Below are 72089 nucleotides of genomic sequence, written 5' to 3'. Positions count from 1 at the left end.
TATTGTCAAAAGTGTAGAGTTGAGAACAAGGGCAGTGATGTTCAGACTGTACAATGCACTAGTTAGAGCTCATCTGGATACTGTGGACAGTTCTGGGCTCCACACTTCAAGAAAGATATCGCTGCTCTAGAGGCAGTTCAGAGGAGAGCAACCAGACTTATTCCAGGTCTGAAGGGAAAATCCTACTGAGAGACTGAGGACCTGAACCTTTTCACCCTGGAACAGAGGAGACTGCGTGGGGACTTGATCCAAGTCTTCAAAATCATGAAAGGCATCGACCACATCAAACCAGAGGAGCTTTTCCAGATCAGCAGGGACACACGCACCCGGGACACAAATGGAAATTGGGCTTCAAGGCATTCAAGACAGAAAACAGGAGACACTTCTTCACACAGAGAGGCGTCACAATCTGAACAAACTCCCCAGCGATGTGGCTGAAGAGACAATTTGGGAACATTCAAAAACAGACTGGATAGGATCCTTGATCACTCAGTTATTAATGGACACCAAATGAGCACGATGGGGCGAATGGCCTCCTCTCGATTGGACACTTTCTCATGTTCTTATGTTCTTTCTTATGTTCTAATATCGCATTTACAACTAGTATTGAAATGCACAAGAAACAGAACAGATTAATTAAAAACAGACTCACATCTAAAAATAAATGTGTGAAGACAGACATGATAAACTCTTGCACACTTTAAGAGTAGAGGAAATGAAGAAAACCTTCCCTCACCAGGAAAGCCATGGCAGCAGATACCATGATCGAAAGTAAAAGAGACTTGGGAACCATGCCGACAGACTTAATAACTGATCAATAAAGAACCAATGCTTAAAGACGTCATCTGAATCCATATTGCCTAGGTACTGTGGGTACCTATAGCAGTGAATGTTTTCATTTCTCACAATTTTATAAACACCAATCAATATATAAATTAATAATGTTTATTTTATGTAACACAGCTCTAACGTCGGGGACAATATTTGTAATTGAAGAGACATGACACAATATCTGTATTCCTTTTCAAAACATGTATTTAGTTATGTTTAATAGACACAGTGTATGAAGTATGGCATGCTATAAGTTCTCAGGGCTGCATTTTGGTTTTCAAGGATGGAATCAGTTTGGTCTTTCATACTCTGGGAGGTTAAACAAAACATCTTGTCTCATTTTATTTGAAGAGTGAGCTTGTAAATTCCTCAGGCTCCAGTGAGTCAATCTTTAAAAAAGGTAATTCGATAGAGTTGAAGGGAAACACAAGGAGTGCACAAAATGCAAGGATATTGAAACTAAAAAACACAACATCTTTATGACATAATTTTAAAGTTATTAAAATGTATAATTACAGCTCAGCACTAAATAAATCCACACATTCACTGTCCTTCTGTTACCAATGCCCTCCATAACTGTGGAAACTTCATTATCTCCAAAAGCTGATTGTTTGCCTACCTAGTTTCAACTGCAGCTAATTAACTAACAATGCAGTACAACGGTACATACAAAAATCTTCAAAACAGTAATAAAAATGTGGCCCAAATATAGGATGTGAGCAGAATAACACAATGAATCATCAAGGAGGCAATATAGTAACACACCTAGTCAGTTCAATAGAGCTACGATGACATCAGCTGTTCAACAACACAAGTCTGCGGTCCTGCTGATTTTGAGACACACACAGAGAGGAAGTGGGTGTCAAAGAAGTGTGTCTTTGGGGAGTTTGGTGTGCTTTTGAAAAGGAGTAAAAATACGTAATCCACTAACAAACAAGCAAATCTCATCTCAGGTGGCAAACTTTACACACCAACTTTAAAACTTAATCTTCTGGTCGGCTGCAGTTTTATAAACATAACAAGCTAATTAAAATTCCCAAAGGGAGGGATATATATTATCATGCGATAACCGTGCAATTGTATCAACTGTACGTTTTTAATTCACGTTGCATTTAGTTATTTATTATTTGTGTATTTGCAATGAAAATGGTTTATCTCTCTCTCTCTTTCTCTCTCTCTCATATAGGAGAGAACATGTCATATAAACACACACACGACACTTAAAAAAAACTGTCTCTAAACGTTTTCTCCATTTTAAAAAATAAACTGCACATTTTTAAGCTACAGACAATGCACTTGGGCAGAGACCCAGTTTTGCAGAGCTGACATTGAGATTGGTTAGAAAAGAGTGGAGCATAGTTGGCACTGGAGAGAGAGACAGAGAAAAGTTAAGTGCTTAGAAATAAATGTATATTTTGGTGTGTTTGTTTGATTACCATTGTTTTCCTTTAAAAAGGGTGGTCTGTGATTAGAGGCATCAATAGAAGAGCACAGACAGTGAGAAATGGCCACACGGTTCGTTCAGGGGCAGGAGAGTCCGGGGCTTTCCGCTCTCTGATGTCACCGGTCCACCCACGCCAGCCGGCTCCAGTCCCTGCAACACAAACATCTCCTTCTAAACTACATTTCAAGTCTCAGCTGCTTTGTAAACGGTGTCCTGTTCCTGTCAGGCACTGTGGTGAATTTTGACAATAATTTTGAAACAGCAAGAGTAGCAGATTTATTCTTCTCGAACATCTACGCCACCAATATATTTTAACACTTAAAAAAAAAAGGCGCAGTCAGCAGATGATGTAATGATATATATTTGTTACATTAAAGGCGAAGCTGTTATTTTAAACAATCGCTGGGGATGTGGCTGAGCAATAAAAACACACTGTTACTGTCCGGACACTGACTACAACATGCAATAGTGACAGAGCTGTCCGTCCAAACCAGTGATTCCCAAAATGTAACAAAATCTAAACTGGTATTCAGTAAAAGACAAGCATGTCAATGCCACTACAATGTCCCTGCATGCAGGAAGTATACAATTCACAACGAACAACATTTTCAGTGTTGCTGTAATTGTATTCATGTTTACCTGTGGCAATGTGTAATTTTCGAATAAACCAAAATATATATATATATATATATATATATATATATATATATATATATATATATGCACAGATAGTTCTTTTTTAATAAATCAGATTCCTCTCTGCCAGTTGAATCTGGTTTTAGAAATGTCTTTTCATTGTCTATGCGTCACAAACTGTCACAAACTTCAATTATATTAATGTCCGGCAATGAAGCAAACACAGATTTCTTCCTCGAATATGTCAGTGTGTGACTGGGGACATTCTGGGACACGTGTATTAAGTGTTTGTTAATTTTTTAGTATATTCTACATAGACCATTAATTTCCCCAGCATGACAGGCAGACCTCTTCTTAAAAATGATTCGCTTTCTTGTGAAAATATGTTTTTAACATGAACCAGTGCAACCTGCCTCTCAATCTCCACCTGTTTGGAATAAATGTCAAATCTGCACAATGGTGGATAATGCTATTTTTTAATTCAACCCACAAAATACATTCATTGCAAAACAACATGTTTAATTTGTGGCCTCTGAGTCAAAGGTGGTTTATTTTTGCCATTCAGCGAGGGCAGAACATACAATTTCCCCAAAAATGTATTTGCTACAATTACACTCAACTACAAAACAAAATGCAACTAAGATCTTTTAAAGTCACATAAAATCATTTTTAGCATAGAAGCATACACACACATACATACATAATATAGCTATCTATCTATCTATCTATATACACATTCAAATATATGCTATTACACATACAATGTTTTGTAAGTCGCCCTGGATAGGAGCGTCTGCTAATCAATAAATAAATAAATAAATAAATAAATAAATGAAAACAATGAAAACATCAAAGGCTGCCAACTGCTTATAAAAAAATAACAGGCTTAGAAAATGCACACACAAAATAGTACTTGAGATTATCGACAATAAAATTCAGGATTTTAAAATACATTATTTCATCAATCAATTCATAATCTTATTCAAACTATATTGCGCAAAACTGTAAGAGATTTTGCTGTTTAAATGTGTGCAGAATCTCAAAGTACAAGAAACTATCTGGGTGAGAAAGTGAGAAAGTGACCCATGCTTTTTAATATATTTTTTTAATGCCAATTAACGTGTGCGCTATTTTGGTTCTCTAATAAAGATCGGTCATGATTTCTATGCAAAAAGGTGTGAGGGAGGTGATATTTTTATATTAATCCTTTGCAGTTTTAAGTTCCTTTCAAAAATTTGATTTGTTTTATTTTGTGGACCATTATTCAGAACAGTAAACCGTATAAAAACCTTGAGCGACATATAATGAAAACCAGCGTGTCATGTATAGGCAAGTAAATATTTGGAAATTAAAATAAAAAACACATTAATAAATAAATACATATATACACAGGCAATCGATGGAAATCTCACACGGCATATGCACATCTAAATATGTTTTTCTTCTTCTCTTCTATAATCACTAAAGCCATAAATGTCTGGATTAGCAGCCTATATTCTAATTTCAAGTCTCTACAAATACAAAAACGCCAGATGCAAAATAAACTGTGAATTGCATAACCACGAAACTATGTTATAATAAGTAAGGCCCTTTAAAACAATCAGGCGGTATTTATTTATTTATTTGTCAACAAATGTTGCAGTGATGTGTCTTAAATTATAATGATATATTAATTTAAAATAGATGTAATCGTACATATATCAGTTAAAGGGAGGTAAGACCTGTACATTATATTATTTTTCAAACAAGTATAGACTACCCTGTTGCATTAAATTATAATAACCTACTCTAAATGCATATTAAGACTACATTTTATGTTCCAGGTCCGTGAGGCTATGAGGATCGAATACCTTGTCTCTAAATGTTATAATGCACTACATTTTACAGCAGATGTACTGTACTTTTACAATATTTTTTCATTCAACCAGGCACGGATAACACAACATGGCCTAGTTGCCCTAATACAAGAAGCAAGCCCAAATCAATTACATTTTGCTTAATGTTTAGACACGGCATCAATCTAGCGGTTTATACATACTAAAACGATGGACATAATACAGCATTACTTTGTCTAAAATAATCTGTTAATAATCTTATATTTACAAAAGCATTTGTTCCCAATTTGCTCAGTGAATAACTGCACTTTTCTCTGTCATTGTCTCATTTGCATTGAGTCTTTCCTTGCACATTATAGTCACATTTCCGCATATAAATATTACTTCAAATAAACTTTCACTTGACATTTTTTGAACATCTTAATTTAGAGATATTCCTCTGGTACACGAAACTAGTTTTTAGCGAGGGGTGCATAACAAGCATTTGGACTCGATAACTGCAGTCATATCCAATTCTCAATTTTAATTCTCCTCGTCATTATTGTTGCGAAATGAGTCATAATAAATGTCAAGTCTGCACTGTTTTCCCACTGTATCATTAACTCTGATTTATAATAGCCGTTCAGATTGAAAGAAATGAGAAATAAATTGCTCGTCCTCACGACGTTAAATTGAATCAATACGGCGATCAATTTGTAAGACTTGTCTAATGTCGAAGGCGAAGTGTTATTCAACACTAAGTGCGCTTGCACATCTATGCATGTGTTCATCCTGGTTGAAATACAATAAAACGATTTATCGTGCATGAAAACCGACATCTTTTTCCAGATTCAAACATTATTTACAACGAAGGAAGTCGCCATCAGAACATGACAGCGTTACGACATAGTGTGGGTGAAACTATGAAAGCGTCCCATGACAACAACAGCAATAATAACAATAATAATAATAATAATAATAATACATCGCTTCAACTGAATGAGCACTGCCTGGTCGCTATTGCCGAGGAAGGCGTTTCGTCTGTGTGCTGGTTTCTAGAGAAAGAGACAGACACGCTGCACCGCTGCCTCGCACAAACAGAAAACATGTCCCCACCGCACACTCGCCACGCCGTGCTCCACTGAGTCCTCAGGCCCGGTCTCTCTCTCTCTCTCTCTCTCTCTCTCTCTCTCTCTATCTCTCTCTCTATCTCTCTCTCTCTGGCAGGACGGGACCCCTGGCCCCGCAGCGCGCGCAGCCCCGCAGCCCCGCACAGCCGCCCGCTCGCGCAGCCCCGCACTCAGTTCCTGTTTCAGTTCAAACCGGTTCAGTTCACGAGCCGCCAACTGCCCCGCACGGCCCTGTTTTTATTTCAAATGCGGCTCGGCTCGGCGCCTGCGCTCGGACCCGGTGTCACTGCAGGTACCGGCGTTTTATGATTCTTCAGCGATACTGTAACTTCGTGCTGGGCTACAGTAACACCGTCACAGAGCTGCTAGAGATACCCGTCAATTCTATATAGTCACAGATAGTGCGGAGTGGCCTAATGGATAGTGCTTTTATCCTCTGCTTTAAGCTGCCATGCCTGCTATTTAGCGCAATGTGCACTGGGTGCGCTTGTCTCTGTCTGTGTGCGCAGGTTTGTGCACAGATTATATAGGACGTATTGATAATAAAACGAAACGTCGCCCGTGTGGCTCACTTATCACAATACGAGTCGCAAAGCAGCGCACAGTGAACAACTTCAGAATCTGACAGCCGTGTGGAATAACGCGGCGACGGATGAGTCAATCCACTCATACTGCTCTTGCACCACAAAATGCTTTATATTAGTAAAATGTAGAATCTGTAGTTACATTTTGATATGGTCCCGAGGCAATCAGCTACAGGAATGCATATATATTACTACTACTACTACTACTAATACTACTACTACTAATAATAATAATAATAATAATAATAATAATAATAATAATAATAATAATAGACTAATAGACTAATAATAAAAAAGTTTTAAACCTAATTTGAATTGGATTGTTTTTTGTTTTTGTTTTCAAATAAAATAAGTATTATACCATAATTTGTGTGTTTGTGAAACTATTTGTACACATTGCAGTCACACCATCCAGTTTAGCACTGGACCAAATTATACATTTGACCCACAGATCCATTACCCTTTTCAATCTTGTCAGGAGCCACTTTCTATAACTTATAAATCACAGTGCGACAGGGTGCAAGTTTTAATGTACCTTTGGTCAAAGTTCTGATCTGATCTCGCTCCTAATCTGTTTATTTCTGAAGGCATCACACCCTCCATCACTGCTGGTGTATTTCCTTTGCTCGTGTAGAATCGTAAAAGCATTTCAGTTATGGTATCACTATATTTCGCAAACCCATGAACGGCGGATTTGGGGATTCAACGCGTACCTGAGTGATGAACATGTATCAGCTACAGTGTAGGCTTTGTTTTCAGGCCTCTATATTATTCAAACCTGTGTTGGGAGTAAAAATACAGCCCCTGGACGCAAGCATGGTAAGTAATGCCTTCCCGTTATTTGAATGGACTGAAAAAGCATCTGGATAAATTAATATCCCGGTCATGATAAGTAATGGTTGCGGTAATCGACAGGCCATAATTATGCCGTCCATTTAGTAAACTTTTATAGACAGCAATTGAATGTCGCATATCTCTTGATAATAATAAAACTAAACAAGCTTTCTTTGTTTCCAGCTTGCGCTTCATTTATAAAGAAAAAATGGGACTTTGTTGTTTATTTAACGCGTCCCGATGCTTTAGATTAATTAATTAGATTTTATTGCATCCTTTGTATATAGGCTACATATAAACTTTAATTAATACATTCACAAACACACACATGTGAAATATATTAAACAAATGGTTAATTCAATACTAGCGCAGACTGCATACAGCGTATATAATATTTAATTAACCATTTGTGTAATATATTTCACCTACATCTATGTATGCTAATATCATTAATTATATATATATATATATATATATATATATATATATATATATATATATATATATATATATATATATATATATGGATAGATAGATTTATTGAAATAAGGTATCTTACTGACACGTTTTTTCATCAAAACTTTTCAACAAAAAATGCAAGTTTTCATATAGCAAATGTTGGAGCCATACATTTTTTTTTAAATACTGTAACTAACTTAAATAATTACGGATGAAGTGTAAGCCAACGGTGACACGACACTGTGTAATTAGTCCTCTCATTCATTGATAACCGATAAACAAATGATTATATAGCTAAGTTTGGATGATGGAAACTTTCCTTGCATGAAAAAAGTAAATATAGGAAAGACATTAATATTCACGAGTCCGGTTTTACTACTGCAAGTGTTTCTATCGACTTTTTAATATATCATTATCTATCTGCTTCTCAACATTTATTTTATAGCAGCTATTTGACCATTGCCAGTGCAGCTGCAGATGATGATGTATGGCAGTTAGTGGAACAGCAGCTCTGTGGTCTCTCAGTGCAGAGACACGGAAATCACACGGCTCGGGGAATTACGATGTTTTGAAATGTTACTCTCGATTCATTTGTTTATTTGTTTTTAATTGAATACATATGATGACACTACTGACTGTAAACACTTTAAAATGAAGTAAATTTAGAAGTGGAGGTGCACTGTAGAGCGACAGGTCCTTAGGCTAATCTCATATCCCGAACAAGACCTACTTATTAATAAAATGCAAACTTGTCATTTTTAAACATCAAACATCACTTTTGACTTCAGAAATAAAGTCTGTGCAAACAGAGATCTTAACTCACATTAATTGCACCTATATTGTACTGAGCCCACCGTAATCAGTTTTAATTGTATACTCTATGTCACGCAGCTAGTTAAGACAAAGGTTATAAAGCGACGTTAGCCCACTTTAATTCTTAAAGCAATTGCCATGCACATGGTGTTTTGGTGAGTTAATAGAAACAACAACAACAATTATTATTATTATTATTATTATTATTATTATTATTATTATTATTATTATTATTATTGTATTTCTTGGCAGACGCCCTTAGCCAGGGCGACTTACAACATAAGTGCAATACAAAGTGCACGAATACAGTTCAGTACAAAGCATCAAACAATAACTAAAGTAAATATAGAAAGTTGTTTGCAAACTATAAACCCAGATGGCCAGTATTAACACTGAAACAGGAGGACTGATATCACAGTAATGAATAACATCATGCTTTTATTAGCTGCACATTAAAACGTTACAGTTGTGTGCGTGTGCTCCCTGCACAGTGTCTGATTTGATAAATAACACAAGTTACAAATATAGCTTGTACATACTGAATGCTGCGTTATGCTGTTGCGTCTCCTGGACCTCAAAACTGCTCGCTATCCATGTATTAACATTTCAAGCCAACTCCCCGAGTAGTAACACAGCACCGACATATTTGAATGATTGACTGACAGTTAGCCGGTGGCCAATGGCAGCGCTGCAGTCCGTGGGCGGGTGTAGGGCGCTGCTGGCCCGGAGCTGCGGTGCTCAGGGCGGGCTGTGGGCGGCGTCTCTGCGGTCCTCCTCCGATAGGCCACTGCGCGGCGCTGGCAGCAGTTAACATCGCGTCGCATTGGGTTATTTTGAAGGTCTGGGAGGCGCTGGGCAGCTCCGGACGGCCCACTGTGCTGCGAGCTGAGGACCGAGGGGACCCGCTGCTTCTCACCATGACTGCTGAAGAGCTCTCGTCGGCGGCGGCCAATGGGGATCGCCGGACCGTGCAGGTCTTACTGGAGATGGGCATCAGCCCCAATGAGCCCAACAGGTTCGCCCGGGCTCCGCTGCAGGTGGGTGACATTTCCATTCTGTCCAGTGATGGGATTTGCTCAAGCCACCTGATGAACTGCCGATCTGAATTAATATTCTACGTATTTTCCATATGGAATGTATTTAATATCCATCTATGCCAACAAAAAAAAATGTCTTTGTGAAAGAACATTAAGTTACTAACTTACAAAATGGTTCACCGTTACAAAATGGCAATACCCTGGTATTTTATTTTATATGTGTATTATTTGTAAAGCTTTTTAATGTTATTGTATTGTATTGTTTTGCTTTGCTTTGCTTTGCTTTGGCAATACTTGTGTTGAATTTGATATAGGTATATGTGTGTGTGTGTGTGTTTGTATATATATATATATATATATATATATATATATATATATATATATATATATATATATATCAAACAAATTATTCAGTTGAATGTTAATAGAACATGCTCTATTGGACCACTGGATTTTAAAAAGTATAATTCATATATTTACTGATAGTCATACACCTTAATGTAATACCAAAAATAATACATAGCATAAAATAATATTAATCATTTTGTTTACCCTTTTTCTGTTACAAAAATGTATTTCATACAATCAATACTTTTTGGTGCCGCTTTACATTGTTTGGCCCAATTTAATATTAAATAGATGTTTTATTAACATAACTGAATAATTTATACATATATCAAGCTTTACTTATTCAGTTGATATATATATATATATATATATATATATATATATATATATATATATATATATATATATACAAACACACACACACACACATATATATATATATATATATATATATATATATATATATATATATACTTTTGAGAAAAAAGTTGAAAGTTTTGAAATTTAAAGGCGAAATAAACTTTTGAGAAAAAAAGTTGAAAGTTCAGGTTCAAACATCAACAGCGTCGATATGGCGTCGATAGGGGACTGGGTAAAACCCGAAACGCCGGGACAATGGAAAGATTTACAAAGACGTCTAAAACAGAAAAATACTTATTCTGGGCTTTCAGAAACGTGTGTTTTAATTGCAAATATTGTATTATATAATGTAAATAATATTAATAATGAACTTTAATACTAATAATAACATTAACAACACCAATACAATTAATATTATTATTATTATTATTATTATTATTATTATTATTATTATTATTATTATATATACACATTTTCTACAATTTGTTAAACTGAACAGGATTTGTAAAAGTAATTGTGGTATTAAGGTGCAATAGTGCTACAACAGTTTCATGCTGGGGAGCCATTTGTCGGACTGGGAAGAGACAACCAAATAAGTGTCCCCAATGCCACAAGTTTGTGTCTTAGATTGGGTTGTTAGCTTTCCAAGGGTTGCTTTCTAATATTGAAAAGACATCTCCCCAAAATCATCATAGTCCTTTTTAAGGTACAGTAGTTTTTTGCTGGGGAGTTATTTTTGGAACTGGAAACATACACCCAAAATAGTTTACAATATTTGTCCATTCGAGCGATTAATAAGGCTTATTAGCGTTCCGAGGCATACTTTTCATTACATTACATTATTTGTCATTTAGCAGATGCTCTTATCCATGGTGACTTACATTTGTACCCATTTATACAGCTGGGCATTTTACTGGAGCAATTGTGAAGTACCTTGCTCAAGGGTATAACAGCACTGCCCCACCCAGGATTTGAACACAGTCAAGAGCCCTAACCACTACTGCACAGTGCTGTTGAGTGCAGTAATTTAGACATCAATAATTCCCTTTTATACCTAAATTTCAGTTCAATACAGCTCTACACAGTCTTTTTAACTTCGCGATAACCTTCTCCTCATCTAGAACCCATTTCGGGTTTTACCCAGTACCCTTATAACACCATATCGATGCTGTTGTGTTTGAACCTGAACTTTTTTTCTCAAAAGTTTATATCGCATTTAAATCTCAAAACTTTCAACTTTTTTTTCTCAAAAGTTTATTTCGACTTTATATCTCAAAACTTTTGACTTTTTTTTCTCAAAAGTTTATTTTGACTTTAAATCCCAAAACTGTTGAATTTTTTCTCAAACGTTTTGAATTTGTTTCTCAAAATATATATATTTTTTCTCTCTTAAGTGGCCCTAATGCTCTTCCGTATTTCTCCCCCCACCCATTAAACATTTTTTTTTTTCAATTATTTGTTTTAAATTAATTTTCTTTAAATTACATGGTAAAGTTTACAGAAAACACCCTGGGAATAGAGGATGGAACATCTTGTAATTTATGTTCCATCCACCCAGCGAAGCCAGACATTGTCCAGGGGGGGCCTGGTTGAAAGAGGTTGGGGAGGGGGCTGGAAGTAACGCTACTGCACTGCACACCAACTTGCTACCAATTACTGAAACGAACCACAACCCAGTGCGAATGAAGAATAGATGAAAACGTGTCAGTATACGCTACAATTACCCAAAAGGATTAACTTTAGGAGATTCATTAACTAGTATTTTATATCAATTCACTAACATCAAAAAGAGCCACAACGCTGCTAACACACAATGTTGCAACAAATGCCGATTTGGCGTTGACTAACCCCATTCCCACTGGGTTCGTTTCAAACGAACTCGTTTCGGTTTGTTTGCTTTGAATGCATCAGTGAGTAGCTGTTCACACTGGGGTTCGTTTTCGTGATTCACTTCCGTGTTTTCTCAGAACTCAGATCACTTGTGTTCACATTGCAATAATCAAGCATATGCATATACGAAATGGCAGCATAACGCGTAGAATAAAAATATATATGTCGGTAATAAAGTAACAGTAGTCCAAATACATTTATTTACTTCTGATACACTCGAAGCAGTCATGAGTTTCCGGGGTGGATACTGTGAGGAACTCTTAAAGGCTCTTTACCAAGGTTCCATGCAAACAAGGATCCTTAAAGAACCTTAAATGTGTTTAAATGAACCGCGGTCATGATGAAAACGGTTCTTAAATGATCCCTTGTGTTTACGACAGACCTCGCGGTTTTTAAACGAACCCTTTCATGGAAATAAACTCACAAAGGTTCTAAACAGAACCGCTGAAGAATCTTAACTTTCTAGACTGTACAACCAAATATATGGGCTCAAATTAGAGCCATAAGTAACGAATTCAAAATAAAATATATGGTAAACGAGAAAAATTGTTGAGAAAAAATGGATGTTGAGATCAAAAATAAAACAATCGAAAGCAAAATGTTTAGAATTGTAAACAAAAATAATGATATCAAAAGCAAAAAAATTTTTTTTAAAGCAAATCATTTTAATTTGAGAGCAAAACTCGAATTGATTGGGGTGTCACTCGCAGGCTCGCTGTGCCTGTCTGCGCTTGCGCCACTGTTTTTTTTCGTTTACGACGCAGTTTTGCCTTGAGGGCGGGGCCTAGAGGGAGGCGTAGAGGCGTTGAGTGACGATTCTTTGAACCCAATCAGTGAGCAGGGTGGGCGGGTCTGGGTGATTCTGTGTGGGATGGGAATCGATTATCTGGGTTCATCGATTCAGCGACTCCTTAAACATCCTGTGTGTGCAGAGACCTGCAGTCAAAAGCTGGAACTCCCCACACTGGATTATTCAAAATACCCCCCTCCTACACAGCACTGAAACAAAATGCAGGTTTCACCTGCTACGTGCAGAGTACAATATTTCATATCATGTTCATATGAATGTCACCTGCACGGGCAGTTTAGCTCAGCTCAGCTCCTCAGATAACTCCGCAAGAGCCTGATGGAGGGGCATCGTATTCATGAAGAGCATTGTGATGTCACAGTCAGGAACGTGCACAGCCTTGCGGGGGGCAGTGGCTGATTGGGACAATTACGGCACTTCAAGAAAAAAGGACAGGGGAATGAACAGCGCCACCTCCCTCTGCACGTTACCTGTTTTAGGTAAGACACACACACACACACACACACATAGACACAGTCGCCTCCACAATTACTGGCACCATTGATAAAGATGAGAATAAAGGCTGTATAAAATAAACAAATATGTAACATAGAAAGCGATTGTCTATAACTTCATTTAAAAACATGCTTTGTTTATAATTAAATTCCGAAGCCACGTAGTTGCCCCTCAGTCTATGGGTCCAATCAGTGGCAAAGTCATTGATTTGTTGCAGAGTGGTGACGTGTCAGACCAGCTCACTGATTGGGTTAGAAGAACCGTCACTCACCCTAGTGGACCAATGGAAACCCGAGATCTACGCCTCCTTCTGAGCCCCGCCCTCACGGCAAAACTGCGTCGTAAACGAAAAGAAAATCGAATCCTAAGAGCCCGGCGGCGCACGCGCAGACTGCAGCATCGCACCCACAGCCAGCGAGCCAGCGAGCGCGGTAGAGAAATGCACTCTCGAATTTTGCTCTCGAGTTAAAATGATTTGCTTTTTTGATTTTGATATAATTATTTTTGTTTACAATTCTAAACATTTTGCTTTAGATTGTTTTATTTTTGATCTCAACATCCATTTTTTATTAACTTTATTTTTCTCGTTAACGCTATATCTTATTTTGAATTCCTTACTTATGGCGCAAATGTGAGGCAATATTATGTTCACGCTTTGCAGAATTTCATCAATGTGTGCGGATCTGACCAAAGCAATTCATGTTCAGAATCTAAGACGAAAGTCTGAATCGTGAACACATCTAATATTTAAACATATTGTATGTCGTTATTGAATACAGCAATAGGCTGCTATACTTCTGAATATTATTACAATCTGTGTTGCGATGCCGAATTAATGCCGAAAATACACAATACGGTCAGAAGTGAGACATTCCCTAAATATCCGTCTAGGACATTTTACTGGTACTGCCATACCTTTAAAATATAGTACTTTACATAATACATTAAACATAATGGGGTGTATTCATCCAGGGTTTTTACAGCATTTAGTTATTTCTGACACTTATTTTCTCACACAAACAAAAGTACAAATAAGACGCAATACTACACCAGGCCCACCCAGCCCCTCCTGTAACTTCGCCAGTGCTGTAACCTGTACTGTTGTGTTGCTGTACAATGTGCTGTAGCTTTAACGGATTGCTGACTGATTGGTTAATTGGCCCGCAGGTGATGATGATGGGCTGCGCAGTTGTGGCGGAGCTGCTGCTGTCTGGAGGTGCGGACCCTAACGCCCGAGACCCGAGCACGGGGGGCACGGCCCTGCACGACGCGGCACGGGGGGGCTTCCTAGACACAGTGCAGACCCTGGTCCGGTACCGGGCCGACGTCAGCGTCCGAGACAACGATGGAAAACTAGCGGCTGATCTCGCCAGGGAAAATGGATACGTGGACGTGGTTACATTTCTGGAAACATAAATCATCTGCACCTTTCTTATGAGATCTCCTATCTCTAGAATTGTGCAATAACAGTGAAAACAATATCATTTTCCTCTACAACATTAGAACATAAGAACACAAGAAAGTGTCCAATCGAGAGGAGGCCATTCGCCCCATATTCTGTGTATTTTGTTTCGTCTCCATCCGTTTTGTATGCGCTATACAACATTTTCCTTCTCTTGATATTTTTTTGCATACTTTACTGTTACAGATTTCTACTGAGTTTCAAGTAGTATCTTCCTAAAATATAACCATCCATTTTCAACTGAATCTGTATCCAATGTGCTCCAGTCTACCTCTTCTAAGTGCCGCCTCAATGTTTGCTTTACGAAAATTGTAGACCATTGTTTTAGACTTGCTCCTTGTTTTTTGAAAGAATGCCTCAAAGCTAACCATACTGTGATCACAGTTTGCCATTGGTTCTCTAACTAGTGTCCCTCTGACTGTCTTGGTCATTTGAAAAGATCTATGCATTGAGTTAGAAAGCAGTCATGTACATCTCAACAATTTCTATTTCTGCTTCTGTAGTCCCAACTGGGCTTTCCCAGTTTATGTTTGGGAAATTGAAATCCCCCATTATAACAGCCACATCCTTGCTACATGCAGTCCTGATTACACTGTACAATGCAGCATCTTTCTGAATACCTGAGTTTGGGTGGTCTGTAACACACTCCAACCACAGTTTGATCCACAACGTTTCTGTTTCCTTACTAGGATCTAATTTGAGTTCTTCTGCCTTAATGTCATTTCTGACATATAATGCTACCCCACCACCTCTTCAATTTTTCCTGTCTCTCCTAAACTGTGTGTATCCTTTCAACTTGTATTCATCCCCATCATTTTCTGTAAGCCATGTTTCTGTCACTCCTACAACATCATAGTCACACGCCAGCACTGTGGCTTCCAAGTCTAACATCTTGTTCCTTATACTGCTGGCATTGAGGTACAAATACAAATTTCAGGACTTTTCTACTAGCAGTTTCCCTTGGTTTTCTTTCCTTAGTGGCTAATCTCCCATTGTCAGAGCTCCCTGTAACCCAAACCAATTCCGTCGATCTGCGTGTCTTTAATGTCAAGAGAATAATTTTAATAAACTCTTAAGTTTATGCTGGCTCTCATTGAACTAATTCACACAGTAACAATAATTATCAGCAAACACCGCTCCTATTGGATATATGTTTTGTGCGACCGTGTGTGATATTTCGTTATGTTAAAAAAAATACAGTATTAAGAGACTGAAAAACGTAAACGAAAACTTCGTCATTTCCGAATCAAATGTGTGGCAGAATGGGTAAATGAATTACGTGTATTGTTGTTGTTATTATTAATTAAGGGAACAAAATTACACATATTTAACCCTTTAAACACATTAACAATTCAAATAAGCATGTGTTAAATTAAAAGTTTTACTTTATGTAGCGCCAATCTGTAAAAAACGAAAGAAAAAAGATAAGTATAATACGGATAATATAATAATTTAATATTACAGACACACACTAGTCTTTTTACTGGGATATTACAATTCTGTGAACGTATATATGTAGGCCATATAGAGAAATAGAAGCTTCGTTTTGTATATTCTGCTCAAATTAATTATAATTCGCCTAAATATAATTTTTGTTTTCGCCTAAAACGTATTTTTATCTTAAACGCCGAGCGGCTTGGTCCCATTCTTCACCTTACAAATCAAATTCCATGTAATGTGCTTCTGTTGTCGGTTTGACCAGTTTATTGCAGTCAGAAGCAGAATCGTAAACGATTTGTTATTTTACGAATATACATAAACTAGTTTTTCGACTTTCTAGAGTCTGTTTTCATATTTCCTGAATGTGAATATAAATAATTGTGTGTGTGTGTGTGTGTAAGTTTAATGTACTATTGTATGTTTTCCTCGGCTGGATGATTATATATTTGTTTTCTTTCATTTTTACATAATGTGAATTCACTGGGACCTCACACACACACATATCGTTTTATGGTTGTATACCGTAGAACATTTTGTTAAAATATACTACTATAAACTGTCAAGTCACAAGGGAAACGAAAATGTATGTCAGCGCTTCTTCTTTTTTTACTTTCGTTTTGCTAATTTGGTCTCCCTGATTATTTTGTATCATTATTATATTCAAGACAGATGTATTTGTTACAGGGTATCGGAACATGTTTTGCGCCGCTCATCTTCTTTGTGTGTGTGTGTGTGTGTGTGTGTGTGTATTTTTCACTATCACCTGTGGGAGATGAAATCAGATACAGATGCTTTTGCATTGATATTGTATTTCAAAACGAAGGAAGAGAAGTGAAAATGAGGCTGCGAACTATTTACTCACAGCAAGTTCCCTTGACACATACTGGGGCAAAACTACGAGATCATGCAGCTGCGTGATGCACAGTTTACTTGCAAATACATCGATTTTCTTCCTTTGCTTGTATATTTCCCTGAATGATTATTGCTAAATAATACTGCCAATCCCACCGCATATGCCCAGTCTCTTTACTACAAGCAGCGTGTGAAACAATCAGTTATATTGCATCCTGAGCATATTAATACTTTCCAACAGCAATCCTAATATGGAAAGTGTCATGCAGGCTTCTTGTGACCAATTCATGATGGCAGGTGGATTTTACTGATTTACTTTTCATATTATGTTTCATATTAATTTGGGCGATCAATGTTCTTGGCATGACATGCCGTGTAGAAACGTCCAATTTGCATGCTGCTTCACAATAAATACACGCGTGTTCCGGTCTACTGTGCTTACTGCTTCCTTTCACTTACACCATGCTTTCAACACAATACCAACGCGAGAACACATATCTGATCATTCAAATGAAGTGTGTCTGTGGTTTACTGTTACAGCTCATTTCTTGACATCAGCATTTTATGCAGAGAAATGCTGAACGTTGAACGTTGGTCTGACTGAGGCTTGTCACAGCTTTTCCAACAACACAAGAACTGCAAAAACTAAATCAACATGGGGGTGTTAATTAGGGTACAGGGTAATTACACCGACGGTTGTGAAAAACAAAACCCCAGCCCAGAACTTTTTTTTAACCAAACATCTATTAACGTCGTGTTCTTTTATGTTCCCTTTTGTATTTCCAGTGTCACGTATTCGTAATAATTCTGCTCACAGCAACAACATAAGAAAGAAATGCACCTGTAAAACTCAAAAGGTCAAAAACAACAGCAAGAACACAATACATACATGGTTTTACAGTGAAATCTTGAATCCGGGGCTATTTTGTTCATTTAGTTGTCACCCACCTGCAGCACACGCAAAACAGTACACAACACAAAAAGACATAAAAACGCATAACAGCAACCAATGATAAAGAAGTGTGACTACAAGAAGAAGAAACCCCACCGATAGCTACCAGTGTGAATGAAGTGTGTACCCATAGACCTGGCGGTTTATTCAACAAAAAACTAAAAAGTCACGTAAATGGAACAGCGCTAAAGAAATGTAGTTGGTTGTAAATTATCATTTCAGATGATCAGTTCTGTATCAGTATCAGTTCAGATTCAGTAAAGGCAGTTTTCGTTCTATAGACAAGATTTGTGGGACAGTGGGGTACATCTTAAATAGTGCAATTATTACATATAAAAGCCCTTCTATTTATAACAGAAAACGAACTGTTGTTTTTATTAGTGTTGCTTTTTGTTAATGAAACTTGGACATGCATGTATTTCCCGGGAGAGGGAGAGAGAGCAGTCAGCTCTCACCACACAAGGACACCCTGGGCCGGCTGTCTCTGAGGATGAGAATGGAGTACCAGGCCTGGCAGTAAATCCGACCAAGACAAACATAATCTTCCAATATTTATCCATATCTCAGGAATAACCCACTGGAGCATATTTTCTTGGGTCTCATAATTAGTATATCAAACACATTTAGTCTCTCTTTTTAATTATACAATTATTATGGTAAACGTGGCAGCTTACGAATCAATAAATACACAATACATAGATGGACAGGTTGATAGATAGCATTGCAATACTTAAGCACTATATTTGCCCTGTGCTATCTCAACCCTCACCCTAAATTCGGCACATTCATGGATTTACTGACTACGAATAGTTTACTATATACAAAATTATTCCCCCAAAGTAGAAACTCTAACAGTAGAAAGTTGATATTATATAGACCTATAAAAGAAAAGGGCAGTAGAAAGTAGATATTAAAAACACTAATGACATGCTAGTAAGATAAAAATAAAAAAGTAGTCTTAAGGAGAACTGAAATAAAGTGTGTCGTCAAAAAGTGGAGTATATTTTGTTTATTTTTAACCTCATTTTTTTACTGTTTGGATGCTGCTAATGTTAGGGTTTTCTACAGCTTCAGCAGCCGCGCCTCCACGTTATTGTTCAATCATATTGTTCAATAAGTGTCACCCGCGGGACATTTAAATATAGCCTACATTCATGAACATATGTATTTCTATTAAAATCACGTTTATTTGTCGTCGTCCCCCCCCAACTTTTTCACGTTAAGGCATGAGTTTTATTAACCTTTGATTGAATGATTGACATATGCATGTGCCTAATCACGCATTGACCAGTGTTAAATGGGACTAAATGCTCCACAATCATGAGACCTGTTAGGATGGCGATAAAAAGCGCAAAGGCCTCTCAAGCGAGAGGGATGAGAGAACCAGAGAAAGGGGGCGAGGAAACCCCGAGCCGGAGGACAGAGAAAAGGGGGAAGTAAAAGAAAGCTACAGGAACTGCTACAGTATAGGAGAAACGGAAGAGCGGCGAAGAAACCCGTTGCTTTTATACTTTGATTCCTCCCCCCTTGCACCTCTTGTTTTTATTTCTGCATTTTAATATCCATTTTGATATATATTTTTGGACTTTAAGCTCTTATTTTACTCTTTCCTCCATGGACTTTTCAAGAATAAGAACCGTCAGATCCATTAAAGACTCTTCTCCTTGCAAAACATGGACAAATGCTGCCCCATCCCGGCTCCTGCTTCCTGAGAAGACCAACCGTCCTCGCAAGACTGTTTTAAACGTTGTATTGTCTTCACACAAAGCTGAAGTCTGCTTGATATGTAATTGATGATGCTTGTAATAAACTAATTGTATTCCTGTCCTGTGCTCCTGGCTTGTGAATCCCTGAATGTAAGGGAGAGCTAAGAGGTAGTGCCTGCGCAAAACTGCGTCATTTGAGGAGTTGAGAACCTCCCAACAGGTCCCAGCGCCTGGATCCGACCGCTAGGTGGCATGGGTGTTTCCAGCACAGAATTTGTTCCGGTGGTGTGAACTTTCACCTGGCGACATAAGCAGTATGTTCTGGGTGTTAGGATTAAATAAATCATTGTTTATTGATTTTACTGTAATCCTTTAAGACCTCTTTTTAAAAATATTTCAACGAGCACAAAGGGGCTACATTTAACACTGTTCAAATCAATCCCTTATTCCATCAGTGGAGGGCAAGAGGTTCACGAATGCCTTGGAAATAACGTCTGTAATGAGCCCACATGGGGGCAGTAGCCTACTACACTGCTGTAGGCTTGACTGGCATTGTGTAAGTATTTGACTTTCTCAGTCATTTGCCTACCATATCAAACCCTCGTTTATTCACAATCCGGCACTCCAGCCAGGTGCAAACCCTTTCCTGTGACGTGCGATTTCAGTCTAATCTGTCACCAAAAACTAGAGAATATTTTCTTTTCACAGCTGACTTTGTGAGTAAGAGTATCATGCATTTTTTATATATGTAGATCAGGTTTGATGTAACGAAAGTTACATCACTGCTCACCCAGTCTTCAAGGAAGATAAACCCCATTATGTAAACTCTAGTGGATTGGTTTCAGATTAAAGGGCTGGGGACTGAGACTCTAGGGTGCATGCTGTTAAAAGTGAAGCACATGTTCCATTCAGATAAGCTCAAGTGCTGTAATTATTAGCTGCAAACTGCAACAACTGCTATGTCTAAAAAACATGACGATAACAATTAAAATCATATTAATACATTTTGCAGTGCTTATGCATTCCCATGAGGTACAGCTCCGATATGTGACACTGCAAAACTGGATTTTGTTACTCAGCTGGAAAGTTACCTCTGGACTCTGTCAAGGGCTGCTCTTGATAACAAACTCTACTTCACGGCTCAGACCTGAATCTGGCTTGGGCTTCGTTTACGTTCTAATCATAACGGCCATGTCAGTGCAAACCAAGTGCTAAAATAAAGCAGTTCACCGAAGATTTGTGAAAGGATTACACAAACTTTCAGCTGTTCATTTGGTGGTTGATTGCCAGTACCTGTAAATTAACACAGATTAAATCAAAGCAGGACAATGCTTGGAATAACTAACTAACTAATAATACTAATGACATGAATAACATTTATGTCTTTGTATTTTCTCCTGTTTGTCTGTGGTAAGTGGAGGGGAAAGGTGCCAATATGAAGGCATAGCAGGCCATGAAATTCACTAGTAATGCCAGCATCTTGACTGCTCTCCATCTCCCAGGTGTACAGATGTCAAGAAGTGTCTTTGGAGTTAAGACCTCCTGTCTCCCACAGAATGCAAAATATGAAATATATTAAAATCAAAAACCGAAGCTGCAGGTCAGTTTCACCTTCAAAATGACTGCTATACATCCAGGTCTCTACCATTAATAAAGGGCCTGGACTGTATAGAAATCTGCTGCTGTTTATATTTTATTTTATTTTGAACACTCCAGCTATTTTCATGGGTTGCTGTCAGGATCAGCCTCCAGCTTCCTGAGGGCTGATGGCAGAAGACTTCCCTTCAACACGACATGTCCAAGCACATCCCACAGCTGTTCAGTAAGAGGAGACAATGCCCATGTGTCATGTTCTTCGACTCATTCTTGCACACACCCACCATGATGGGTAATATCATTCGAGTCATACTGGCCTGTAGTCATCGGCACTGGGCTGGAAATATGGCCACAACGAAGCTTCCATGAATGCCCTCGGGTGACATGATACCCAGGTATTCTCAGAAATATCACTTGTGATTCCAGAAGGCACAACTCCGAGAAACACTCTCTTCTCCACAGCTAGCAGACTGAGCCGCTGATGAAATGAGTGAAGGTTCATTTGGTTTGAGACACACTTTCAACCTGCCATCAGAACACAATTAGGATTTGACCACCGGGCCACAAAGCATTTTCCACTGATTCTCTCCCATCCCTGTGACTTATGTGCCATGCATGTTGGGTGTATTTCCAGGAATGGTTAACTGGATTGACAGGTGCTTTCTGGAGGTGTGTAGAAACATAGATGACATTTATTGTAAGTTGCCCTGGATAAGGGCATCTGCTAAGAAATATAATAATAATAATAATAATAATAATAATAATAATAATAATGACTCTCACTTCACATGGTTCAAGTGATAATGCCAATGCCAATGTTCTGCAGTTAAACGGTATCAGAGTAGAACGAACAATTAGAAGACTATTAATAAGGATTTTAAATTCTCCTAATTAGAACTGCGTTTCAATAACACGGTTCAGGGAATATGATCTAGTAGCAAATCAGACAGCAAGGCAAATTCACTCGTTGGTATCGTTAGAGTCGATCATTATTCGAATTCAGACAAAGTTCATGTAAGAAATCAATCATAATAATAAGGCATGCACATATGCACTGAATTTAACGCTTAAGTGAAACATGTATAACAAATTAATAAATTATATTTGTCAGAAGGACTGACCTTCCATATGTAAGCACTGTATTTTCAAAAGCCTTCTGATTGTTCTTTCTACTTTGATACCGTTTCTCCAGGAAATTGTATCTTTAAAAAAAAAATAATAGTAACAATGTACACATCAGAAAATAACAAGTACTTGTCGTGTCCTTGGCCACAAGGTCAAGAAAGTATTACAGGTCTCTCGCTAGGCTTTCCATTACCCCTTCGTAGGGCCTGTGGAGCTGGAGCACTGTTTCCGAGAACATATGTAAATCTTGATTGCTTTTATTAAAGTACTGTTTCTCAGGCATGTACACAGGTCGCTGCTCATTAACATAAAAGGCAACGTTGTGTGACAGTACTGATCAGGAATCACACAGATTGTTCGCAGTGCTGTTCCCTAACTACTGCGCCAACTGATATTCAATATTAACACCAAACCTATTTTAAGTCGCCTGCAGCCGTCGCTGCCAGCTGTCCTGACGAATTGTATAAAACTTAATTATTGGGGTTATAGTCTCAAATGAATGTATCAATTAAAAACATACATTATACTAAATAATACAAAATAGTTGTGTGTGTGTATTTATATAGCCTGCCTACTATATATACACATATGTGTGTTCTATGGCTCTACAATAAGTGAATGCACTCGGTTACAAATGCTCAAGTGGAGGCTGTATAATGTTAATGATGGGGACGAATTCTGTCGTGGACCCCTGATCTGATACTCGTTTCATTGTTGCGGTCAGAGGCGTCGCAAGGGGGTGGCATCCCTCCCCCCCTCTAACCAGAGAAAACTCCGTCAGGACTGTGTGTTTTGCCGAGGGCCCCCACAGACTAGAATCGCCACCTGTTGCGGTGGGAACAAAATGAATCCGCAGCTAAAAGCAAAACTGCAAAGCTGTATGAGTGGAGGAGTGTCGTACTGGAGAGGGAAGAGACCCAGCACAGTTTGAGATTTCCTGGTTAGCGGGGAATGGGCTGTCCGGGCGGATGTGGTTAGTCTAGATTTTCAGTATGTAGGCTTGTTGAAGCATGTTGGTTTAATTTCTCAAAGTCTTGCTTAATGTACACAGAAGGATGTGTGTATATATATATATATATATATATATATATATATATATTACACAGTAAGATCTTGATGCAATACAGCGTCTTCAAAAAGGAGATTATCCATGATGCAGGTTTTATTTCCTATATTTATCAACTGTGAATATCGAATTGTAAATATGGATTTCTTAAATAAAATACAAAAATATACTCATTTTTACCAATGGTTTGCATTGTACCTGGAGTCTACGGTCTATACATGAATGTTTCATGTAGTTATTGAAACCAATTAGGCTATAACATGAACTGATTGTATATTGGGAAATGTTTTTGAAAATATGCATCTATAGGCTATTGCTCCTCAGCGCACATTCCTCTACCTGCCTCCTTCCCGCGGCACTGACGGCTGAGACAGCCTGCCGGTTCTGTGAAGAAGCACTAAGAGCTTGCTTTGCATTTTATGGGTGAAAAACATGGTTCTGGCGAACAATTGTAGCCTGTGCCTGTGTAGCCTGTGTAGTCCTGCTCATTTCCAGAGCAGAAGAGTCTTCTGATAAGTCACGGACTACAGTACCTAAGAAAGCTCTCAGACACGACTCGAGACCAGCTGTACCTGAAGCTACCTGTGACAGGTGTGTGTCCCCATAGGCTGACGTCACGGTTTTGGCTTCTGCAAATACTCAGTGACACCTGCATTTCCACAAATTAACATATTATCCCGATGCCAGCAGAAAACATACAGTGTCCCGAAGGCTACAGGTTTTATTGGAGATATATTTAGAGATGAGATAAGAAGTCTATTAAGTAATCTGCCTGATTAGAGCAGTTCAAACTCCCCGAAAACTGGACTAAAGAGGTGGACATTGTATCCGAAGTGAGGGTTCAGTGTGCTCTGAAAACAGGACTGTTTGCTTGTAAGATTGTCTGTATGTTATGTCATGGTCTTATACGTTCTTACGTGTTGGATTTCTACACACAAATATCTCTTATGCTCGCATTTAGTGTAGCTATTTGTTCAGTCTGTGTACAATACTGTCCCTCTAAAAAATGAATTCAAAATGCGCTGTCCTTAAGCACACTTAACAAAGAGTAAAAATAACACACACATTATATGTAAATCCACAATCACTTTCAAGACCTTATAAAACACACCATTAACAAATGCAGTACATATCTAATAACGACTGCCATTCATAATAATAATATTAATAATAATGATGTGCAGAGTAACATAATAGCGTTATAAACAGCCTTATATACTTTATAATTAAAATACTTGTAGAATCGAGTCTTGATCTGTTTTACTTGTGAAATGTTAGCTTACTGTTAATATTTAACAACTGAAGAAATACGGTGTCAAATAATGCTTTTTTGGCTAAATGGACTGAAGGCCTTTATTGAATTTAAAGTGTTGTGATTGGTCCTTTTTGTCGCCAACATTTCTGTAATATCCCCCCAAAAAGGATCATAATAAATGTATTAATCCAGTGCTGCGGAAATTTCTCAGAAGCAGTTTTTTTTTTTTTGGGGCTTTTTGATGGTTATTTTGTTTGGTTATTTGGTTATTTCCCATTTAATTTATAATTTAAATTTCCTCAGCTAAGTTTCCATGTTCATCTCATGGCTTAGAGATGGGGAATGAAGAATGCAGCTCTCTGACTCATCCAGCGCCCACACAACACACAGTTAAGCGGGTAAAAAATGACAGCGATGCTTGGGATGGGCATTAAACTGTTGTTGTTTTTTTCAGAAAGAAACAATCAAACTGAGTCATACGATGAAAACCACACAATTCAAAGTCTGATCCACATGAAAGAGAACTATAAATAAGGTCAGGGCCATTTCTAGCCTTTCAAGGAATTGATTTGGGGGCCCCTCACAGGCTTAAGCCCAAGTCTTGTAAACGTTTGTCTTAGCACACATATGTATGGACAAACACACCATGTACAAATATACATGTAAACACTAAAGAGAGACCTGTCAGCAGCAACATCTTTTATTATCAAAAGTCAACTGGAACACAATTGGAACAGCACAACTGCATTATGATATTTGTTCACTATATGACACTGTATGGAACTGTAACAACACAACCACAGACCAGAAGGCAACACAAAAGCTATTAAAAGTTCATTGACACACTTTCACACACTCCCATCTCGTGCTGGAGGTTTGACTCGTGCCGCGTTCCCAGCACTGGCGTGCTTTTCCCCCAGTGGGGTGCGTCTCCTTGTGAGGGGATCTGGTCTTCTCCACCAGGAGGGGCGGCACCAGCAGTCCAGTTTATGTCCGGAGTGTTTCTGTTTTTCTTCTCGTCTTCCATGGAGAGACCCTCTCCGCTCTTATAATCCCTTTTGTCCTGCTCGTTTGCGAGGCGGCGTCTGGCACAACACACTGTAGTTTTTTTCTGGAAGCTGAGTTTGTGGGAGGAACTCTTCGTCTGCGGCCCATTGCTCTCTGACTGGCTGCCCGATCCTAATGGGGGACAGACAGCTAAGTTTGGTGTCACAGGTTTGTCTCAGGTGAGACAGCAGTCCTCTCTGCTCATGCCACCCCTGCTCTCCTCACACCCCGACGTGATTGGCCGCCACTCACCACGCCTCCCTTTGGGCCTCTGACTGGACTCTGGGTTGTCTCTGGCTGCACTCTGGGTCGTCTCTGGCTGGACTGGTGTGTACCTTCTGGGTTATCTCTCTCTCTCTCTCTCTCTCTCTCTCTCTCTCTCTCTCTTACACTTACCTTGTCCACTGGCCCCTGAGGGCCCCGGCTCTTTGCCTCTAATGCATTCTGGATGCCCAGGTGTGGCTTCAGAGGCAGTTTAGCTCTGCTCTATGAGGCGCGTCTCCAATGGGGGTGTCTGGAACGCTCGGGAGGGGCAGATGGGGGGTCTCCAGCCTCGACCATCCCGCCTCTGCACCCCCGGCCCGCTCTCTCCCCCTCGCTGGTGCATGCGTCACTCTCAGATGTCTCCCAGGTGTGACCTGTGTCTCCTCTGGCTCACAGCGCTTCTCCAGGGAGGTCGATCCAAGCACCTTCACGTCCAGCTCAGGGCTCCAGCCTGGGCTCACCGGCAACGTCCATCTGCATCACTGGTCAGTCTGGGGTCGATGGAGCGCTGACCGCTTCAACCTCGATGTCCCCGACAGCTGGGCTTCAGTCCTCCAGTCCAACTCACACACATCCTAGCACTGTGACCCAATGTCTCTCACACTCACACACACACACACACACACACACACACACACAATTAAATGGTGGCAGTGACAAAACTACCACAACCCATTATATTAGTCATTAAACTGCTTATGGCCCCCAAAAGGATTGAAACACAGGGGTTCCCAACCCTGGTCCTGGAGGAGCTCCTACCCTGCTGGATTTTGTTTCAACTGAGCTCTCAATTACTTAATTGAATCCTTAATTGCACTAACAATCTGGTTAGATTTGACTTTTGAAATTGTGTAATAAAGGAGTTGGTTCATTATAAGTTATTTATACGATTCTACACTTAATTTAAAACCCCCACTGTTTACAATAATTAAAATGCTCTGATTTAGGAAACTATTACTTCAATTAAGGGTTCAATTAACTAATTGAGAGCTGGGTCAGAACAAGAACCTGCAGGGTAGGGGGTCCTACCAGACTGTGATTTTCACAGAAAGAGATCAATTGGCTACACAAGGACTACAGAGTAAACGGAAATGATCGATACTTTGAAATCTATTTTATATAAATTAAGTACATTAAATCACGAAACCGTTGCCTGTATCTACACGTTAACGTTGGTTACAGCAGGGTTCATTCTCACCCAAGATGGACGACAGGCGTGGGACAATCTAGTGCTCTCTTATATCGATGGTGGATTCCGTTTCGGCTGTGGCGCGATGACGTAAAGAAAGCGCGACAAACAATCGTTTCGAAAGCAGAGCTCGCGAACTGTGAGGCTCGCACGAACTACGCCCATCTTCATGTTGAATTGGCAACACTTTGTTTATTTTCTCACCGATTTCCAGGACTTGGACCGTGCTCTTCGTGGCGTGTGTTTGAAATGACAGGGAAGAAAACGGCGAAGGACAAGAAGAGGAAGCACTCCCACTCGGAGCCGCGCCATGCGGAGCGCAAACGGAGGAGCACGGAGTCCAGCGTCGAGGTGGGCTGTGCGTCTCACACCCGTGTTTATTTGATAAGTCAGGGTTTCAGATTATTTGTTTTTGCATTTAAAAATCTTCCTCTACCTCTGACACATTGCTAAATAAATGTCCAGTTGATATTTTATGTGTGTTACGTCATTCCAGAGCCTTCTGCCCCCACAAACGTGTTTATGAAATTATTTTCCGTGTTGTTCTTCTACAGCAACTCTGTACATCTCCAACAAATGTCAGACTCCAATAGGTCATGTTTTGCATCATAATACGGTTTAAACCTAATCGATGTGTTAAGTTTTAGCGCAGTTTAGCCGTGATCAGTTGTGATTACATTGGGTTTGTTTATGTATTGGGCTGTTTTATCCCAGTAATACAACATGAAACTGTATCACTTCAGAGCGAGAGCTTGTTTGTTTTTTGCAAAGTTTGAGGTGTCAGTTTAGTGTCCTAAGAACATGAGAAAGTGTCCAGTGGAGAGGAGGCCATTCTCCCCATCGTGCTCGTTTGGTGTCCATTAATAACTAAGTGATCAAGGATCCTATCCAGTCTGTTTGTGAATGAACCCAAATTGTCTCTTCAGCCACATCGCTGGGGAGTTTGTTCAGATTGTGACGCCTCTCTGTGTGAAGAAGTGTCTCCTGTTTTCTGTCTTGAATGCCTTGAAGCCCAATTTCCATTTGTGTCCCGGGTGCGTGTGTCCCTGCTGATCTGGAAAAGCTCCTCTGGTTTGATGTGGTCGATGCCTTTCATGATTTTGAAGACTTGGATCAAGTCCCCACGTAGTCTCCTCTGTTCCAGGGTGAAAAGGTTCAGGTCCTCAGTCTCTCAGTAGGACTTTCCCTTCAGACCTGGAATAAGTCTGGTTGCTCTCCTCTGAACTGCCTCTAGAGCAGCGATATCTTTCTTGAAGTGTGGAGCCCAGAACTGTCCACAGTATCCAGATGAGCTCTAACTAGTGCATTGTACAGTCTGAACATCACTGCCCTTGTTCTCAATTCTACACTTTTGACAATATACCCTACGACCCCGTTCACACTTGCGGGTTTAGGAGCCCAAGTGCGTCACACATGCTGACGAAAAGCCGGCCTAAACGCAATGCATGCCGGGAATAAACACATCTGCCCAAACAGACCAGTGACGCAGGACATTAGCTCTGCTTACAGGTGTCTGCGCTGTGTTTATAATCACAACTTATTAATATCGATTGGCTATTGTTCGGCTCTATACTTTATTTGAAAGTAATCTCAACCCTTTGCAGCCGAAGCTTTCTAAAATAATTAAACATGTGCTGGTTCAATGGGGAATCTAATTCATATATTTCCCTTTTCAAATGTTTATCTTCTCTTCTGCAAGTTTAAAAGTGTTGTTATACAATCCACCAGAAAGCGAAGCACCTTTATTAGCACATCCGCATTAAATCACAAGAAATCGTGTGCATGGAAAGCAGCCTCTGTGACGCGTCTATAGTGTCAGACAGCAGCGCTGCGCTCCTGCGGTTTCTGTTTCATCTTCATCCACATTGTAACGGCGCTTTCATTTCTGCATCGTCCCAGTTGTCTCCTCTAACGCCGGCATTTGTGACTGTACTGCTCAGCTCAATATAATCGCATTTCGGATTGCATAGTAAATAGCTGGTCTCGTATTAAAATGCACTGATTTGAATGGAAACCTGCTTCGGTTAAATGTATATCGTTTTAATGCAAAATTCGGATAATTAATAAAGTTATGGTCCCGTTCACAATTTCACAAAGCAATTTCCACGTGTAAAATGCATGCTGTTAAATTCCAGACTTCAATCATACTTAGTACAAGAACAAACAATAGCAAGTTTACCAGCTACACACTTTTATTTTAATCGACCAAGTAGTTTGAACTGTTTACATCATTATAACTCATCACTTAGGGCTCCGATTGCCCTGAGGAGGATGAGACATTTTACACTTAATCACTTCAACTCCAGATGAAAAAAATAAAACCCTTTCCAGGTACCAGATTTAGAAAATAACTATAATAATGATTTAAATGCCTGAAACTCAGTCTATCAAAACATGTGCCATCAGCGGCTTCTTTGTGCAATGTATTGACATGTTCGATACAATAAGCTTGGAAGACAGCGCTGCAGATGCGCTACAGGCTGTGATGGATCTGGCTGCGCAGACGCTGCTTCATTGCCTCTGTTCAGCACTTTTTGAACGTATCTCGACACAGCACTGCATAACTCTTTGTATAAACTACAACTAAACAAGCGCAAGTAATAATACAACTAGCAATTATAATATAAACCTATTGATATGCTTGTAAAAGTTGAATTGATTGCCGCAATAGACAGAAGACTTCTAGATGCACACAGATACATGGAGGCTGTAAACAGCAAGCGTTCGGATAAAAACGTGGCATGATCGCCGTCCCCGGATTGCAATTCACATTCTACAGTATCATCACTGGCTTTGGGAATTACATGAGACTACATGGTACTGAGGGTTTTCATTTGACGTGCGTGCATGGGTGCGTTGCGTACATCATGGTATTGAAGTGGTCAAATGATCAGCCCTGTAGTCCTTCATAGCGCCCAGAGCCTACGTACTTTTCAAAAGTCTATATCAAAAATTGAACTTGGAATTTAACACGCACATAATCCACGTGTCTTCCATCACGGTGCACGCATGCGCAATATACCACATGTCCACATCATAACTTAAAAAACACTTTACACTTAAACCCGAGTTTCCCATCTTAAATCAGTTAATTTGTTAAATGCTGCGACTGTCGGCACAAGCACTGGCGAGAAACCAGTTGATTTCAACCAAAAAGTCTAGTGTGCTTGCATTCAAAAGTCACTTAAGTTATTCTATTCCTTTGGAAAATTGCGTCTACCTGCGCCACGATTGAAGGATTACGTGCGTGTTTAGGAATGTCAAATTCGATGCTGAATTTTGGATATAGACTTTTGCATAATTAGCATGAGAGAGAACCTTACAGCAAATGCAACACTTTAGTCAGCGCAGTTTCATAACTTACACCAAAGTTGCCCTATTACTAGCAACGCTGCAATAACTTTCCATGCGTTTAGTTTCAAGTGCTCAAGCTTGTTAGTTGTGCTTTTTTGGAAAGCTAATTCTGATTCGCACAGCCCACAAAGCACTGTACAGTTATTCTCTCTCTCTTATTAATACCACCACAGTTCTGATGCTTTCGCCTGAGTTTTGTTTCATGCGGTGGCTGGCTGCGACCTGCAGGTTCAGACATTTTTCCAGTGAGGCGCACAGGTGGATGACACCAAGTGATGCATTACTGCCACCTACTGCTGTTCGAAATTAAACCGTTATCATCACACAGAGCTAGGAATACGGGCCAAGAATATTAGGCAAAGGGCTCGGATCAATTGTATTAATAAGAACGTCTTGGAGGCAACGTAGCTAAATGAAAATTCAACGGCTGAAATAGAAGTCAACGTATTTTTCTAGTCCAATATGTCGACTAATCGTTGCAGCCCTAGATTGGTATGACATTTGCTATCTTCCAGTCAGTTGGCACATCCCCTGTTCTGAGTGTCATTTGGAATATTTGAGTTCGTGGCCTATAAATCATTTCCCTCATTTCTTTAAGTACTGTTGGAAATATACCATCTGGCCCAGGTGATTTGTTTGTTTACACACACACACACACACCTGAGTGCTGCCTCATACCTTCAAGGTTTGCTTTTCTAAAATTGTAGACCATTGTTTTAGACTTGCTCCTTGTTTTTTGAAAGAATGCCTCAAAGCTAACCATACTGTGATCACAGTTTGCCATTGGTTCTCTAACTAGTGTCCCTCTGACTCTATCTTGGTCATTTGAAAAGATCAAGTCAATGCATGGCACTGTCCCTGGTTGGTTCCCTGACAAATTGAGTTAGAAAGCAGTCATTTACCATCTCAACAATTTCTATTTCTGCTTCTGTAGTCCCAAATGGGCTTTCCCAGTCTATGTTTGGGAAATTGAAATCCCCCATTATAACAGCCACTTCCTTGCAGTCCTGATTACATTGAACAATGCAACATCTTTCAGAATATCTGAGTTGTGTGGTCTGTAACACACTCCTACCACTAATACTCCAGATCTTTCATTCAGAAGTTTCACCCACAAAGTTTCTGTTTCGTTACTGGTGTATAAATGAGTTCTTCTTGTGTGAGAGGAAGTGACTCATTTATGTTACTGTAATGCATAAGCAGTCAAACTGTTTTTGAAAGTAAAGTGTGTTCTCTCTCTCTCTCTCTCTATTGTGCTTTTTCAAGCAGGATTTGAAACCGGACCATGTGAGCCAGGAGACAGATGAGCCCAGTGACATTGAAGAGGGAGGTTTAAATCTGAGTGTGCCCTTCAAACCCATCAGCGCCTATGTGGCCGACCGGCGTGAGATGTTGGAGCAGTGTTTCCAGGTGTTGGGCGAGACCAAGCTGAAGAAAATGCTGCCGGATGAGTTGAAGGTATTGGAACCATTTGTGCCTTTGCAGATGCAATCGGTCTCTTTCAAAATTACAATCAGGGAATTTGCTGTCCTATAAAGGTCTGTTTTATGTTCTGGGGAGATGCTTGTTGCAAAGTGCTCAGTTAGAGCAAAACATGTTTAATTATTAGTGATTGTCTATTGCAGTGGTTCCCAAACCGGTCCTGGGGGACCCCCTACCCTGCTGGTTTTTGTACCAACCAAGCTCTCAATTACTTAATTGAACCCTTAATTGAACTAATAATTTCCTAAATCAGAGACTTTTAATTATTTTAAACAGTAGGGGTTTTAAGTTAAGTATAGAATTATATTAAAATGTATTGAAGAAACAACTATTTTCTTACACAATTTAAAAAGTAAAATCTAAGCAGGTTGTTACTTCAATTAAGGTTCAATTAAGTAATTGAGAGCTCGGTTGGAACAAAAACCAGCAGGGTTGGGGGTCCCCCAGGACCGGTTTGGGAACCACTGGTCTATTGCCTATTTCAGGTGTTCCTAACCCTGTTCTCTGGGGACCCCCTACCCTGCTGGTTTTTGTTCTTACGGAGCTCTCAATTACTTAATTGAACCTTAATCGAAGTAACAATCTCCCTAGATTTGACATTTTAAATTGTGATATAAATAGTTTTTTTAAGTTTATGGATATTATTAGTTCAATTAAGGGTTCAATTAAGTAATTGAGATTGGGTAGGGTCTCCTGCAGGACCAGAGTTGGGAACCCCTGGCATATTTAATATAAACCAACACACATTCACTGTTACAGCTGGTTTCACAGACCATGATTATCTGTAAGTAGTCTTGAACTACTCTTATACCTAAAATAACACCGGCTAATCCTATCCAGGTCCTTGAAATCAGTCCATAAGAGTTTGAACAATAGTCTTCAAAGGCCATTGACTCCGTCCCCAAGATGTCAGTATTTTCCTGTTTAACATTTCAGGATTCGAACTTTTTTAATCAAACCCGGAAAGAGGTGTCAGATGAATGGCATCAGACTGCAGCTCCCGTGCTCTTGCAGTTCATTGCGCTCTGTCTCTCTGTACCCGTGTCTGTCCTCATGCAATGACCTCGGTGCGCTAGACAAAGCCACGCGTGACGTGGTGCTGTCGTTCACAGGGCTGCTCCTACGATGAGATCAAGACGCTGTGCTTGGAGCAGCTGCAGCAGCTCTCCCAGAGGAACCTGCTCCAGATTCTTGAGGGTAAGATGCTTTGAACTACATCTGACAGAGTTTGAGGGAAGCTGGGGGACTTGGTTGGTACATTGCGGAAGGTGCTGAAAAGATGGGGGCTCGATCTTCCCAGTGATTTTAATGGAGGTTTTTAAGCGAGTGGCAGCAGACGTTCATATTGTACAGCCGAGAACAGCAGGGCATTAAAGCGTCGCTGAATCATTCTCTCCATCTCTGACCGCCACATTGCTGCATCATTTTCTTTCTCACCCAGTTAATGTAATTCAATGTGCCTTTACTTTATGCCGTCAACCCCGTCTGTTACTCTGGGTGCAGAAAATAACCCGTTTACCCCGTAAGCCAGAGGGGGGGGATGCCTGTCAATAGAGTAGCGTCCCGCAGAGAGGGAAAATAACCATAACACATCAAGATAACGTTAAAATGTGGAGAGATGGCGGCAGAGATCCACACCGCGGATTCACAGCAGCTGTAAATGTGAAGTAATGTTGCATCTCTCGCATCTTACCCACTTTTTCTCTTTTAACTTCACACTCACCCGCTCATCTCCTGAAGGCGAAGACGTGGTGGGAAATTCAGACCTTGACGATGAGGAGACGAGCAAGAGGAAGTCTGAAGCGGAGAGCCAGTGAGTCATTCCTGAGACGGCGGGGCATTTGTGGGAAATAAAACCCCAGGGTTTCCTTTGTCACGCTGAGCTGCAAGGCTGTTGGCATGACCGTGTTTTACTGTGAAGCTGTAATTCAGGGTGTCTTTAAGTGCGTCTTTCAGGAAATGTATGTCGTGTAACACACAGTTGAAGTAACGAGCGGTTCTGTTCGTTAGGCAGGACAACAATGTGGATTCCACGTCATCTCTGAAGGACAACGTGGAAGTGGAAGAACTCAAGCAAGGTATGATTATTTATTTCTAAGCAGACGCCCTTGTCCAAATTTACAAATTCAGTTTACACAAGTGTGTATGAGAGATACAATAAACAATATCTTGCATCCTAGAATGAAAAAGCTGATCAGTGCAGACAAGAGTCTCACAAAGTGCAATCTTACAGGAGAATGAAAGACTCAGTTACAAGTAGAGTCTGAAAAGATGCGTCTTGAGCAATGTTGACGAGGGAGCCATGCAGGGGGTGACTGGTTGTGAGCTGGAGAAGCCTAAGAGTAATAAGTGTAGGCTTCAGATTAAAAGGTCAGGACAATAAGTGATATCGTACCTTTTCAGGCCTGTGCGGTGCCCTTACAGTAAACCTGTGAAGGCAGAGAGCGGCGGCAACGCGCCATTGTCGTGCCGCCGCTCAGACCCGAGCCTCAGACCTTCCTTCTCGCTCTCCTCCCAGGCGGCGCGTCGGGGGAGGAGAGCGATGCCCTGAGCATCAACGCCGACGCCTACGACAGCGATATCGAGGGGAGCAAGGAGGAGGCGGAGGAGAGGAAGGCCATGGAGGTGGTCGTGGCCCTGGCCCCCGACCCCGACCCCGAGCCCGTGCCAGTGAAGCCTGCAGACCCCAAGAAGGAGCTTCAGAAGGACATTGAGAAGAGCGTCAGTGAGATCCTGGCCTTGGCCGCCGCAGGCCAGGAGGAGCCCAGTGAAACGCCTGCGCCCCCGGCCTCGCCCGCCGCCCTGCCCGTGCCAGACACCCCGGAGGTGGTGGCAGCCGCGGTGGCAGACATGGCGGAGGTCCCCGTCCCGCTGGGCCCCGCCCCGATGGGCCCCGGCCCTGTCACGCCCCAGCCCTCGGCCCAGCAGCTGGAACTGCTGGAGCTGGAGATGAGGGCCAGAGCCATCAAAGCCCTGATGAAAGCCAATGAGGTGAAGAAGCAGGCCTGTGGCTGAGGTCCCTCCAGGTTCGGGGCCCGAAGCAGGAGAGAGACGAAGGGCCACTTCCTCAGCGTCAGTGACTCTTTAGTATGAAGTTCCCCTGAATTCGGTCCTCGAGGGCCGAGCCCAGCAGGCTTTTAAATCATGATCTGCTCGTGCCAACCAGGTGACGTCTCGTCCCTGGGGGACTGGAGTGGAAGAACGACATCATCGGGGATTATATTCCAAACCCCTTTTTTAAAAAGTCTAAAACCTGAGGTTTTCGTAACCGTATCAAGGCCTAACCTCCATTGAAGATGTATATTTTTCTGCTGATGTTTTTACACATGTGGTTTTGCACTTCTGCAAGTCAGGACCCCGTTGGCCGCTCAGTGGAGAAGCTCAGCTGGTGCACGCAGGCTTTTTTGTATTAAAAATTGCGGTAGAGAGAATAAACTGTCCATCTATATCCGTTCTGTACGTTACATTCCCCACCGTGTTTTCTCACGACATCTCGCTCAAAACCCATGAGCAGCTTTCGATAAGAGACAGAGAAATCCAACCGCATGTCAGACAGTACGAATACAGACTCAATTCACCCTTTTAGGATGAATTTGCCTTAGTACCAGCCAAACACTGTCCAGCCCTTCCCTAAATAAATACTGTTACAAAGTCTTTTTTTTTGTCATATTTCTATTAAAACGAGGATCTTGAGTGCGTTGGTTACATTCGCCCAAGAACTGTGTTGATATTAAACTGTAAACTGTAACTTTTTTCAGATGACTCTTCTGTTTCTCCAGTGGACGTTATATCTTTAATGTTCGTTTTCTCTGAACTCAATAACGTGGGACATCGTGAAACTGGCCCAGGGTTTGATATTGTTAATGATGCCTCATTAGTTTATCCCCTGATCAATCCAGAATCCCCCCCCCCCCCCCAACCCTCGCACATGTCTGTAGGTGCAAGAGATCCACACAACCCCGTCCAGTGTTGATAATTAATATCTTTAAAAGCATCCCAGAATCTGTTGAATATTAAAAAGCGTACAGAGGGCAGTGTATTGTACAGAACACTTTATACATCTGTGCCAGACAGGAACTTGTAAAAATGAATAAACTATGTCTGCTTTTTGCTTGTCTGTTTTGTGTATTTTGTGTATTTCTTGTTGATTGTGTTTCATCAGGGATGTTTAATTGACCCAAATTGAAGAAGCGGTTATGAGTTATTTATTTCCCCCCAGGAGAGCCGTGTTCCTCCACAGTTGTGTGTCCTGTTGTGCACTTGGGCAGCTTTAACCATCTTGAGTCCGGAGATGATGCACGTATCAGTCCAGTATTTTCATGATATGCCTGTGCGGGCAGCTGTACACACTCAATAGAAGAAGAGGAGATTAATTTGTAAAAATAAGAAAAAGTGAATCTTGAAATGATATGTCAGTTATAAGGACTGATATTACAGTTTTCTGGGTTTGTAACATAAAATAAATCTATTAATCTTGCTCTGTCAAGACTAATCTGTCATGTATTTAACATGTATATATTCATTCCCTGGTTGTGTGTCTTGTCAAAGCCATTGGGTTACCTGAACAGACCCCTGCCTGCTGTACCCTTTCAACGTGTGTGGTGGCGCCACAACCCTGCGTTTCTTCCTTTGGGTAATTTGATGGCGAATCAAACCGCAGTTTGCTTTTCTGCCAGATTCATCCCAGAAATTGCACATAGAGATGCAAAAGTGTTCCTTCTGTAGTTAGTTTGTCCATTCATGTGTATTTCTGTTGAACGTTTTTAGCCGGTTTCACATAACGGTTGTTGGATAACCTTCCAAGCTGAGGTTTCGAGAAGGTCGGCGGACTTCAGTTCCTGCAGTGTGGGTGTCAGCTTCGTGGTATCTGTTCCGTTGTGCGTTCCTCTTTCAAAGGGGCGATACTGTCAGGTAATGGATCTATTTATTGGCATAGTGATAGGAACTATCACACCCCCCTACTCACACAGTCATGCCTTGGAGTTTTCACGCCCTTGCAGTTTCAGTCATTATGTAAATAAGTGGCGGAGACGAGCTGTGTCGTTTCAGTATGATAATGAGCGTGTGAAGTAGGATCATCCTTTGAACGGGACTGCAGCCCTGCCTCCGTTTTCCTCGGCCGTTCTCCTGCAACGCCAGCAAGATCTGTTCACATCCGGAGGCACAGAAATCTGTGATATGTTTTCTCAGCTACAGTTCCCCCCTCAGCACGGTCATGGCCGGGGTTGCCAGACACTTCTCTCAAAATTCCCCTACTGGTGGGGAAAAATAAATATCCCATCTTCTGCTGTTTTCAAAAATGTTCCCAAATAAGTAAATGTGAATAAACAATACCATTTTTTTTGTTCAGACTATTATTAGGTATATGAACAGATAAAATGTGAGAATAAAAGCAATTGCCAATGGAAAATAATTAAACAGAACAGGGCTTTGCAAAGATATTATGTTTGGTCATCTTGGGGCAGGTTTTAGGTTGACCCGACAAAAATGTATTGTGGTTGTGTTTTCTTGAAATAGGTTTTATATAAGAACAAGTAAAACTGTTGAAGTTCTTATTTTACACACTGTGCTCATATTTTATTGATGATACAACTTCCAGGCCCACCCCCTAGTTTTTCACCCATGGCTTTGACTTTCCCCCACAAATGGGGGATTTCCTCCCCAGTCTGGCAACCCTGGTCACAGTGGATATTTTACACACTGCTGATGGTTCCAGATTTTCAAGCACAAACGGTATAAAATCAATAGCTTATTTCAGGGGTTTTCACAGCGGTCTTGGAGTACCCCCTGCCCTGCTGGTTATTCTTACGCTATATTGCTTTTGCTAGTTCAATCAAGGATTCAATTAAGCAATTAAGACCTCGGTTGGTACAAAAACCAGCAGGGCAGGGGGGACTCCAGGACCGGTTTGAACACCACTGGCTTATTTTATTAATTACAGCAAACAGAAAAGAAATACAATAGCAGGAGTATTTTTTCAACATTAACTCATTTGTTTTCTCCCTAGAAATCCACAGTTTTGAGAGAAACAACCTTCATAACTATGGCGTTTCACCTTTATTAGTGATTTAATTAGACTGCTCAGACATCGATCCAGTTACTTAATCTGCAATTTAATGCTAGGTATTGAAATTATTATAAAGTGCAGTCATCCTGCAACTCTGAAACCCTGGGATCCCGTCACAGCCTGCAGTTTAACACTTCCTTTGTGCTCGTTTAGGACTCTCACTGTCCTATAAACCAACCCTGGGCCTGTGGGACCCCCTACCCTGCTGGTTTTTCCAACCCCTACCCTGCTTGTTGTTCCAACCGACCTCTCAGTCTGGTACCTTAATAAGATGAGTTCCTTGTACAGTTTTATACTTAAAAGCCCTAGCATTTTAAATAAAATTGAATTATTAATTACATTAAGGGTTCAATTTAGTAATTGAGAGCTCGGTTGGAACCAGCTGCTATAAACCATAATGAAAAGTCACATTTAATTATTTTCCCACAGTAGAAAACAATTTCTACATGGAGTTCAGAGAATATCTCCCAAATATTGCCTCTAATTTAAACATTATTGCCGCAGCACATTGTCGCTTCGATCTCCGCATTCCTACACCTCCAGCCTAGATATTCAACACCAGGAGCACTGCAGGGTTTGCTACACAATGACCGTGGAGCAAACTGTGTTTTGATAATTGGATCCACTGGTAAGAAGTCTTGCACAATGCCACCACTCGGAATGAATTCAGTCGCACAATAATCATCACACACATCCCCTTGGTTGTGCCTCATGCGGTCTGCTAGCAAGAAGGTACAATGGGCAGGTTCTTTTTAAATCAGTAATCGTTGCGGTTATTGTTTTCAAATAGCGATTCCTGAATAAAGCCCTGCTGTCTAGTGACACACATACATGTCACCCACCACAGGCACGTACTCCGAAAACACAACCGGGGTGATGTGTGGGTGACCCGGTACCCTGCGGATACGAGCTCAGAGGAGCGGAGAGGTCGACCGGCATGAATCCACTGTGCGTGAAATGAGAACATGCCATTGGAAAAGATACCTGAGAGAAAAGAGATTGAAGAGATTTTGAGATTAAAAGAGAATTAGCTAATGTTCGAGGAACAAAGCATCTAAATGAAAAGAAGGTTCCCACGGCTCAGAGCTCGACTCGGATGCGCTTTACCTGATCCTTAAAGAGTTCCTGTAAATGTACCACATACCGGTTTACTGGGGTTCACTTGGTTCGATTACAGGGGAAGCTGGCAAGCTGTGGACTTGAGGACTTGGTCGCCAGTTTTCCAGGATGTTCTTGGTGGAGAAGGACTTCAGATTTCCTCAGGACTTTCACTCCTGTGTCCTCCAGTATTCCTGGATTTCTTCAAATTGCTAGCTCTAAAATCCAGTTTTCATGTTTCAAACCAATTTCTTTCCTTCCAAGCTTTAGGTTCATTAGGTCATACATTTTCAATTTCAGTCGCCCAAGCCCTTTGCCAGTCCTCTCCCTTGCTCTCAGCAGGATGTGTGTTGGGGGTGTGATGGCTTTGTGGAAGGTGACTATGGTACAGACATTACCTCGGGTTTCTAACTCTTTTAATCTATCTTGTACATTTTAGCTTCCTCACCGCATGGCCTTACATGTCAATTTAATTTAAATTAAATGTTATATTTATGACAGACAAATTATAATCTCCTGCCACTGGCGGGGGGTTACCTTGGCCAATTCTCCAGGGGTCTGGTCTGATGTCCATGTTTGTGGAGGATCAATTTGAATACTTTAATAATTCTCTTACATACTAGTTTTTATTTTAATTTTTTGCATGTAAAATGAAACTAGTCCAATGGCTGAATTATCCAATGTGGTTTCTTTTAAGGTCTCTCTGTGTTTTGGCTTTGAGCTTCAGTTTCAGGTAACCTTAAAGTCCTATTTTGTTATCAATCTAAGGAAGAAGCTCGGTATAGCCTCTATTACCAGTGTGCAGTTTGTGTTTGTTGACCTGTGTTATGGAATGTACAATGTACCTTGCAGTGCTGATTCAGTTGGACTTCACTTTGTCAGTGAGGGGGGGGGTCTGTCCTCATGAAGACCATCATGGAAGTGTTATCTGTTATTGCTGCTCTAGAGGCAGTTCAGAAGAGAGCCACCAGACTTATTCCAGGTCTGAAGGGAATGTCCTACTGAGAGACTGAGGAACTGAACCTTTTCACCCTGGAACAGACGAGAATACGTGGGGACTTGATCCAAGTCTTCAAAATCATGAAAGGCATCGAGTACATCAAACCAGAGGAGCTTTTCCAGATCAGCAGGGACACACGCACCCGGGGACACAAATGGAAATTGGGCTTCAAGGCATTCAAGACAGAAAACAGGAGACACTTCTTCACACAGAGAGGCGTCACAATCTGAACAAACTCCCCAGCGATGTGGCTGAAGAGACAATTTGGGAACATTCAAAAACAGACTGGATAGGATCCTTGATCACTTAGTTATTAATGGACATCAAACAAGCACGATGGGGCGAATGGGCTCCTCTCGACTGGACACTTTCTCATGTTCTTATCTGTCATGCTTTGGTGACCACGGGCCTGTATTGTGAAACACAGAGCTTCAAAGCTGTCTCCTGCCATAGAGAACATGTTTACTACGAGCCCAAATTTCTCATTTAGGAACGTCTATACAATAATCTATACATTTGACAAAATAAGATAGTATACGAGTCAAAGTAAGTTATATATTACTTTTGCAGCTTTTAGGCTTTAAAGGACACTGGAAAAATATCAAGAGACAGTATCATCACCAGCCTGTTCAGCCAAACCACAAAGACACTGTGCCATGTGCTACAAGCTACTGTGATTTATAGATTTACTTTTAATTCTTCCAAGTGAGTAACTGAAATCGCCCAGCGCTGCCAGAAATACAGGCATCGACTTCCTGCCAAACCCGCTCTGAATGTGGCATTTATACGACTTACCCTTAAGCAGGTCCATAATGTAGTATATCATTCCCAGTCCCCGTGCTCTCTGTGGCTGTCATAACGAGGTTACACTGAAGCCAGTGCTGCATGGGGGAGTGAGAGGGGCTCTCTCTGAAAGGTGAGCTTTTCTAGCTAATGTCTGTGGAAATTAATAATGCTCATTTGTAGGTTTCAAATGAACATCTCCTGGCTGGTTGAGGAAATGAATAGAGACTGCTGTCTGTGCTTTCCTGAGTTCACTATCGCATGTCACGCGATGGCAAAGTATACAGGCGACACATGATCGTACTGACAATATGAGAAGTAATATTCCACCTTACATCACAGATTTACTTTTATGATTATGATTATTATCATTGCTATATAATGAGAATAACATCAATAATCATAATAATAAGTTTACCTTCATATAGGCAACCATACAACATAAATATTAAGGTATATATGTTTTTAATTTAGCAAATTACATGATCTGTCTCTAGCAAGTAAGATTCTCTGTAGGACTCTGAAACTAGAAACGGTGTTGTTCACCACCAGATGGCAGTCACACAAAGCGGTGTCATTTCTCCATCATCAGCAAAATCAGGGTTTCCCTAACGGTCCTGGCTTGTTGTCCATTAAAGAATCCACTTATCGCACTTCATACCAACATAAGCGCAAACTCCAACAAAGCAGTCATGACTGTGGCTTCATAACAACTCTTCAGGGTAACAGATTATCAGCCAACACATTTCTATTACTGCCAGCGATATTGAGAGAGCTGGTTGATTTGCCCATCTCGGGGGAATTTGATAGCAGAGCTTCTTTCCCTGTTCTTGGGACGCCTCGTAGTCAACCTGAGGACTGGATCCTTGTTGGGAATCCATTGAATTCATAATGTGGGACATTTAATGCAAGAGCTCTAACACCACACCAATAAGCACGCTTACTGCTAAAGGAACTGACTGTAATTAACTGGCAATTAAATTGGTGATCAACTTCTTATTTGTTCCTGAGACTAATTAAAAAAGAATGAGTACAAAAAAACAAAAGGAAAACTATTTTTACCCCAGTTTGCAAGAACATACAATGCTTCATATCATAATGCTTTAGAAGACAATATGCATGTTTTAGATCTTTCTCTATCTTATTTCTGAATAAATACATGCATAATGAGTTAATTCAATAAGTGGGGGGAATATTTAATATAAAATCTGTACTGATAGAATGAAACATAGCAATGCCTCTACCCAACACACTAAACAGCCGACCCCAAAAATATATGATTCCCTTTTCACAATTACAAAAGCCAACGTAAAGGTTAAGTGCAAATAAAGGTTTGTATTGGAACTGAAACGCAGGTCAGTTGATGTACACGCTTGGGCTTTGGACATAAAAATGATGATCTCCCTCTAAACAAGGACCACCCGTGCAGAAGGAAGCAGTATGGAAGACTGGAAGGCACAACGCCGCTTCAGTGTCGGAGAAGGTCAAAGGCACTTACTGGGCAAACCTAAGTGTATCAGCCTCTGCTTCCTGGTCCACAATGACACCCTGCACTGCACGATGGGAAATTCCACTTCATTGACCTGGCTGCCTGTGCTACTGTTGCCTTTTGACCCCTTTAAAGCATAACTTCCTCCACAAATCACTAAATGCTTATCCCACAGGCAGTGAGGGAACATGAATAGGGATGCTTGGAAGTTGCCCTGGGCCATTGTTCAGGCAATTCATTTCAATCCTTCTTCAGAAGAAAGAAGAGAAAAAATGCACATTGTTTTGAGCTCCAGTTGCGTTTCGCAGGCGAGTGAGATCGTTTAATTTCATTTACTGACTGCATGAATAATACAGATCTCTCCTCCCTTCTTTTTGCATCTATATATTTTCACATTTCAGTTGTTCTCCCTCGCCTTCCCTTCAATTGTACCTGCATGCATATTTTACCCAAATAACTGGCTCTTATTACCGCCAAAGCCGTCATTTTTAAGTCCTTTCTTTTATTTTCTGTTGGCAGGGTATCCGCTTGTGTGCATTGGAGGCTGCCAACTGTCTTTAATCAATTACATATTTCTTGAAGGTAAAACTTTCACCAGACTCAAAGGAAGAGAGAACCTCAGTGCTGAAAAACGGATTCAGTGTAACAAGACACCTCACTGAGTCCAGCAACGTTTTCTGAACTGTTCTGCCTATTTTACCTCCAATTTCCAAGCCTGGGAATCCAACAGCTTGCATATTAAACTCATGTTTGCATCAAGGAGCAAAACAACGCAAAATGGGATTGCTTAATATGCCACACACACTGTGAATTCACCGGTTAGACAAGCAATTTTCAGATGGTTTGTGCTGCAGAGAGCATGTTTCAGCAGAGTAATCAGAATATGTTTTGAAAAGGAGACGGCAAGAAAAGACATGAGATTTGAACCAGAAAAAGAAAGACTGTTCTGCAGAAACAGGCATGAGGAATTACATCTCATATCTCTACTATGTTATTCACAGAAATGCATGTGTGATTGTTAAAACAGTGAGGTGGTTACCATTGTAAAGTTGTGTGCATGTGAAAAATGAACTATGTAGGCTTGAACAACAACACCTGACAAATTACCTTTATGAAACAATAATGCACGTAAACAGCAGCTAATCTATTGTGCAGTTGTTCTGTCTCACGGTGACGGATGGCTTTAAAGACAGTTATCAATGAACTCCTAGCGTCACAATGAAAACAAACAAACAACAACCAGCCACGGAAACGACTTAAAGTTGCTCTTTAATTAAAATCCAGAGACTTCACAGCTTTTTTTAATTAACAAGACAAACATAACCTGGCAGTTCAGTGTTTACAATAAGCAGCAAACAAAGAAGACAACAGAGATTCACAGAGCTGCGTTTCATATCACTGTCTGAGCCCATCTGGCATGAAAAACGCTCCATACAAAACAAATCTAAATTATTTTTTAATGTTTTTGCCAAATGTATCCTAAAAACAAATAAGTGGGATCTTCTTTGCACATTCAGAATAAAATATTACGAGAGAATGAAGCAGCAGCGCCTGCCTGAGTAATGACTGTAGACACTGTATAAATAAATCAAGCCAACTATCTGTGCCAATTTGTTCCATTAATATTGCTTTTTAAATTAATTTCGTGGACTTTTTCCTTTGCACAGGAGAGGAGAATAAATAGCAAATGCTCTCGCACTGTCTTATTTTGGATCCATTTTGTCTGACTGAAATGGCTTTGTTCATCTAAAGCTGAATAGTTGAGACTGATGCAATTACATGCAGATTCAAAGTGGAACAACCCCCTCTTGTGCAGAAATGAAATGCAGAATAAGCACAGAAGTGCCTCTTGGGTATTTGCATTTAAAAGAAGCATTTTTGAGTAAATGCAGAAATAATTATACTATTCTCCTCTCCAGTGTGTCACAGCGGGTGTCTCTCTGATTTTATTGCAGTTTTAGAGAACAAAAAAAAACACACTACTTAAAAAAAGTCAGTTTAAAAATAATCTGCGTTGAAGGGCGGATAATGATGGGGAAGACTGACTGATGTTGACCCGACTGGCGGCTCTTGAAACGGCTGCCGACTTACTATCAGTGTCAATTAAAATGTGGACAGAAAAGTAGGATGACTTTCGGTTTGGGTCACAAAGCGACAGAAAAAGACAATTCAGTTATTATGATTATTAATAGTATTAATAATATTATTTTGCAAATATTTTCTCTAAGACAATTTATATTTTGTCAAGCAATCACATGTTATATCCCACTGATACACACTGTATATATAAGACAATGTGTCGTCCTCTATTGCACTTTCCTCATATCTGATGATTCTTCATTTTGTTAATCATGAAAACTGTAAGACGTCTTCTTTAGAGGCTATTGCTTTTGTGTGTCGGCTTCACCAAGTACACAGACTGCAATGCATATGAATAAGTATGAAAGGCATCGACCACATCAACCCAGAGGAGCTTTTCCAGATCAGCAGGGACACACGCACCCGGGGACACAAATGGAAATTGGGCTTCAAGGCATTCAAGACAGAAAACAGGAGACACTTCTTCACACAGAGAGGCGTCACAATCTGAACAAACTCCCCAGCGATGTGGCTGTAGAGACAATTTGGGAACATTCAAAAACAGACTGGATAGGATCCTTGATCACTTAGTTATTAATGGACAGCAAACGAGCACGATGGGGCGAATGGGCTCCTCTCGATTGGACACTTTCTTATGTTCTTATGTTCTATAAACATAGTATTTACCTTCAAGATTGCTCTGTACTTTTGACGTGTCTCTTCTATAGCAAAGGAATGCAGCAGACATTGGATAGATCCGGTATGACTATGAAGAAAAGGAAGGAAGGAAGGAAGGAAAGAAAAAAGAAAGAAAGAAAGAAAGAAAGAAAGAAAGAAAGAAAGAAAGAAAGAAAGAAAGAAAGAAAGAAAGAAAAAGAAAAAAAGAAAAATAATAATCATCAGGAAGTATTTATTGGGTTTCATATGAGCAGCAGGATGCATTGTGCACACATGTCACAGAAGTCAGGACTTTTCTATATTCCGTTTACAGAAAGTGCAGTTTTGCTGATGCAACCGTCACGGATGATGAATTATAGCCAGTTAAACATATTATCAGAGCTTTTGTCTCCGTTTCTAAAACACACTATTAGAAAATACTGAATATTTAAAGCAGAAGAAGCTCCTATCTAAACGCTCCCCAAGTGTTTTTTCCGTGGTGTCATTTTTCTTCCTGGGTGCACCTCCACAGCGATGGAGTACTTTTTTTATACTTTAAATTAAATTGAACTAACAGCACATACTGACAAGTAATAAATAACTTAGCACCTCTGAGTGACTAAATAAATTGGTTTCCCAAAGCAATGATTCATCCTGTACATTTCATTTTCATCAGGTTAAGAGACAGCATCTCTTTGTCAGACTAAAGGAGAAATATTTAATACCCCACATCGAAAACACTCCACTCAAGTACACAAGTCATTAATTGAATGCTTTTAGTCACTGCTAGATAAATAATAATATAATTCTTCTGACTGCTCATTTTCCAAGATTTAATGGGCGAAGCTTAATCTAAAAATAAATGAAATCAAATATTTAACGGAAAGACTCCTGTGGGTCTATGCTCAGCTTTGCAGTCAGGATGTAGGTTTGTATACAATTAACCATTAAAAACAAACCTCGCTGACTGATAAATATGATTATGTTTCGTATTATTGGAAGATGCACCGTAAATAGCGTTTGTGCCTCACACATCCCAGTGGATGGGAGCTCAGTGGATGCGATGCGGCAATAAAGTACATTATATAAGCATACTACGTTAATATATAAACAAAATGCATGCAATGTGTTACATGTCCATTTTATAGACTGGTTCAGGTGACATGCTCACACGGTTGCTCTTTCACTCTCTTCCCACTTTGGTTTGCGTTGGACAAATCAAAGTGTCGGCCGGCCGGTCCGCTGGGGACCGTTCTGCGCTGGAGCAGAGCCGGCGATCTTATTTTACATCTTGTTATCTTATATTGACCTTTAGAGCAATGATCCTGAAGGGCATCCTCTCTCCCTGCCAAACAGCAGGCTATGCAGACAGAAACAACAGGAAATCAGCAGCTCTGTATGCATGTGGGTCAATACAAGTGGGAATCAAGCGCAATGTATCAATTATACTGCTGCACTCTGGCGTATTGGGTGCTGCGGTGTCTTTCATGCAAGAGTTCAAGAGGCGATTTCTGCTCAATTATATGGCGGATATTTTCTACTCTTAAAGCTTCAATTGACGTCGAGAGGAGAGTGTTAGCTTGAGAGAGAGACAGAGCACCGTGGCGTGCTTTTGAGTGGGGGGGATAGCGCCACTTTAAACGTGGGCACAATGAAGTGACGCACGGCGAGCCAGGGCGTTCATTAGCGCAGTTTATTTGTGTATGGAAATCAAAGACCGTTTGCTGATGGACATTTGTTTGGGAAGGAGATCAGATCGTTATATGAATCTTCTTATGCAAATCATGAATAAATCACAGCGATAAATAAACACACTCGAGCACACGCTCTTTGGACACTTAATCAAAATATTTTAATTAGGAGCAAAACATACCAAAGTAAACCAAAAGTTAATTTAGATTAGTATCTCCACCCCTAACTGTGGCTTAAAATATATCTACTTATTGTAAGTCATTTCTCCTTCCCCTGGCATGTAGATTTATGGTCTCCACCAGGAATCTTGCATGTGATTTGCACACTAAATGGGCCTGTTTTCAGAGGAACATAATGATATAAAATGCCTATTGATATTCAGAGCAGTCAGTCCTTCCCAGCGCGGGAGTAATAAAGCCACCTGCCTTTAATATACACAGGGAAATGGGATGCAGAATAGCAGACATTGCACAATCAGATAAGTGTAATCAGATAAAATATCACAATATTATAATAGATCAGTCTCTGAATAGTAGGCATTTTACAAGACTGACAATCGGCACGTCCTAAAGCAATCAGGCACACTTCGTTCAGAGCCACTTTAGCTCAGATTTGATTGCTCTTATCCAGAGTTACTGGAGGATTAATCATCTTGGCTTTTCACTTCTTTAGTTGCATTTTTTCCCCCTCATTTGGAGTTTTTTTATTGCCACAATATCCTCCTCAATATGCAGGGAGAAAGCAGAGTATCACACAAATGCACCACTGCACTAACTCACAACTGAAATCCATGTTTTGACTGCAATCTAAGTGAATACACATATTTGTTTAACAAAAAGGTATTTGTTGGCCTTTCAAATCCATTAAGCTAATTATTATTTGTTAAAAATCCTAGTAAGGAAGTAACAATATGGTAACTTTGGAAACTAATTGACATTGATGATGCCAATATGTAAATATATAACATGTAAATGTGCAGTACGTAAATGTTCAATATGTAAATGATAAATACGTAAATTGACCTCATTCGATCACAATTAAAACGGGGCGTGGTCTATCGCATCATGGGGCGTGTCCTGTCTCGGCACCTGCCCGGTCTGGGGACATTGTGCCGGTGTGTCATTGAGGAGCTACCAGTACAACTGATGATGTGTTAGGATATGACAATATCTTCAATTATTTAAGGATTGAATCATTTGAAAATGTTTTAAATTTAATGCGTAAAACAAGGACATTTGTTCAAAATCGAGAGGTGAATGGATATAATTACGTGTTTTAGGTGTCCAGCATCTTGAGGGAAAGAAAATGTAAAACAGATGGTGGCTGTAATGGACAGGGGGTTCCCCAGTGACACAGCATCGTCGTTTTTACTAACATTATTATTATTGTTATGATAATATGCAACTATAGGCCTACCATGATTAATAAATGATCTCTTTCTGTGTGTGTTTCTATTTCTGTACATTAGGGGGCAGAAGAGAACAGATGTTGGCGAATCTGGGAGGGAAGGTGGGGGGGTCCCAAGAAAATAAAATTATAAACAGAGATGAAGCAGTGAATTTAAAAGGAGGAGGAAGAAGAAGATTGTCGTTTTTATTTGCTAAACAGTTTGGATGTTAAAAATCAAACATCTGTTTAATCAAGCCTCCAGCTGTCTTTTGAAAGAAAACAAATAACAAAGGGCCCTGGGAAGGACAATATAAAGAGCAGAATCTTCAGAATCCACTTTACTTTAATGACAGCAAGGAAAATGAAGTGTGTATCATAGTTTGCCAACACCTTGTTGTCAACAACCTATATGCTTTGATTTTGCAAGATATGCTACCGTGAGCCACTAAAGATTGAGAGAGTAAATTACTTTTGTGTAACTTGTGATAAACCTGTCAGCATGCTGCCAGGCAGCTGGCGGGAACATTATATTATGCAATCAAGTGAGTGCAGGGAAGACATTACACAAGAACTAAACAAAGGAAAATTCGGGAGAATCATTAGATCTGGTGTGTGTGTGTATGTGTGAATGTATTCGTCTTTAAAACAACCTTATTGCAAAAGGTCAGAGCAACTTTGACACCTTGACAAGCCCCAGAGTATTTCACAAATGCTCATAAAATACTCAACTGGGTGAGATGAGAATCATTCATAAAATTATGAGGTGCCATGTGATCTCTCTCTCTGGGTCACAGCCCTTCAGAATAAAAACATAGGTCTCTTATTTACAAAGCAGTGGGATTACCCAGAATGCCTGGGAATATCATCAATTATCAATAATCTTCGAACCCCAGTATGTGCTACTAAAATTGCAAGTGGCTGATTAACATTTGACAGTCTATGCTTTTGTACCCAGAATAACAAACCCTGAGATAGGACTGTCGCAATATGGGAGTGGGGGGGTGTTGTGCGAGTATGACAAGTGAAGCAGACTAAAAATAACAACAAGCTGGTGAGAATCAATACGTCCTTTACTGAGCGCCGTCGCGAAATGCTCGTGTTGTCAGATCTGTATCGGTGATGAGACTATTCTCATTTGAAAACAGTGAGACGCAGGAATACGCACTGGTGCTGAGAAACACACACAGCCCTCAGCACTAGCTGTAGTATCCATTTCATGATTTGTGCGCATCAGTCATCCTTAAAGTGTTTACTCTTCTCATTGTAAAATGGGAGATTTCTCACTGGGAGAATTAATCGGGCCTGCCTAGGGGGGGAAGGCAAGCTGAAGCGAATTAATAAACATATGAATACAGTCTTCAGTAATGTGGATGCACTGCTGTAGTCAAAATAATTTACTCGCTTCACTTTAATTGATTTAAAGTAATGAATGCAATAAAGGAGCACAAAGGCTCAGCCAGTGGAATGCTAGGGCTTTTGAGATGTTGGTTGATAGGCATCTTCACAAATGAAGATGGAGTCATGGATCAGATGATGTATTAGACAGTATTTTCGTGCATCAGTTCCTTCCACCATTGAAAAGCCAATTGTGCACATTTGAAGATGGTAATGAGCATAAACAGTTGTAAGAGATGTGAAACTGCTCTAGAGGCAGTTCAGAGGGGAGCAACCAGACTTATTCCAGGTCTGAAGGGAACGTCCTACTGAGAGACTGAGGAACTGAACCTTTTCACCCTGGAACAGAGGAGACTACGTGGGGACTTGATCCAAGTCTTCAAAATCATGAAAGGCATGGACCACATCAAACCAGAGGAGCTTTTCCAGATCAGCAGGGACACACGCACCCGGGGACACAAATGGAAATTGGGCTTCAAGGCATTCAAGACAGAAAACAGGAGACACTTCTTCACACAGAGAGGCGTCACAATCTGAACAAACTCCCCAGCGATGTGGCTGAAGAGACAATTTGGGAACATTCAAAAACAGACTGGATAGGATCCTTGGTCACTTAGTTATTAATGGACACCAAACGAGCACGATGGGTAAAATGGCCTCCTCTCGACTGGACACTTTCTTATGTTCTTCTTCTTATATTCTTATGAAATGGTATTGTGAATCTGTTAAAAAAGTAAATCCTGTAGCACTCTTTAAAGATGAATAAATAAAGATATGACATTTGCACACTTCTGCATGACTGTATTCCTGTATAAGAGTTTCTGTTATCTATCCACAACTAAACTGGGTGATGTTCAGTAGAGTTTAAACCCTCTAATTACTGTATTTTAAGGTCTGATAAACATTTCTCTTTGTCTGACTAAATAATCCCGGCCAGCACAATGATTACTAATCTTTAGAATAAGAGGGATGGGCTAAACAGTAATTAACACAAGAAAACGAAGCCCCTGATCTTAATCAGGGGCTTTGTTTTCTTGTGTTAATTATTGTTTATCCCATCTCTGTTTAGCCCATAGATGACTGCTATGACTGGCATCCAGAAGCACATCACCATGTCACAACATGGACAGACGTTGACGTTGCACCAGTCCAGCCAAGTGTCTGCTAACGAGCCCTCACAATGAAATCAATACACTTCACCAGGCAAAATCTTTTTTCCATAACCTTTCCCATGAAAGCAGTGAATGACTGAATTTTAATAAGTGCTACCTGCTTCTACATGAGGACTCAGATGGAAAATATTCTTCTCAGGTGATAAGAATATGTTGGTAGTGAGTTAAAGCTTCCACGTGGTTTGCAAGAAGTTGTAGAAATGTCCCCCTGAACAAGAAAGCAAGGATCCCATGCCCTGGGATATTTCTGTTGTTCTTTTTCACCTCCTAACTCAGAATCTCCTCTCTCCATCACTAAATGCAGTAGCTACGGTCTACACTGTCTGCTTATGAATGTACTGGATTACATTTCTGGCATTCAAACACTGCACTTCTGCTGACAGTTTATTTATTTACTTATTTTAAAAGATTAGCCAGGCGTTCAGAGTATCTTACTGTATGATTATTTAAAATAAAGGTTATAAAGTTATGCTTCCAACTAATCCAACAAACTAAACACAACAATATTTCATATGGCAAGCCAAATGATCATTTAGAGATTTCTTTAATTCATTTAAAGATATCTTCAAATATTTCAAGAGGTCTTTAAATGCTTTACAGATATCTGCAAATATTTCAACATATCTTCAAATAATTCCAGATATCTTCTAATATTTCAAGATATCTGTGAATCAAGATATCTGCAAATGACTTCCTGTATGTAGCCCAAGACTTTCACTTCCTATTCAATTGTTCATTCATTTCTGTGTAACTGAATGCGGAAACAGGAAGTGATAATCTCAGCCAACATACAGGGAGTCATTTGAAGATATCTCTTAAATGATAATTTGGCTTGCCATACATTTAATGGATTTCTAACTAACACTCCCACCTGACTGGAGTAGATAAATAAGGAGGAAGACGCTGTAAAACCCTGCATAAAGAATAATTACTAATGGATTCAGTCCCTAAATGTTGTGCTGTTACCTAAATCCCTGCCAACCGACGATCTCTAACATCTGCATATCGACTGCGGATAATAATATTTCTGCAGCTCCTGACTAGTCTCTTGTCATTCGGAGGCAGACAATAAACCACTGTTATTCCCAGGGCTTCTTGTGTGTTTCCATTCATTCTACATGCCCATTAATACCAGGAAACCATTTGCAAATCATCTCAGGCCGTTTCACTCTCCGCAGCCTGAACGCCGGAGCCATGCATGGAAAGAAGTCGTGTAAACAAACCATTACTTATTCCAGACGCTGCCAAGCATTGCTGTGGAAGATAAGGATATGATACAATGTTTGGTTTGCAAAACATTAATAATTGGATACTAACTTGCTTCAGTGCAGTTTTTTTGGTGATATTGTTGGCCTAATTGCCCCACAGATCAAAACTTTGTCCAACCTACCAATCCCAAATGACCTGGTGCCCGTTTTATTCTGTTCCTACTTCTGCGCAGTGCTGACCCACTACCAAATGCTGTCCTTCTAATTGGCAATTTGCATTTAGGTTGATATTTTGATTTGATCCAGTTCAAGCATGAAAGCTGTGACATTTAGTGGCAATTTGAAAACCAAATTGGACTTTGATCTTATAAATAACTTAATCTTTATCAATTACTCTTACTATCTACTGCACTAACGGTGTATTTTCACTCCAGTCCTATTCAATATTCATAATAATTGATTCTGTAATTAACTTGTACTTATATGCTTCTCATGGGTGGGGAGTTGGGGGATGGAGTTGACTTAGAGGTTAATAATCGATGCGTTAAAAAAATTGATGTTTTAAAGGATTTTCTGGTATCACACTCCTTTACAGCTGATCACTTCACATTTTTCTATTCATAGGGGTGTGTGCTGCAGGACACTGGCTGGTCTGTTTATCGAGAGGGTTTGACTCGACTGACACTGTATCATCGACGATTGGGTTTACAGGACAATGATACAGATGTCCTCCTTCCGAGATGAGGCGAGGTGTCACTATGACAAGTGCAGACTGTCCATTTCCATGTCAGAACCTTCTGTAGAAGCTGTAGGATGAGACATTAATTGTTATTGTAAAGCCTTTATTTTGGTTGTCCGTGTTGGTTTCTTATCCATGTGAAAATGTGCCTCGCTTGCTGGACTGTGATACAGATTAATATATTTCAAAGAAACACTGCCCGTTAGAAGAGTACTGAAAGGAAATACGAGAGAAGGAAATCTTTCTCTTTGTTCTGCTAATAAGGTATTGGCCGCTTGGAAGAACATCTTTGTGCAAAATCACAGAGAGAAGGCTATGTGGGGACTTGATTCAAGTCTTTAAAATCATGAAAGGCATCGACCACATCAAACCAGAGGAGCTTTTCCAGATCAGCAGGGACACACGCACCCGGGACACAAATGGAAATTGGGCTTCAAGGCATTCAAGACAGAAAACAGGAGACACTTCTTCACACAGAGAGGCATCACAATCTGAACAAACTCCCCAGCGATGTGGCTGAAGAGACAATTTGGGAACATTCACAAACAGACTGGATAGGATCCTTGGATCACTTAGTTATTAATGGACACCAAACGAGCACGATGGGAGGATGGCCTCATCTCGACTCGATACTCTCTTATGTTCTGATGTTGTTATATATCTTCCACATTCAGGTTAGAAAAACTGAAGAAGTTTATGCCTGACTTTTATTTCCAGTATGAGTAAGAAAAGATTTCCATTTCCCAAAATATCTAACATAAACTTACACCATATACAAGTGAATAAAGGTGACTACAAGTTTGAAACCATGGGGTAAAACAACTTTAGCAATTTGTAAATATCTATATTACAATGTAGAGATAACATTGTAGACTCATCTTTGTGCAAAATCATTTTTTTTATGGTGACAGCAGTGAAATTGTGATAGCATGATGAGATGAATGGCTCCCTTGAACAGTCAATTTTCCTTTGTTCAAATGTTCTCTGTTATTAAAGTTAGTAAGAGGATCATAACAGCCCATATTCAGTCGGTGATTTCAGTGTTTGTCCGTATCAAAATGGAAATCTATCTTCTCAGCTGTGAGTTAAACATGCCTAACAAGCAGGGGGGATTATTAACATTGAAGTAGGGAGATGGAATTAATAGTTTGGTGTTTGTTGTTCGGGTTAGTCGCAGTCAAATAACAGGCTAAATCTTTCTGAAATATATATTGGAAAGATGATTGAATGACCTTCAAACACTCCCAGAATGAGTTAAAACCTTTCTGTAATGCTTTGCTGCCTATTTAATAAACGCATCCTTGGAAATTGGCGTGCGTACATGTAGTTTTTCTTTTAGGCCTACATAGGCCTACCCTACGTCCAACATCCAACCCACCTGCCAGTTAAAAACGCGAATCATCTGGCCTGACTCACACGACGCCACTTTAACGACTTAACGAGTTAACGGATATAAATGACTGATAATCAGCCCAACGAGTGAGACGTTAATGTATCGAGCTCGTTAAAATGTTTTGGGTGACCCGAACACATCTGAAATGGCAGAGAGCAGCTGACAAATTGAAATGAGAAAAAGACGTGTGTGTGTGCTTTCCAAACAGCGAGGTAAAACACTTCCACCGTGATTAACATTCCCATCAACTATATGCAAACTAGACTTGTAATTAAACTGCCATAATCTAATACTTTGAACCTATTCATTGTCTTTGGGATTAATCACTAAAACTGGCTGCTTCGAACAAGAATCCATTATCATAAATGACTGAACTTTACCTTTTTCCGCCCCATCTACTGCACCGTGTTTCCTCAGCTGCGCGGTCGGCGAATGGTGCCGGAGACGGGTTTCACATCAACTCAAAGTTCACTTCAAAATAGGGAAGTTTTGGTGAAAGAGAAAGCATTGACAGGGACAATTAAAGAGCTGGGGAGGAGAAAGAAAAAAAAACAAATCCAGTACATTTCAGGTTATTTAAATGCTAGACTGAGTTAATTGTATTCATGACCTTTCGCTCCACAGATATGTGAATCACTTTAAGATGTCTTTGCAGGTTGGGTTACGGGTCGGTATTTGTCATGGATTAATTCTGATGCTCAGTTTGCTTTTCAATGACATGCAAAGCAGACGCAGATATCGTATCATCAACGTGCCGTGACTCCTATTGTTTGCAAACATATATATGTACACAAAGTTAGGAGCCTTTGTAAATATTAAAGTAACAAAAAAGGAAAAAAAACTTGAATGTTATCTCTGGTATATCTGAAGTACGATGCAGAATGACTTGAGAGATGGATGAAGGCTAGGTTTCCCATATAAATCTTGCTTTATATTACTGCTGTTGTATGAGTGAGTTTCAGAGCAATTAAAAGATCCCCTTTGCACTGCAGGTACCGTGGCTGAACTTTAATAAGGCAGATATGAGTTCTTCCTACCTCAGTAAATCTCTTTATGTTCCTCGGCTGCAAGCCCTCAAAATAAACGTAATGTATTTGTTGTGCTGCTGTAACTCGCTTGCTGCCTCCTATACTAAATTATCTGCAGAATCTTCCTACAGTTTCAGGTTTAAAGCATCATAATAATTGGACATGAAGACCTAACCAGAACTATGGAAGACTAATATATGCCAATGCAATTTCCTCCCTTGCTTGATTGTAAACATATGTTCCTTTCATTTCCTTCTTAATTCCCCATCAGTTGATTTACTTTGGTGGGCAGCTGGGTTCCTCCTGAAATCCTGTGATTATATTGTGCCTAGCAAGACCCCCAAATGAAGGAGACAATTCCACAAAACAAGGTTTCTCTGGGCTGCTATCCGAGAACCCATACCACAGTGACAGTGATGAGAAGGGCACATGTTTTGCGGTAATATAGCAAATTATGACAACTGAGAAGACCTGTGGTGCCAGTGGAATAGTATAAATCCCTCCTTAATAACTGTCCTTCAGGGGGATTATCTTGGGTAAGTATCTCTCATTGGGGGGACTGAGTTATACACCGATCAGCCATAGCATTATGACCACTGACAGGTGAAGTGAATAACACTGATAATCTTGTTATCATGGCACCTGTCAGTGGGTGGGATATATTAGGCAGCAAGTGAACATTTTGTCCTCAAAGTTGATGTGTTAGAAGCAGGAAAAATGGGCAAGCGTAAGGATCTGAGCGACTTTGACAAGGGCCACATTGTGACGACTGGGTCAGAGCATCTCCAAAACTGCAGCTCTTGTGGGGTGTTCCCGGTCTGCAGTGGTCAGTACCTATCAAAAGTGGTCCAAGGAAGGAAAAGCGCTGAACTGGCGACAGGGTCATGGGCGGCCAAGGCTGGCCCGTGTGGTCCGATCCAACAGACGAGCTACTGTAGCTCAAATTGCTGAAAAAGTGAATGCTGGTTCTGATAGAAAGGTGAGAAATAGACAGCTGGTCATAATGTTATGCCTGATCGGTGTATATCCCTGCATGCTGGATATCTCTCTCTCCCTCTATTTAGCATCATGGAAATGTGCTTGGCTTTCTACCATGTTATGGTGTAGCCGGTTTTAAAACAATTTGTTTAAATATGATGTGGCAGGTGAGACATAGGCAGTTCAGAGGAGAGCAACCAGACTTATTCCAGGTCTGAAGGGAATGTCCTACTGAGAGACTGAGGATACATTTGTGGGGATCACTGAAGGGAAGCCCATAAACTCTTAGTTGGGTCCACTTGTATAGAGGCATCGCCATTAAATACTGCAGTCTTGGACAACACAGAAGTCCCTCTTAAAGAGTTTCCAAAAGCAAACAGAGGTATTTACAAGTTGTGAGCAACCAGACTTATTCCAGGTCTGAAGGGAATGTCCTACTGAGAGACTGAGGACCTGAACCTTTTCACCCTGGAACAGAGGAGACTACGTGGGGACTTGATCCAAGTCTTCACAATCATGAAAGGCATCGACCACATCAAACCAGAGGAGCTTTTCCAGATCAGCAGGGACACACGCACCCGGGGACACAAATGGAAATTGGGCTTCAAGGCATTCGAGACAGAAAACAGGAGACACTTCTTCACACAGAGGGGCGTCACAATCTGAACAAACTCCCCAGCGATGTGGCTGAAGAGACAATTTGGGAACATTCAAAAACAGACTGGATAGGATCCTTGATCACTTAGTTATTAATGGACACCAAACGAGCACGATGGGGCGAATGGCCTGCTCTCAATTGGAAACGTTCTTATGTTCTTTCTTATGTTCTAGGTATCCAAAAGAAATTGAAACTTAAAGTAAATAAAAGATCTTGAGGATACAGACACAATTCCCACATGGCTGCCTTTTCATTTACATCTGAACTAGCCTGATTTAAAATTGATGTTATTTTACTTTGTTCCCGGTGCCGTTGTCACAAAGCCAGTGCCTCTACAATAATCTTTAAATGGAGAAAGAAAAGACATAAAACTACAGAAAATTTATACTTTAATAGCACACTGAGTTTTTCAATTACTTGCAATTTTATGGCGAGCAAATACTCTGCATCACTAAGTTCCCTGAATATAATCATGGAAGTGCCACTGTGAATCAATCCCCTGGCAGTTTCACAAAATATCTGTGATATTACGCTCATACAGTCCTGCTGCAATTATCACCCACAGCCCTGTCAGCACACACTAACATGATCCAGTAGCAATATAATACTTTGTAGAGATGTAATCTTGTTTTGTACAAATACACACAGCAGTCTAAAGCTGGTTAAGACTAGGAATACTAGCTTGAAACAGAAAAAGAAAACTTTGTGGCTTTGCAATACACATTAACTTTATTAAAGAAGAAAAGACAAAAAAAACTACAACACAAGGGAAAATGGTTCAGCTTTTAATCAGAACAGCCCAGATATGAAATATGAAATGGAGAACTTGTAGCACTATGTATTGTGTATTAGGATCAGAAATGAAACAGTAGCATTTGCAAGGAGATGTTTGTTGCTGGTTTAACAATTAATTATCCATATTTTCACACGACAAATTATTTTTGTTGTCGAAATGAAGAAGACATAGTTTGTAATGTTTGTTAACTGCTAGTTTGTGTATATTTTCTATTTTTACTGCATAGCTTTGGCACGCTGTCAGACAAACATCCCTGCAGTATTTTTGCCGTTCCCAGTAATGTCTAATACACACTTATACTTCTAGGAAAGCAACACGATATCTGTCACTGGTCATATCAACACACTGGTTTAAAGAATGTGCTAATTGCGCAAAAAGAAGAAGTGTGTTTGTGATGCCAAATGTTTTTGGGAAGCGGGTATTTAAAGCAATCCAAATATTGACAAGGAGGGCTAGTCATCAGATCAGCAAGTTAAGCAGCATAAGAGCTCCAGGCCTCCAAGGTCTTTCGAGCCGAGGGAAACCAGTCCAATCAATCATTCAGTCTGACTAATTGGCTCCACACTGAGGAGACAGTACGCAACAGGAGGAGAAACTGGGACTTTTAATTCCCCATGAAATATGCGAAACCAATTAAAGCAAAGAAATGAATCATAAATTATCAGCTCGGTGAGAGAAATGCACTAAATGCTCAGAAGTGCAAACAAATACAGAGTTAGTGTGCTGGAACGGGGGGGCTTCCTTCGAACCAGACCGGGTTTCTTGGCAGGATCCTGAGGCATTCTGCCCAACTTTATGAGTCCAGCTGAACGCTATAAAGGAAATATGTCCAGGTGCTCATTCAAATGCACACTACATGGGAAGTTGACAGTCCCAGATCTGCGGTTTGCGTGTCCTGAGCACACAGGTCTTTTCAGCCGTGTCTCTCAGCACAGTACAGTGTCTGCAGCTTTGTTTTGCATTTGTTTGATACAATATAGAGATAAGGAAAGAGATCCTGAGAATGAAAATTAAATGATCAAGGCCGCTTAATAAATCATTCATTTTCTGTAGAGTTTAAACGACAAATAATAGACTCAATGGTTGAAACTGATCAGATTCATAAAAACAAATCCACTTGGCTGATGTAAAGTCTGTAATGACAATTTGTTGTCCTTGTTAATACTTCTAATGCTCCACCCACCAAACACGTAATGGAGATGGTTTGTGTCACACACTCAGTACGGAGAAGCCAGTGTGTAGCAATAGTACCAGCAAACACCATAACTCAGACCTCGGAGTGATAGCTGCGTAATCCCAAGATTACCCTTCATCACACACAGTGTACTTTAGAAGTCATACTACTTTCATATAACACAGGTTTTTTTTCCTGAGCCAGATTTCTCCTTTAAGGCATCACTGTAATTGCAATAGCAAGCAAGTTACCAATGTACACGATACTGCATGTGGAATAAAAGTACCTAGAGATGTGTGTTTTAATGAATGGTCCTGGGACTCATTTTCGTGGAACACGCCGCAATAGAAATTTCAAACTGCTGACAGTCTTGTTTAAACATGATATTGAGATGTTTCAGCTATACCTCCCTCGAGTGAGTCAAACCTCATTCCAGACAATCGTAGCTCCTTGACAATTCTCATACACTCACACACACAAAATAAATATATTTAGACCTATCAATCACAATCCTTTCTCCAGCTATTAACATAACAAATCTTCGTTGGCATCTTGATACCAACGACAAACTACGACCATTGCAGAATTGAACTGAATTCCACATGACACTAAACCAAAACAAACAAAGAAGACCGTACATAAGAACATAAGAAAGTGTACAAATGAGAGGAGGCCATTCACCCCATGGTGCTCATTTGGTGTCCATTAATAACTAAGTGATCAAGGATCCTATCCAGTCTGTTTTTGAATGATCCCAAATTGTCTCTTCAGCCACATCGCTGGGGAGTTTGTTCAGATTGTGACGCCTCTCTGTGTGAAGAAGTGTCTCCTGTTTTCTGTCTCGAATGCCTTGAAGCCCAATTTCCATTTGTGTCCCCGGGTGCGTGTGTCCCTGCTGATCTGGAAAAGCTCCTCTGGTTTGATGTGGTCGATGCCCTTCATGATTTTGAAGACTTGGATCAAGTCCCCACGTAGTCTCCTCTGTTCCAGGGTGAAAAGGTTCAGGTCCTCAGTCTCTCAGTAGGACATTCCCTTCAGACCTGGAATAAGTCTGGTTGCTCACAACTTGTAAATACCTCTGTTTGCTTTTGGAAACTCTTTAAGAGGGACTTCTGTGTTGTCCAAGACTGCAGTATTTAATGGCGATGCATCTATACAAGTGGACCCAACTAAGATTTTATGGGCTTCCCTTCAGTGATCCCCACAAATGTATCCCAGTAAAACCACTTCCCTCATCTCAATTCCATACTCAGCCACCCTTTCTAATTATTATTATTATTATTATTATTTGTATTTCTTGCCAGACGCCCTTATCCAGGGCGACTTACAACATAAGTGCAAACAAAGTGCAAAAATACAGAGAAGTACGAAGTACAACCCCACTAATCTGGTGGGGTTTCTGTCAGACCCCCACATAGGACTCGGCTCGGACACCCTTCGTGAACACAGACACCGCCTTTGCTTGTACCTGGTTTGTGATGCTTTTGTGGAACTAAAATCCCTCCAGGTGTATTTATTTTACAGGTGTCCCTGGGTGGCAGAAGAAAACCTGAACAGACTATTCAGATGTGTATGAACCGGAATGTATGGACAACGCCAAAGTGTGTTGCACCCTACGATGTGCCTACGCCTTTATTATGCATTGTGAAATGCATCGTTTGTAACTCCGGCTCCTGCAGATCTTTTATCAGCAGCTGACCTCCCACAGCTACAGTTGTTACATTACCGACTGTAATGAATGGCTGAGTAATAAAGTTCGAATTAATCAAAATGGAGCCGCGTGAGCCGTCTTCTCCTAGTTAAATATTTGAAATGAGCAGTAAAATTCAAGCGGGACGTGTAACCTCATCGCAGACCTTAATCTGGCTAATGGAGGTACATAGGAGGGATGTTGTATTTCAATTGTCCTTTTGCTCAATTATGCACTCGTTTATTGGGGAGAGCTGTGTGAAGGAGCTGGCCTGACAAAGCCTGTTGAGGTTTCTTTTTGAATGTTTGATTGTTGCGCAGGAAAGCTATGATAACAAAATTAAAACCAAAGACAGGAGTGGAAAGATTAGGAATATACAGCTGGTAGATTTTAATCCAATTGATCATCTCGCCCTAAAGACAACATAATATCACTGTGAGGGTTTGAGAAGGATATTCATCTGAATTTTACAACACTGTGCGAATGTCTGTCCTCCAATGTAGACACAATGTACACTTCATGGGTCAGTTTTCAGATTTGAAAACTGTCTCAGGCGAAAGTAAAACTCAAGCAAAACTTCAAACCACCTGCCATTTTGTTTATTCCAGATATATTTCTCGATGGCAGCTTTTAAAAGAAGCAGTTTAAAAGAAGCTTCTTGCATCTAGTAAACAGTTCCAGTGTTGTGTATTGAATAAGGTACTGGCAGCATTATCATTTTTATTATTTAATCTGGGGATAAGTTAGTTTCGCTGATTCTGTGTGGAATAACGTTAAGGTGTGAAGAAATGTAATTTAATTGAATGGCTGGATTTGTTTTTATATTGAAAGTGCATTCACTGCAGAAAGCATTCCCCATCCAAAAAAGAAGCCATTCTTGTTATTATTATTATTATTATTATTATTATTATTATTATTATTATTTATATCTTAGCAGACCCCCTTATGCAGGGCAACTTACAAAATGATGATGTTCTCTGTGCCATCCAATATGTTAAAAATGTGCCTAGCATAGATTTGCCTTAATGAATTATAACAAATTCTGCCAAAACCGTGAAACTTGCAAAAAGAAAAAAACGAAGCCTTCATAAATAATACAACATATCAGTTTCCAGTAGTTATTGTGTCTTTCTGAATAAGAAAAACAGGCATGGAACAGTAAAATAAAATTGAGTAAGCATTCATCTCTCAGGAAGAACCTAAAACTCTGTAATGCTTGCTGTAATGAGCAGAATAACACTTTCACATGACCAGGACTATCCCAAAGACCATCGCTCCGGTTTATTTAGATAATGACACTCTGACTCGAGCCTGTTTTCTCCTCTGAAGCCTTTGTTTTTCCTTGCAGATGCTTTTACACTTAAGGTATGGGCTATCAGGAACGAGTGGCGAAGATGATTTAATCTTACAGACGCCTTCCCCGTGCTGTTTGATGTCGAAAGACCACTCTGAGAGCCTCGTGAGTGATGCGCGAGACGCCGGTTTCTCTTACACTTCATGCCATGGGACTGTTTCTATGGAAACAGGGCTGAGGAACCAGTATAATTCAAAGTTTCACTCCTGGGGCGAGGGGAATATCCGTCTCGATGCTGGTTAATACAGCGTGTTGATGCTAATGTATGTAAAATCAAGCCGCTCTGAAGGACACGTTGCTGGTGGTTTCACAGCTTCACAGCTTTTACAGCAACAGCTTGAGACAGTTTTCCGAGCGTCCAACTGCAACCTGCATCCCCGTCTGCTCTTCAGGGTTTCAACTCTCACACAGAGAAGCGGCACAATCTGGAACAAACTCCCCAGCCATGTAGTTGAAGCGACAATGTGGGAACATTCAAAAACTGACTGGATAGGATCCTTGGATCACTTAGTTATTAATGGACACCAAACGAGCACGATGGGGCGAATGGCCTCCTCTCGATTGGACACTGTCTTAAGTGCCAAATCTCAAGAATTGAAGGTAACCAGGACCTCTGCTGCATTAATAAAACTTTAACATAGTTATAGATTTGCCATCCGTTTTTTAAAAGATGAAATATGAATGGCCAAGCATTTAATTTACTTCAATTAAATGAGATTAAATTAATGTAACTCCAAATTTATTTCCCATTAGGACAGGAAAAGTTTGACACATCTGGCCTAGTAACTCATATATTAAACACTTTCTCACTGTGGCACTGATTTCCTCATGAAAACCTCATTAGTACGGCAGGTCAGAGAATATCTAAAACACATGCACACACTTGCATTAAAAAGGCTGGTTAATGGTAAATCATATTAGTTATATTCCAATTTAATAGTAATTCAGATTGACACACGTTAATGCACAGTAATCTGGAGAGAGTGAATGGTAATAGTTCATAGTTGAGAGTGAATTTTGTTTCCGTGCACTGTATTACTATTAACAGACAATGAACTAGAAAAAGTTATTATTAAGGGAGGTTTTCATCCTCTTTTTTAACAGATCAGTCTAAAATTTATTTGAAATATGCTACTATTGTCTTGAAAAAGAAAGAACGTACCCGCATAGCATCCGTAGAATATATGAGCTGGAACTCGCTGGAGTACAGAATATTTATTTCATTTTTCGTTCTTTTGTAGAGGATAATCAATCTGTCGTATGGATAGCTAAATCAATACATTGTAATATTAATTTGTGGCTCACACAAATCTATTATCCTTCTTTGATGGATGCTGCATTTGTTTCATTTTTCTTTTGGTTGCGTTACAAGTGCTGGCTTTTCAGCTTTCTATCCTCCATGATTTCCTAGGTAAATATAAAACCACTCTAAGGGTTTTAATACCTGTTTTCACAGGCAATGTCACATGTAACAGTCTGGGAGAAATGTCCAGCTGTAGTTTACTTCGTTGATCTTCATAACATTTCTTTGTTTTCAATAATCATAAGTTCTTCCCATTCTTGTTATAGTTTGCATTTAAAATAGTGGATTTTTAATGAGAATGCTAAGAAGCCAGAGAGAGAGGGTTCCTGTCAGAAAAGATCGAGTTGAGGAGGTGATGCTGTGATTAAGTGCCCCACATCAAGGGAATAACCCTGTTAGGGGAATAAAACCTTTAACTCATTGCAACTTGCTCATAAATGGGGGTCTATTATTACTGCAGGAGACACAGTAGAGAACTAATTCTCTTCTTTTCTGCCGTCGAGTGGTTTTTCATTACAGTGGTGAGATGAGATGGTTTTTGCTGAACTCTGCACAAACCTTAACCCACTGGTTTCCATGTATGTTTAGTAACGTACAGGCAGGCTAGACTGGCATAGGTTTAAGGACATGTTTGGAGGAACGAGGACATGAGAACTAATGTCATATCCTCCTTTCATAATAAATAATAATAAAACAGGATAGTGGATTATGGAGAAGACACTCCCAAGACTCAGTTGAGGTGTATCAAGGCATCAAAATAACTGTCAATTCAAGATTTACACGGTGAAGTTGTGTTCAGTGTGTGGTGCAGTGCTGGGTGCGGCACAAAATGGCCACCAGAACTGGCACGGCATTCGGTGGATTAATTGCTTCTGGGGGATCACCTGATCTGCAGAATCGTCCTCCTGTACAATGGTGGGAAGCCAGTTCACCTTGTTTTTAGTGGGGAGAAGGAGCTGGCGGAAAGACTATGTGAGTTGTGAGTTGACTAGAACAGATCTGTAAAAATGACTCCAATGGTTTTCAGCCAGGTTACTGAATAACTAACGACAGGCACGACTGACAATGTTTTCACATTCATTTATGAAACCGGTCTTACTTCAGTTAGTGTTTTATTTTATAGATATTTTTTATAATTTAAAACATGGAAAGCTTTACTGAAGATAGATTTCATTTTTAATAGAGAAAACTTTGTAGAAAAACAAATGCTCATTATATTCTGAAATGGGGAATTAAAAGCAACACATGCATTTGATGTCATACAACCTTTGCGATGACATTGGTGTTTAAATATCCTGATGCATCAAAAGCGTCAGATTCGAGTCTGAAGCTCCTTTCATTGTCTTCAGCAGAAAATGTCTGTTCCTCGTGGGCATTCGAACCGCAGTCGTGCTCAGTCATTTATCAGCACTTATCCTGTCAGAGAAGTGGCTGTGCACTTGAAGTTAAGAGTGAGAATAATATCGTGAACTATTTTCAAACACTGTTTTGGCTTTTCTTCCGCCACAGAAATACGAGCACCAGGCATGCGGTTCAGACTGCCAAACTCGGTCTTGTTTGGCATCGAAAACCGAGGTCGTGCCACTTGGAAGCTATTGTCTGTGTCTGCGGAGACCAGAACAGGGCTGCTGCTCTTTTATACTTTGCAGAAAATTATGCCGTTTCTCCGCCACGATGTATGTGTCACTTTCTATTAAATCCTAGGGGTCTGCAGCTTTGGCAAACCAGGGCAAACAGAGCTGTATATTGGATTAGATCACTGCGGTGAATACATTTCTTTCACAGCAAGTGTGAGAAAAAAAATTATACAAAAAATGAACAAGGCCGAAACCCTTTGGAGTAGAAAATGTCACAGTAATTTCAAATACATTACCGCGTGGAGAAAGGCCTAATGAAACCCCTATTAGAATGTCATACCTGCTTACTTCTGAATTCTCCAGAAAGTTTATTTGATATGTCTAAGCCAATTATCAAAGTCTCCGTGATAAGAAACAGCTCAGTGGGCCTGAACTGTGTCTGAATGGAAAGACTACATTGTTGGAAATTCATGGGCCTCTGCATTGAATAATTAACTCGGCGCTATGCAGAAACCGTACACTTAAGAAACTAATTTTCTCCTCACACAAAGGTTTCGTCCTTGCTGTGCCTTTGAAAAGCCGGCTTGGCTGATAACGCCGGATGAAAGGGAACATTCATTGCACATTCTGAACACATTGTTGTCTTCCTTTCTTTGCCTGCATAGGTAGATCACAAGATAAATACTGTAGATAGGCAGGTACAGTAGAGTTTGATATTAGGATAGATAGACAGACACTAGGTAATCTGAGGGAGGAAAAAAATCCTTGTGGATTTAATCAGTTTGCAGTTTAAATTATCTCGGGCTGTGAACTTTGTCCTAGTTGTTGTTGTTAATATGCTATCGGCTAGTGCATAAAGGTCAGGACCAGCAAAGACTGAAAGAAAGAAAAAATAAAGAACAGAGTTGTAACCTTTTGAGCCGGCATAACCCAAGACACGCAGAGCAGAAAGGTATCTCTCAAGTAACTGGGCTGGAGCAAGCAATGCATGTGCTCATGTGTTTCCACAGAGTTTTGTGGTGAAAAAACGTATAGTGATAAGAAATTATACCATAAATACACTATTATACATTTTGCATACGTCTGAAAAGCAGTCTGACTTCTGTCTCCCCTCGCTCGTTTATTACACAAAGAAAGTGTTTTTATTCAATTTATGGGCACTGTTGTACTAAAGCTACCTGATAATTAACCTTGCTGTGGGACACACAGTTGGTTTACACAAGACAATGCCCTCTTCACACCAGCGGTGAAGCAGCCAGGTCTTTATTTCTGCCTAATTAGAAGCTTGTTTGTATTTTTTAACAAAACGTGTAAAGATCCCACTTGTTTATACCAAATATAAGATTGTTCTACACCTCCACCCCTCTTCCTTCCCCCTTGCCGATTACAGAATTGTCTTTCCCTTTGAGCTGGAGGTTTTAAAATCACAGGAACTTGGAGAGGCACACTTCACTCCTGATTTTATTTTAATGCATATAAATGATGAGAACAAGGAAGGGCTTAGAACGAGCCTGGCTGTCAGGGTTCGGTGTGACAATATCGTACATCCTGGGGATGGGAAAGAATATTTATAATGCATACACACACTCGAGAGGGAGTTTCACTGTGAACATTGAGACGGATGAACACATTATTCTGCTCTTCCATTTAGAAACCTGAAGCGTCTGGGACAAAGCGGTTAAACAGTCAAACGGGCACAAGAGTTTAAGTCTTTGGTCAAAAAGCACAATAGAGCAAAGAGAGAAAATGAGAAAAACAATAATGTGAAATAATCAGTCCAGTCAGTGAAATTGTCTGATCCTACTGTATCAAATGGACAATTTTGAACTACTGGTACAGAACGACCCATTACCATCTGAGGAATATGTCAGTCCAGTTCTTATTCCACTTGAAAGCTGAATGGTTACATTAATCCAAGTCTTTTCTTTTAACCATTATGTCTCAGTTAGTCAGTTGGAGAGCATTTATGATGACCTGCCCTAAATAGTTTGGGAAGGAGGAAAGACACAACAACAAAGTACAAGTACAGTTACCAGTCAAGACCTGCCACAAACACTACTAAGAATAATGAATTGGTGTCCAGTGACCTCATTAGTATGTGACTTAGGGGCAGCGTCCTCACTGGAGGGAAGCAGGCATAAAATGAATATCTGGTAGGTTTTATGTGTTCATTTCACAAAGCAGTTTTGTGAAGTGACTTAATTAGCTCACAGTGAAGGTATGATTTGCAGAGATGCCATAAGACACAAAATATCCCTCTTTAAACATTTAATCTGCAAGTTGTTGCAGTCCATGGGAACGCCATTCTCCTTCCATACCTAAATGCCTATTTCTTCTGATGCAAGGAGAAGAGAGAGGGGTTATTCATCCTGCCTGAAAGCGTGATCTCCTAACAGCCTCAATCATCGCACTGATGGTGCAGCTCAAATAGTGGTCTCCTTAATCTGAGCTTCTGCTGATGTGAACAGGACTGTGGAAACAGAGGGAAATCAATGTTATAACAAAAATAAAACAAAAATGTGTACAATTTATATTAATCCCCACGTAGGAATAATACAATAAAACCCACAGCCCGTTCTTGTGAACATTTAGGAACTTAATTAAGTAACGTCCTATTTAATATCTGTACATTAAGATTAAAGAGAGAGACGTGGAATATTTTGAATTCGTCATTCTGAAGGGACAAAGCACAGGCTACCTTCATGTCAGTTACCTTATCATATCTGTTCTCTTCCCTGTTACCTGTGCATTTTGGTCTCGGAACATCTCACTTCATAAAACTTAGTTTGATTGGTATCAAAATGCCTAAGGAAATCCCGGAGATGCCACTGTTTCCCTGCCTCGCTTTGCATCGTATTTTGCCACCATAAAAGAAGATTAAAAAAGAACAAAAAACCTCTCTCCTCACTTTTTGCTATTGCCGCCAGCCTGTCCAAGTTGTCTGGTAGGCAGTGGAGGGTGAAATTGAGTTCACTACTGCAGAGTGCACTGTGAAAAAACGAGGCAATGCAAAGCATTATTGTATTCTTTTCATACAGATTCAAAAACAAAATATTTCTGTGTCTCTCAGCCAAGTCAATGAATGACACGATCAATTAAGGGATGTTTGGAGGGATCGGTAAACTTTAATTACTTTGTGTTTTATCGTATAGTACTTACCTACAGAAATTGAGTTAAATGTTATATGGGATTTCCAGGGACCTGTTAAACTCGACTAGTTGTCTCTAGAGTCGAGACGAGTGACACGCTTTTGTTGTTCACCGAGTCATTATGCTTTATAGAGAACATGTTTAAATAAATGATTGCTACCTAAATCCATTCCCAGTGCAATAGATCTTGTTCCTCTATCCGGAGAGTAGAGGCAAGTGCATCTTCTGCGCCACAATCGTTCTGCCGCCGCCACAGGCTACAGTTCACTCCGAGCAACACGGCAAATTACTTTGTTTCTTTTCCGAGGCGAAATTCAATCTTCAGACCAGAGATGTCAGTGATTGCTTTTGGTAATTTCACCACTTGCTTTAAGACATGAAGTTTACAGTCAGAAAGTCCAGAGCTGAGTGTTGTAACATTTTTACACTTCCACATCTCGTTCCAGAGATTCACGGCTGGTCTGAAAATGCGTTTTTCGAAAGGCATTAGGTCTTTCAATCTACACCTCTTTAGGAGGTGGTAATTAGTGGTTCAAAAACAAACTTGTTTTGATTCCAGCCACACAACCACATATTTTCTGCATCCTATCCCTGTAGCGATCGATACCTACATCAAATACTCAACTTGAAAGTAATTTTTTTATTGATATATTTATTTCCTGTTGTGCTTTCTCTCTGTAAAAGGACATACAAACAAACAAACAATATAATACATTGCAGGGTGTGCACAATAATTGGGAAATTCAACATCTGTTTGTCTGTCTGTCTGTCTGTCTGTCTGTCTGCCTGTATACAAAACTTGCAAATTGCATATAAGACTCTATACAGAATATTGTTAATTATAAGCAGATTAAGTCTTGAATTTCTATTTTAAATGACATTCTGAAACAAACAGATACATTTTTATATTTTGTACATTTTCGCACATTTATACCAAACTGTACCCTATTGTGTTTTAATTTATACAAAGCGGACAGGGTACAGGTTGATAAATTGTATTTTGTGGGTAGCTCAATGTTTTTGATTTGGTCTAGTTCTGCTGAAGTGTACCTCAATGCAACAAGTGGAAATGTAAATATAGTGTATATTTGTTGTGTCCAATGATAAACAAACAAACATGTAGGCAAATGTAGGCAAAGTCAACATATTGCATGGAATTACACAAACACAAGACTAAATACAGCTATAAACACCAACTGAAAGTCTGAATGATATTCTTTATGAATTATTTCCACTGCCTTGGCACCATATGTTGCTACAACAACAATAAAAAAAACAATGACTTCTAAAAATAAAGTTTACAATAGCCATGTTTAAACTATTTTAGGTTTATGTAATCAAAGAATACATTTCTTTATAAAAATAAACACCAGACACAAAGATAATGAGCACAGGCACAGCAGGACAGCCAGAAAATATGAAACTATTAAAAGGAAGATGAACAACAGAGAGGACTGGAATGAAATGGGAGTCGTTTTAGTGCTTGAAGTACCATGAAAATGATTCCAGAGCACAACACAACCTGCGTTTTATAGATGCATACATTCGAAAGCCATCTGCCCTTGTGTCTTCATTGTTCTCAGCACATATTGCAGCTTCTGGTTTCTAGTCTCGCTAAATTTATACCATTCATCAGATCGATTATGGGTGATGGACCTCATCACATTAAAATATAAAACAATTCTGTGGTTAAGGAAACAGAATATCACACTGTTCTGATCCTGAATTGCTCTTATTTGAACACAGTGTACAAAAACTTCATTTTTTGTTTATTTTCAGTATACTGTGAGTTCATGCAAGTACTAGATGCTTGTCTCCATGTGTGCTTTATTTCCCAGTGCTTATTGAAGTGAAACAACTCCCAGAACACATGGGAAATACATATTCTGCTGAACTCTAGCCTTTAGAAACACTTAGTAATGAAGGTTAATGAACTCAAATACAATAACATAGTAATAACACTGTAATTATATATGCCATCATATCATAAAATATCATATAGTTGCACATAAAATCATATTATTGTTGTGATGTACTAACTTACACCTTGCAACTTGTAGTATGTCTTTGTCATATTATAAATAAACAAAATTGTATTTTGTTTTGTGATATTTATGAATACTGGACAGTGGTTGTTTTGTTATAGTGTAATAACTTGGCTATTACATGGGATAGCACTATAATTAATGTTGAACATGTTCAAAAGTTAAATATCATATAATGTACTATTTTTTAAGGTTAACTGCCCAAGATAAAGAATGAAAAAGGTGCTGATAGAGAGTCAACTGTAAAGTTTAGATACAAGATTATATTTTAAGTGGTTCCGGGACAGTGAATGGTGATGCCTTATTTTAATTATTATTATATTCATTATAATTATCATTATCATTATTATTTGACATAGTGGTGATGATTTACTCTGCTTAATTAAACAACACCAGCAGGAGGGGAAGAGAAAATTAACACAAGTTATCTAAAATGAAAAAATTAACCTCCGGAGAAGAACTAGAATAAGTGCTTTTGTAAGAAGCCGTGGGTTAAGAGACATATACAAGAGTCATAACAGTATATGAATAGAGTAAAACATTGTAGTTTGAGTATAAATATATTAAGCTTAACACTAGCATGTTGTAAATATACTGCAAATTATTTTAGACAAGTTCTTGAAAAGCTGCACAGGAGAATACTTGCATTATTCAGGTACATAAAGAGACCAAAGTACTCATAGAGAAATGTTTTGTGGCTCCTGTATCAGTAGCCATTTTTAACATTGCCTGTTTATTTATCTGTCTTTATTTTTTTTTATCACCAAGAAAGTTAACTTTTTCTGACGCGCCTGAAAGTCAAACACCGTATTTGTGGAATGGGTCTCCTCCATATTCATTCTTTCACAACACAGAGATTCTGCAGATAAATGTAACTTTGCTACATTTTCATTTCAAGATGTAATCGACAATATTGGAAAAAAAAAAGAAAGCAGTGTGAAGTTGTGCCTGTAGGCGCTGTGATTAATGTACCATTACAAGATGATATATATGCCTATAGATTACTGCTTAAATTGCGACGCCTAGACTTATGGTTTGTCTCACATCTCTGAACATTTTATGTTAAGATCATTGAGGGACTAAACCTCTTCTTTTCATCTGTGTGGTAACTTTCTGGAGAGAAAAAAAACATAATCAGAATGGACTTCGAGTCAAAATTAGACACAAAGAACAAGATAAAGCAGTTGTCACTAACCTTGTGAAAGCCTTTGTCTAAGGGATTTTCACCACTAAAATTTAATAACCTTATATTTGATCAGGACCTTCTAATATTAGTTTTAATAGCTGTCTCAATGTCCTGCGATTTTATTACCATTATTATATATGCAAAGTTGTCCTCTAAAACTTTAGACTCGGCACATAAAAGGAAAGATTATGTCCAATGCATTTCCGACATTAAACGCCAATTCTCTGTTCAAATATGAGGCAATCAGCGAGCAGTCACATGCCCAGCTCTGTGAAGTAAATGTCAAGGACACTGCAAGATCACTGAGCAATATGCAAAGTCTATCAGTCTGTGGATTAGATACATCTGGTGGAGGTCTTTGTTCCTTGTTTCTGTACTTAGGTGGAAGGGCTGCCCAGTTCCAGTAGTCAGAGTTGGTGTATGAACCTCTGGATCTGTGTGGGCATGCGTGCTGATCATGATACTTATGACAACCTAGACTATTTTTTGAACTGAACACCATAACACCAAACCACTGAGCAACTGAGACTGCAGGCCCTAATTATACAGCCTTCAAATTTTTGCTGCCTTAATACAAACACATTATCAAGAGCAGTAACGAGTAACAAACGCCATTATACATTATAAGCATCACAAGCATATACTGTAGAAGGATGAGAGGACAGGTCATAGATCACTGCTAGGTGCTATCTGCTCGGTTTCTCTTTTCTGGCCATC

General features: G+C 39.9%; 1 protein-coding gene and 1 long non-coding RNA gene across 2 annotated transcripts; one reads left to right on the top strand and one right to left on the bottom strand.

Moving 5' to 3' along the window:
- Nucleotides 1–25621: 25621 nt before the first annotated feature.
- LOC136766828 (uncharacterized) lies at nt 25622–27513 on the bottom strand. Its single transcript, XR_010821779.1, has 2 exons — nt 26237–27513; nt 25622–26116 (listed from the first exon to the last, which is right to left on the bottom strand). It is a non-coding gene; the product is annotated as an uncharacterized LOC136766828 (long non-coding RNA).
- Nucleotides 27514–27548: 35 nt separating this feature from the next.
- caap1 (caspase activity and apoptosis inhibitor 1) lies at nt 27549–36390 on the top strand. The gene is made up of 6 exons (XM_066720650.1): nt 27549–27788; nt 32061–32249; nt 33386–33470; nt 34014–34086; nt 34284–34351; nt 34792–36390. Exons 1-6 carry the CDS (start codon nt 27687–27689, stop codon nt 35286–35288), a joined length of 1014 nt encoding a protein of 337 aa, XP_066576747.1. The 5' UTR covers nt 27549–27686; the 3' UTR covers nt 35289–36390.
- The last annotated feature ends 35699 nt before the right edge of the window (nt 36391–72089 follow it).

The sequence above is a fragment of the Amia ocellicauda genome, chromosome 13 (genome assembly GCF_036373705.1).
Source record: "Amia ocellicauda isolate fAmiCal2 chromosome 13, fAmiCal2.hap1, whole genome shotgun sequence".
In the NCBI taxonomy this organism is placed as follows: domain Eukaryota; kingdom Metazoa; phylum Chordata; class Actinopteri; order Amiiformes; family Amiidae; genus Amia; species Amia ocellicauda.
Note: the sequence above shows the minus strand (reverse complement) of the source record. Positions and strands in the feature narration are given on the sequence as shown.

Bases quoted from the DNA above. Each gene is read 5' to 3' on its own strand.
- caap1 (XM_066720650.1), top strand. From the start codon at position 27,687: ATGACAGGGAAGAAAACGGCGAAGGACAAGAAGAGGAAGCACTCCCAC. The intron at 33,471-34,013 runs GTAAGATGCTTT...CATCTCCTGAAG, and splicing joins CCTGCTCCAGATTCTTGAGG to GCGAAGACGTGGTGGGAAAT. The intron at 34,352-34,791 runs GTATGATTATTT...CTCTCCTCCCAG, and splicing joins AGTGGAAGAACTCAAGCAAG to GCGGCGCGTCGGGGGAGGAG.